Genomic DNA, 60,948 nt, shown 5'->3' on the forward strand with positions numbered 1-60,948 from the left:
GTTTGGATTTGTACACTCACCAGTCTGCCGTGCAGGACATGGACCCTGTGCCATGCCGAGTCTGCTCTTGACACCACCGCAGTACACGGCGCGGCATGGGGCTAGCAGATGCGGAGAGACATACAACTCTCCAGCCAGATGCACCTCTCCTGCTCTGGGAATCTGGGTGTGAAATGCCATGGTGGAGGTGGCCGACCCGGCGCGTGGGACCTGGGGAATTTGTGGAGCTGAGCTGGGATGCATGAGCACAGCGAGGAAGGGGAAGCAGGGCAGTCACGGGCCGGTAGCAAGACGAACGTTTCTCTTTGTGTCCCTGCTGTACTGGTCAGTCCACTCCTGGGCCCGCGCTGGTCCCCAGGCCGGTGGAAGGGTGCGTAGGGCCTATGGACTCTGCAAGGCGAGGGCAGATTGAGCATGCTCCAGCCCGTGGGCTGGTTCGGTGAATGTCTCAGCATCGTTCCCTCTGACAGATGCTGCAAACGATATGACTAGTAACAGACTGAATACGAAAAGTGTTGCAGCCCCAAGGAAACCCAGAGCTAAAAGGGCCATACCATTATGCTATTAGTCAGAGCAGATGCTTGTGACGGTGGCAGTGACCTGAAACCGCTAATCTTGTTACTCGAGGAGGGCCTTCAGCCATGGGGCTGGCAAGTGTGGAATAAATAAAACAGGCTCTTCTTTCCTTCCCTGAGCTGCCTGCCACATTCAGCTCTTACTTAAGGCAAAGAGAACAGCGAAACAGTGGTGACAGCTGACAAGCAATGTCCTTCACAGCTAACCCGCTGGTGGAAACAGCTGCTGAGACGAATTTCAGACAAAGCTGGCTTAGTCCGGGGCTTGCAGCTGAAAGGCTGCAACCTCCTGCCAGCTCCGGTTTTATCTCCTTTACTCAGGTTCTCCTCCTCTGCCTCTTTGCGAAGTTTCATTCTGCCTGTACACCACGAAGCACCTCGGGGCAGTGACCCCAGGGTACAACTTGCACGTCCACCCTCACATGCACTTGTACAACAAGAGCGAGCTGTCGGTTGTTTCATGTGGAGCATGGGGTGCTCCACAGCTTCTGCATAACTATCTATCTAGTTCAGGGAATTTGTGCCCAGGTACCGGGTTTTGGTGCTGAAGAGAATGAGGTTGCTGTTGAGATCACAGCTACATGTAGAATCATAGAATCATAGAATCATAGGGTTGGAAGGGACCTCTGGAGATCATCTAGTCCAACCCCCCTGCCAGAGCAGGACCACCTTAGAGCAGGTTGCACAGGAACGCGTCCAGGCGGGTTTTGAATGTCTCCAGAGATGGAGACTCCACCACCTCCCTGGGCAGCCTGTTCCAGTGCTCTGCCACCCTCAAGGTAAAGAAGTTCCTCCTCATGTTTAGGTGGAACTTCCTATGCTCAAGTTTGTGCCCGTTAGTCTTCCCTGTCCCTTTCCTCAGCAAGTGAGCTGTGCTATCTGCATCACTGGCGCTTGTGATGAGGAATAAAATAGCAATGCCTTTCCTGGTTGATCCTCAGCACACTGACTCATGGGCCAAGCATGCTGAAGGAGGCAGGTGCCCGTGTTCTCTCCTTCAGGGCCCACCTCTGCTCTAGGAACAACACATCTACTGTAGTAGGTGCAAACATCTGAAACAGCAGCTAAGAAAATAGGGTCAACCTCCACACCCAGGGAAAGAGCAGATAGAGAGGTTTTGCTTTGTCTTCTTGAGATGGAGGTGGAGAAAGTGCTGTAACCTATAACTCAGGCAGTAAAGGAGGGTCTAATGCAGAAATTCTCCAACCACTTTCCCAGGCCATCCATCTTGTCTTGCAGCAGACACACCAGATTTTCCCATTTAATATAAGTTATATCCATCTCCTGGTAACCTAGGAGGTGACTCTCTCCCCCTCACACTCCTATCTTTCATAGTGAATGCCACAGTGCTTCCCTGGATACAAAAGTGTGACTAATGGTGGAGTTTGAGGATGTGGAAGACCTCAGAGAGCAGCAGGCTTTGCTTCCTGCTGATAAAGATGACTCAGTGAGAACAGGACTGTGAAAAATGTCAGTTTAGTAGCACATCAGGCTAAACGCCACTGTCAAGGTACCAAAGCTGGGCTAGCAGAGAAGCAGGGCTTTTGCTTTTTAACAATTTGGCTTTAAAGGTCCCTCTTTTTTTTGGACCATTTCCTTGTCTTTGGAGGCAGAATAGCAAGTGAACCGTGTAGAAGCTTCCAATGCTCCTCAAAGAAAATGACAACAGCTGCGATAACAGTGTGACCTTGTCCTTTGGAGACTATATGGACAACAGTAAAAAAAATTATCTTGGGTGGAAACAGGATTTTTTTTCACCAGCACCTCCCTGCCTCCCCAGCAATGTTGTGGGCAGTAACTTACAGAAAGGGCTAAGTAAAGCCATAAAACACTTGACTGCAGCAGACAGCATCAGAAGGACTTTGCGGTCTTCATTTAAACAGTCGCCAGCCGTAATGAGAGGGATGAATCTGCAAAGGCATCTATGTCAGGGGAGCTCTGACACACAGCTCCTGGCACGCACAGACACGTTGCTCTCAGACAGACTGCAAGAGCATGTGTGGCTGGGAAGCACGGGCTTCGGCAGGACCTGAAGCACGTACCTGAGGCAGTAGAAGTAGATGAGTAGGTGCTCAGCTGCATCTACTTCTAAGGTCGGTATCTGGAGAGAGAGCAGCCTTGGAAAACCCCGGGAAATGCTCCACAGACCCGCCGTGGTGCCGTGGGCACCTGCATCCATAACCATCTCCTAATCCCTCCCAGGACATTTTGATAATGCTATCTCCTTGCCTTCCTGTCTGTAAAACATGGCCCCACTTTAAAATCCTAATATAACTGGACAGGCATTTAAAAGCTACTATTGCAACCTTGTCAAATTACGTAGTGTTTATAATTTCCTCAATTACTTTTAATTGCTTTACATACTACTGCTAGGATCTCATTAACATGGCTAAAAAATCAACCAGACTAAAAAGCTTCTTGTATTTCACTGTGTATATCAAATATAACACGAGGGCAGATTTTTGCCCTGGTTTCCCAAGGAAACACTTGTGTGTCTGTCAGCAGCCGCTGTCATGTCATTTTCCCTCCCTTAAAACTTTTCCGGTGTTGTATCCCAAGTTGGCTTGTTATGCAAGACACAAAAATGCTTAATTCAGTCAAATACAATGAATATAGGCAGGTGGGTAGAGGGGAGAAAACACAGCACTGAAAGGATCAGCTCAACCTTTGTGAGACAACAGTGTCCCCATCGGAGAGAGCGCTCTGGTATAAAACAAGCTTTTTTGATTTTGGTTCCTCGACTGTAATTACCCCAGGTGGTGGAAACACCAGCTGGCTGGTCCTACCAGTGCCTCTGATGAAGGCTGATATTGGCTGCTTCAGAGGAAAAACAACTCAGAAGTTCCCAATGTAAATCAAATAAAGCAGAAATTGCATGTATTTAAGACACGCACAATTCGCAGACCATATCCTGGTCGCATGAGCTCTTCATCTGCTGGTCCACCCCAACACCACATTCGCAACCAACTCATGGCTTTCCAGGACATGGGCTCTTCTGATGGCAAGGCATAAGTTCCTTTTCCCTGAAGGAATAACATTGCCATGCTTTACAAGTATATTTTCTTTGCATCATCCAGATTGTTGCACATCCGTTCTCTGACCGTTTTGTTCTTTACCATCCTGTGATCAGCAACAACATGGCAAACATTACCAGCAGTGATTTCACATTTACTTAAAAAGCTTTAGTGAGAATATAAAAGTGTCTTGAGCACCAGACTGGTATCCTGCAAGTTTCTATTTGATGACCACCCAACACTACGTCCTTCTACGATGTGCCAGTTCATCAGCTTACAGTGCATTTAGTTCACACGTGGTCCCTTCCTTCTGCTTCATTCCGAAGCCCATATGAGGAAGAAATAGCATTTCTATGACAAGATCTGTTTTCCATAAAGCCACAGTGGCTGGCACTAATCTTATTTGCATCCTCTAATTACTTATCAGCTCAAAGCTGCATCTTTTGCATCGCTTGGTGCTGACAGCAGCCTGAGTGGTTCCGTATTACTCAGATCACCCACAGAATGTGAGAATTGTCCTAGACTCCCCAAGCTGAGTAAATCCCCTTTCCTGCCAGTTTCTCTCATCACGGGACTCCTCCTCAACATGGAGAGTCTCAGCAAGTCCTGGCAGCAGCGGGAAAGGCTGAGGGCAGGTTCATAAACAGCCCTCTCCTCTCTTGGAAGAAAAGAGAGATTACTGGGAGAGGAGGTCTCTGTGTTCCAAGGAAAACGTCTTATTTTCTGCTCCTTCAGCTTTTGGGCTCTGTCCAGCCTAATTGGTCCTTGTGATGATTGTGCTCCTTTTCATTGCGCTTGCTCACATCGTGGCATGGGAATATAATGTTTCTGGGGTCTCTTGTGCTTCGTAAGTAGCTCAAAAGCTCCTTCTGAGAGCCTCTTTCAGATAGGACCCACTCGGGAGCTCTCTAGCTTGCAAGACCAATCGATTTCATTTCTCTCTTTTTCTTCCCACCTTACAGTCTTTGCAGCAAAGAAATTGTGTGTTCTCCCATTGACTGCTCTCAGCAAGTGGTGACCCCTTTCCATTGGAGATCCCACAATCCCTCACCCACTCTGTCCTATTCCTCTTCTGGAATGACTGGCAACGCTGCCCAGAGCCGGGCAGATGCAAAACTGCCCACTTGTAAAGGAAGATAAGTGTAAAGGACCAAAGAAATGTCACTTTCCTTCACAAGTCAGAGGTGACAAATTCTGTCCCCTTGCCAGAAACACACACGGTTCACACGGACAGCAGCTGAATGCACACTGGGGAAAATCCTCATTGATGTGTATCTCTCCAGGCATCATTTGCACCATGCGCATGAGTTTCCAGTTTGACATTTTCTACAAATTGAATCTACTTTCAGGAGTTGCTAAAAAAACTTTTTCCTCCTCAAGCTGAGAGCTGCTAGATTCAGCTACAGCATCTGGGGAGCTCCGAAAAGGCTTTTAGAAACATCAGGTAAGATGAGGCCAATTCTCAGTCTGTTAAGCATAGTGTCTCCATTGGCATCAACAGGCTACGTCTGTTCACATCAGCTGACATCGGGTCTGGCACTAGAAATGTTCTTTACTTTTACGAGAGCTTGGGATGTACTTATGGTTCATAGCAGAGCTCTGTGCCAATGCTGCCTTGCAAAAAAAAAAAAAAATGATGTGTTAGTTTAACATTATTAGTAAATCTTCAGCTCTGCTGCAGCAGCACTTTGTCGTTATTTAATAGCTCCGGGGATGACTTTCTTAAAATAATAGGTGAAATACTGGGACTGGAGAGAGCTGAGTGTAACTCTCTGCTGTTCCACACTCAGGAACTCTCTGAGTGTTCCACACTCAACTTTGGCAGGTTGAAGCGCAATGCTGTGCTGTGACAGGGCACCCATGGGCACCCATGGACACCCCAGACCCTTGTGAGAGGGGATGCTGTGCAATGGGATTACGGATGTACAGTTATTTTGTGCGAAGGTATAGAAAGCAGTTCAAACATGAACATGGTGATAAAACTTAAATGAAAGGTTTTCAGGACAGCCTAGCCAGCTCCAAAACTCCCCAAAAGGGCCTTATGTTGCCTTGTCTCAGCACTTGAGCACAAGAATATTTTTCCAACCAGCAAAACCAGTATCCCAGCACTCCAGTGAGGGCTAAGCAGTTCTAAAAAAAAGGTGTCAGGATTTGGGTCCTCAGGAGAAACATCTTCAGGTCATGCTTTGCTGATTTTACACGTCTGTGAGCAAATAGCCTGTGATTCTCACGTACGGGGAGTTATCTGGGTTGTAAATGTACCTGCCTTATAAAATTTTATATTTGTTTGATTTCTTCTGCTATCAAAAGGCAGCTGGGAATATTTATGGTGCTTTTGCATTGAGGTAGAGAGCGTGAAACAAATTTTTGGTTCTAGAATATCCCCAGCAGCCTGGGATGGGCTTAATGCACACAAAGATGTCAGGCCTGGACACAAAATCTGGTGTCCAGATGCAGTACTTGAACCTACATGTTTCAAGGCTGTCTGTGGAGACGTAGCCAAGAACAGTTCCGTTTTCTCTAAGAGTTATTTGATCAAAACTGAAAGGAGATGGACTGGGTGATATAGTTTGGGCGGCCAGTCACATCGAACCAGGAATGTCACATGTTCAGCCTGACTTCTCCAGTACTCTCAGCTTTCACGATTAGTCTGCAAAGTAAAACAAATAAATAAAAACCTCATGAAGAATCAATCAACTAACAATGCATCAGAGGATAAAAAACTCTAGACTGGTTGTGGGTAGTCCATGAGAATAAAAACACACCCACCCCTGTCACAGTGTCTCTCCTGATGGGTGACCTTGCGTGGCACGTCCCTGCTGCAAAACCTGCGTCAGTCCTCTCTCATCATCCATGAAACCACACGCGTGTGCTTACAAGCATCCCTGGGACACAGTGCCAGCCTGCACAGAGGCAAAAATTCTGAGGTCTTGGCTGGGGACAGGCTTGTTTACAGAAAGGGTCCATGAACCCATGTTCATCATCCTGTAAGGGTTTGATTTAGCACCCAGTGAAGGTCTTTGGGGTCTTTCCCCTTGAGCCCAGTGGGGACTGACACGGACCAAAGTGTGGAGCGTTTCGGACCTCCATGGCTCTTTACAACAGTGACTTTACTCATTGACTGCTCTTGTCCTTCAGCTGTCCATGCAGAGCCTGTCTTCTTGGGAAGCGCTCCAGAGTAAGAATGTGATTAGTTAACTAGTTAACGTGAAGCAATCTGAAGGTGGGAAAAAGGTACAAGATATTAAAGATCATTATTAGCATTATTATTGACACCATAAGATAGCTTTCCATAAACGCCTTCTTTGTTTATTACTCATGCAAGGGATGTTGTCAACACTGAGAGAATTTTTCATCTCACAAATTACTATCAAACAACTTGGCACTGGGCTCTAATTTGAAACATTCTGTTTAGCAGACAGTATGAAATAATGCCTAAATTATTTTTCACAAACATTTAAAAAGCACAAAGGTATGACACTAAAAAAACATCTGAATTTGATGGATGGATGCAGAACTTGCTGGACTTGCTATATATATTTATTTTGCAAATCAGATTTTATAAATACTTTTGTATCACAGTCTTCCTTTGCCCTTTCTACAAAATGCTTTTATGATGACAACTTTATTGGTGCTGAAATTATTCCTTTCCTGACTTGCAGATCAAAATAACCTTGATTGTCTTTTGAGTATTACCTATTATTATTTTTTCTCCCTATCATAATGATATACATTATTTCCCTTTCTTTTTTTATAGTTGGTCTTTTTTTCCATAGCGATGTCTCCTTGAGAGAAAGAGACACAACAATGAGGATGGGATACCTCTTGATGTTTCAAGACTGTGATGTGTGAAATACTCAGAATTATTAAAGAGAAGTTTGGCAAGTTTGTAATGTCTTTGAAAACATAGACAAGAATCTTCATCTAGGTCTTTTTTTTTACTTCCAGACAGCATTTATGTAAGCTTTCTGAAATTGCCTGTGCCCCGTGCATTGCTGTGGTGAGTAATCTGGCACGGTCCATCAGCGAAGCTCGGGCATGTCTCCTAATGCAGACAGCGAAGGTTACAACTGGGAGAGAACACAGATGCTAAAAATCATATCATGTTAGCAGTTCTTTGAGGCAATTCTCTTTCTTGAATGAATGACACAGCCAACCGGGCAGGGATTTTGTAATCCAGGCTGCCTTTGGAAAGTCATTGCGGCACGGTCTCTTCAAGTGTCAGAGTCAGACCCCCGGCCCGCACAAACCCCCGCAAGCAGAGCCAGGGTGGCTGATGCCAGATCCGTGCCAGGAATTCAAGGCCAGTATGTATGTTGGCAAGTCACAAGCATGGTTGTGTCTGCGGCACATGAATTTAAAAAGGCCTGATAAAATCAGGTGGACCAGAGATGCTCTTGAATTGAAACGAAGATCAGGGAATCATTTTCTGCTTTTTCCCAGTGCGGATGGAAAGACAACCCTTTCCTGTAAAGGAGCTCTTCACTGCTTACACCGGGAAAGCAGTGGCAGTGAATAGAGGCGGAGTGGATAGTGAACAGTCCGTGAATACGCAGTATTGACAGAGAATCGACATGTAGATTAACATGCCACAGGCACGTTAACGTCCCCCTCAGGACAGGGGGAGAGAGCCCAGCAAAGCACCAAGGGTCTTGCAGTAATTGATTCCCACCTTCTGCATGGGGACACTCTGTAACTGCCATGATGTTACCCAGACTTGTGCAACATGGAAACAGCATCTTGACAGCAGAAGACCCAGCATTCAGCGAGCGTGGTCTGCCGCTCAGACCTCTTTGGTGCCTTGTTCCCCTGCAGGACCTGCGGAGAGCAGCCCCCAGCATTGCAGCTTGCTGTTCTCACTGCCTCTGGCAAAATCACTCCTGCTTGCTTAGTCCGGCCAGTGGAAGAGCACAGCTGGGCTCGTTGTGCAGTAGCAAATATAAGACTAACACAACTCAGCCCCATCCCTGAGGGAAAGGTGCAGAGCTGCAGGGACCACCACTCCTGGGACCTTTGGTTCACGTTAGTTGATACAAACGGTCCGGATGCATTGGGGTAGCTCCACGGGTACCACCGGCAATGCATCAATGAAGCTACTCATTCTTCCAATGTACTTGTTTTTTTTTCTTTCCGACCCTTGCTTTGGAGCCATTACATTGGAAAGCAATAGCAAGTTTTATGTCTGGTTTTTCAGTTTTCGAGAATTATGGTCACAGCTGAAAATTGCCAAGATAAGCTCTAAAGACTTAAAAGGCATTTGGCAGGCAAAAATTAACCCACACGCTGTTTTTAAAAAAATCTCACAAGCCATTTTGTGGCAGAACTCTGGGCTCACATTATAGCTCTGGGAGTTCATTAAATTGCTCTTCTGACCGGTGTGCATCTCTGTATTTAATGTGACGTGGTTGGAATCACATAAGAGAACCCAAGTAGAGACGATGCTCCAGACCTTTGTAAAGACATGTGTATGTGTTGCTAGGACAGCTCCAGCACTTCTAAAATATTAGACATTGCTTATGTTTGGCAAGTAAGCAGGAAAGCACTTCCTGGGCCATTATCTGCCAAGCTTCTGGGCTCACATAAACCAATTTTCTGTAGCTACATCTGTTAGCAGTTCTGGCATCTCTTCCCTGCTTCTACCATATCTCCTTCAATCAAATCTTTAAGGAACCAATGGAATGCTTAAAAAGGAAATGTGACTTCGACTTATCTCAGATTTTGGGCCTCTTCATGCTCAGTTCATTAGCAGATAAGGAAGCTGTTTGCAGCACCCTGGCCACTCCCTTTGCCAGTGATGGATCAGTCTTCTACAGTATGTCCTTCCTGAGTGGTCAAGTTAAAAGGATGATTCAGATCCTTAAATACAGGCACCTAGTGCCATTTGAGATGTCTTCAGATAACCAGCGCATCCCCGTGCAGTCGGTGGATAGGACATGAGGTTTATCAACCCCTTTTCTTCTGGAGAAGCAGCTGAACGTGCACCACAGAACGTGCCTAGAAATCCATATTTAGGAAACTGACCCCTGCCCAAAGGGACACGTTGGCTCTCACGGTGTGGTATACCATGCTCATCCCCATGAATCCAGGATACCCCTCGAAGCGGAAGAACCTTCTCCATAGCAGTAAGCAAAGCCTTGGACTTGCTTGAGACACAGAGCCTTAGTTTGGTTTGAACAGCCACCACCAGCTGGGTCCGAACACAGAGCCTTTCACCTAGCTTGTCTCGCAGAGAATCCAGTCCTGTAGGCAGGTAGAGGAGTCATTTTGAGGAAATTAATGGACTTTTGCTGGCCAAGGTTAAGATGAAAGTTGTAGTGTAAGTCCCAAGGGTGCATGATGAGGGGGAAGGGTGCTGACAGAGGGTCCTCCCCATGGCAAGCTTCCTGCCAATGCGCCGCTGAGGGCCCCAGCCCCAACCACTACCCTCTCTCTCGTAAGCGGAGCCGAACGCCAGCCAGACATGTCACTGCAATTTCCGGATGGCGTGGGAATTGCACTGTTGCAGCCCAGCGCCAAATTAAGATAGCTACACAAAGAGCCCTTCCGCGGCTGGAAAATCAGAGAGGGAGCCTCCCAAATGTTACACACGAAGAAAAAAGAGACGCAATGAAGGAAGAGCACATGCATGCAAAAATACACGGAGAGACAGGCTGCAGATGACAAGGAACACCAATGGGAACCTGAACAGTTTTTAAAATCTGTTAGAATTAGAAGGAAGACAAAGGAGCATATGGGCTCCCTAGTTAATGAAAAATGAGAGCTAAGAATATCTGGTGTGGCAAGGAGAGCTTTGTTTCCCTCAGCCTGCTCACTGTAAGGTAAACTGTGACCTCCACTTTATTACATTTAAACAAAGAAGCAGCACTGCAGGCCAAAATAGGAAAAGACCTGGTTAAAGAATATTTAGAGAAGCAATGACACCCTGAGGGACAGCTGAAGTTCTCCCTCCTGGACTTAGCAGTCAGGTGAGGAGATCCCTAGATCTTTAGGGGTTACCTCTGCAAATTCCCTGTACCTGGGGAATTGAGGAGGGCAAGCAGAGCAGTTCATCTTTCGGGAGAGAAAGAGGAACTCAGGAAACCGGAGTAATCTAAAACCCAGAAAGACAGAAAAGAAAATTATTAAACAATCTCTTTGTAGTCAGCTGGGGAATAATAAGCTGATAAAACCAGCCAGCATAGATTATTCAAGAACCGACTTTCTCAAACCATTTCTAATTTCACCCCTTGTCAGAGTAATCAGCCAAGTGGATAAAGAGGAGGCAGCAGATGTGATATGTCTTGAATTTATTAAGAGTATGACATTGTCTTGCATGACATTCTCTTAAGCGAAGAGGGAAATACGGCCCAGTGGCTGCACCCATAAAACTTGTGGATGACTCTGCGTTGAGAACAGTACCAAGAGCTTTGGAGGACAGGGTTAGCAGAGGCTGGATTAGTTGGAGAAATAGTAGAAAACCAACGTAGAGATCTTCAGTAAAGGTAAGCGCAAAGGAATTCAGACAGAAATGGCGGATTTCTTCCTGGGGATCTGCCACAAGATGAGAGTTTTTGCTGCAGCAGTTCTTTAGAAAATGTTTGCCCTTCATCAAAAGGAATTATTATGCACTTTCTTTCCATAAAGAGTCACTCGAAAAGCACAACTACCAGACTTCATTTCTCCAGAAAAAGCTGAAATTCTCCACGCAGGTCTGGTCCTCTCCTCAATTATTCCAGCCCCTAACTAATCACCAATTCTTAGCTTAGACAGTGTTTTCAAACATTTGGGTCTGTCATTTTTCAGCTAGATAGTCTTAATGGAAAAAAGCATCACTAACAAATGCAAGATTTCCTGTGGCAGAGGAAAGGATGTTGGCTTGGGATGAATCATGCAGAGTAATCTGTTAATTAGCCATGGCTCTCTTCAGTGCTGAGTCCCCACTTCTGGTTGAAAAATGGAAGAAAGGGCATTGCCGTGGAGTTAAATGATTCATTTTTATATTGCTGTAGGTATTACCTTTCCCCTATTCATTTTGGAAGGAAGCAGCTGGACTGTATTGCTGAAAGAAAGGATGTTGTGAGGAATAAATACATCAGACAATAACAAATTGCTTGGATTGAGTAGTATATGCCAAAGACTTTTAATACCAAAAAGACTGAGCTGCTAACAAAGCTATGTAAACTCTTATAAAACATGCTACAAATGCTTAGGATATCTACCAAGAAAAATCTGCAAAACCTAAATCCTGTAGCAGATAATTTGCCTGGAAGATAATTAAGTATAAAATGATTTCTACAGCATTTGCCTTAGCACTGTATAAAGAGGACAAACCATCAGTGAAAGAGAGAAGAATATGTGTGTCTAGTTTATTAATATCCTGGGGAAATGCCAGAGGAATACAAAGCTAAGGAGAGCCTGTATGTACGCGTGTGTATAGCCGTAAGTATGGTATACACAGCCATGCCTGTGCTTTCAAAGCTGTTCCCGACCCGTCAACCATGAAGAATGGAAAATGGCAGAGGGAGATTAGAGGAAAAAAATGTCACGAGACCTGTAGGAACAGACACATTTCAGCAATACAAAAATTTGACTGAAAACTGTCCCTTGGACCAGCACATCCTAGATTTGATTATCAGTAATCGAAATATTCCTCCTGAGCTGCCTGTCCTGATGCAACAAGAGGAGTCAGCACGGTACCAAGTGAGCCCACCATCAGGAACAGAGGACAATCATCACAGACACATCTGAAGACGAGGTGGTGGACCGAGTTCTGTAACTGTGATTCTCCCCTGGTCCATGCACCTGGATTTGGGGTTTACTGCCTCTAGACCCAGCTGCCTGTTTGGGAATATGCCACATATGATACAGGCAGGTATCACGACGTGTCCCTCTCGTGCAAAATTTACACCTGCCGTTCTTTTCCTCACTTTTAATATATGTGGCATAACTCACACAGAAATACATGACTGCTGTTTACTAACATAGAAGACAACAAATAGACTTGATTGGAGAATTATACTTTTTGAGGAAATATTTAGATGGAAACCTCCACATTTTTTCACTGCGTGTTGAGCAGAGCAGGAAGGAGGGAGGAGAAGGAATATTGGAAAAAAAAATAACATGAAAATGCATTGTTTGGTGTTCGATACACAATTTTTCCTTGACATAAAAAATATCCAAAACCAGAAATAAGAAAGCCCAGTTAACTCAGAAGCTATTTTCCACTAAAAAACACTAATTCTTCAAACAAATACCAATGCCTCGACTAAGGGGTTTTCCTGTGAGCTCTGCGGGGTTCGTTTCAGTGTTAACCAACTCAGACATAATTTTTGGTCACGGGACTACCACCTGTTCTTAGCTTTTCTTTTGCGGGGAAGGTAAAAGCCACGAAAATTGGTAGTGCAGCAGCGTAAACAATCCTTTCACTACAAGGCAGAGACATTCTGCACTAACCACTTAGAAGCACTTACTCTGAAAAGCGTGATAATCAAGTTGTGTTTCAAGACAACATGCCTGGGTATAAAACCTGGGAGCACATTTATATGTTTCCAAGAAACGCACATCCTGAAGCTCAGGTTAAATGCACAGGCTCTGCCTGCGATTTCACAGGCTCTGCCTGCGCTTTCTAGTACAAATTAAAAACTTGCTTTTTTCTTTTTTCCTTGAGGGCCTTTGCAAAGTGAATCGGGCCCAAACTCATTTTCCCCCACTTCTTGCCAGTGATGCCTCAGTAAATACAATATATGGGCATTGGCAAATGCCTTGCACTATGCACGTGTCAATTTTAATATATCAATAAATTATTTGCCTGTATTCACCAATCTGAGATACACTCAACAGCAGCTGATTGATGGAGATGAGATGCTGGGTCTACAGCTGTCCTCTCACTAATTTAGGACTATTTCAGAGTGCAGGGTAGCTCTATTGAGATTTGGGACGTATGGGAGATTTGTTCATTTCTAAGTGACACCAAAAGCGGGTGTATGTTCTGCGACAGGCATTTGTGAACAAGACTGTATGTTACTTCCCTACCCTATTGGCTCCTAGGCTGGACCTCACGTGCCTTGGGCATGAGTCTCCACTCTTTCCCACTGGTGTTGCTCAAGGGAGCTGTTTGTGCTCCACTACCAGAGGAAGCTATTGGTGGTAGCCTTAACATGCAGGAAGAAAATTGTCCTGTCTGGAGTTGTCTTACCCAGTGTCCCTTTTCAAATCATGGAGAGAGGCACAGACCTCTGGAGGGTGATTCATTCCACTTTCCTTTGCCGGGTCTCCCAGCACGGAGCAAATCATTCTATCGAGGTGCTGATATACCACCACAGCTATAAAGAGGACAACCCATTTTCAGCTGGACTGCCTTCTGTATTAGGCGGCTCTGGCAAAGCAGGATGACTTCTTTCTTCAGGGACTCTGCCCAAGGCATGGCTAGTTCTGCCAGCAGGAGAGGTCCACCAATGGAGCAAGAAAGGCACAACATCATATGTTTAGTGCCATTGTTTCCTCTGGATCCTGAGGTCCCCTGACTTTCCTAGGCAGAAAGTCCACTGCGCAGCCCAAGCTACGTAGCCAGTTGCTCCTGGGCTTCCAGCTTGGTGCCCATGTTGTCACAGTCTACGACCCGGGGTCCTGGGGTCTAATGCCACAGGCAGGAGTGTCCCTGGGTCGCCTGCTGCTTTCCCATAGCAAGACAGAGGAGTAACATGCTTTAGGTCTTTAATCTCAACTCATGCATCATCACAGACATGTCCTTGGAGGTTTGCTCCAACATAAGTCAGATGACAACTTGATCCCTTGCAAAATTACGGCTGAGTTAGATGATCATTTCTCCCCTTCACTTGACTGCATTCATTGCTACTTGGTACCTAGGTAGGTTGCCTCCTCATTTGTCAGGTTTGCAATTTCTTTGTCAAAATCCTCCTCCGCCATTTCAAGGTCAAAAGTTTCCTAGTATCATGGCAGCTTTTTGGGTCCAATAAGAGATGAATTGCTCATCAGGAAGATGTCAGAATTACTGAAGCATAATTAACCCTTATTGTTTCCGGTGGCGGGCCAAGTCTAACCAGCCCCAGATGAAATTCATTCGCTCTATAAATCCTAGTTATGCTAACATTTGATGTTATAACTGCGTGCAGTCTGACAGATGTATTTTTATTAGGCTGTGTGCAATCTCCATTTGCATGGTAATGAAGCCCTCCAAAGGCATTCAGCAGGTGAGATGGGAGATGAACTCCTTCCATCAGCACCACTGCTTGCATCTCATGATCAGTCGTATTTGTCAGAAAGAGAAAAAGCTTATTAAACTGACACCAGCTGCAATATCACTTACATCCTTACCATTAAAGTATAGGACTCGTCCAAGTGAGCCATGCCTGAGCACAGAGTTAGGACCCGCCACCACCAGTGACAGGACAAGCTGCTGCCGAATCTGCTCGTGGTTTAACCAGACCAAAGGGATTTTAGGATATACTAATTTATACCCACCGTTACCATAATACCGGAGAACTTTGCCATCCTCGGTGCTTTTATGTCCCGGCGCGCTGAGTTTTCTGTAGGTGGCTCTCGGCCTTAATTTCTGTAAAATAAGAGTTATCCCAGTGCCACATATCAAAGTTAAACTCTTTGGAGCAGGGCCTCTAACTGCATGGACAACACCTAGCGTCATTGTGAAGGGGACTGTTGTAAGACAAAGACCAAAACAATAATAATAAACTGCTGTATTAACCTCCACCTTCTAGGTGTGGTACTTTTTTTTTTTTTTTTTTTTAAAAGCAACACAGACATCTCATTAAGTCTCTCTATTTCAAACCTAAATTGGCTCCTCAGTTGATTTGTGGTTAATTGATGCAATCAGGGACACAGCTGAGGCACATTAAATGCTTAGCAATTGTAATGCAATAATTTCTGACAGTACTTCAGTAAGGGGGGCAAGAGTAAATCCTGCTTCTTGGGAAAGGTCTTGTGCTCAGGGGGAGCCTGTCATTACCCTTGTGAGACCTCCCCTCAGGCTGCATTAAAAATAAAGCCAGGATGAAGTTGCTAATAGTTGCCGTTATCCATCCCTCTGCAGTTGGGGGCTGGGGAGTGCCATTCCCCTTTCTGGCACGGGGAGGATGGACACGGGGGAGTCCCCCCTTATCTCCTTGAGTCTGCATCACTTTCAACCTTTGCCTCCACGCTTCTTGCCAGCCTTGCCTGTAGCGGATGCTCCAGCACACTTCTCCTAGCACAAGGCTCAGCTGTTCCCTCTGGGCACAAGCATCATTATCTATTGTCTGTACCTATGACACCCGTGTCCCTGGTAGGACCACCCACTGGTGAAGCAACATGGTGCTTCTCATTATGAGACTAGATGTTCCAGGTTTTTGTGGTTCTTCCCAATGCTTTATAACCTGGGTAAACGGCATGGCTAGCTGCCTTCTTCAGAAAGTTGCCTTGCAGAAGGCTTCAGCCAAAGTGGTTTAACTGCTTTGGATAAAAAGAAGGCGAAACAATTTTTGTTTTTTTTTAAAGGCTCCTACTTATTTCTTTACGGATTCACCCCTACCCCCAGTGCTTTGGAGAAGAGACTCGATGTTTGGTAGACCCAGCCTTTGTGCTGGGAACAGCAGCAACTTCCTCCTTATAAAAAGCCACCTGCATTTGTCAGGAAGACCACACTGGGAAAAGAGCCTCTCGGTTGCATGGCCAGGGGCGATTTAGGGCTGGAATTAAATCCAGAGGGGAGCAGATCCACACTGGGCACATTTTGCGCCGGCACTTCAGGCAGCTCAGATGGATTTCTGCATGGAGGAAACCCTGGGGCTGGGCTGTCCCTAGCTCAGGTGCGGAGGGGGAAAGCAGGGAGCTGGTCTGGCTTCCACCAAGGTCCTGGGTCGGCCAGAGCAGGCAGAAGCTACCTGAATGGGATTGCCAGGTCCAGAGGCAGTCACACCATCGCTAGGAGCTGTACTCTAATGCCACCCCCGCAGATGGGACCTGGACTTTCCTTCTGAGAATACCCCATTAAAAATGTTATCTTTTTCCTGTGAGTGATTTTATTTTAAACATGTAGCCACAATACAAATAATGATGTTCTGGGTTTTTTTGTCCTGTGTGTAACCCTCCTCCTTCAGCGTTTTGGGCTGGTTCCTGCATCACCAAGGGGGTTATTTTAATGCCAAGCTAGTTTGTAACATATCCAAAAATACAGCAGTGACGTTTACCTTAGGTAAATGTCCATAATTTCTGATTCTAGCCTCTTTTTTTCAGCATTCCAAGAAAACAAATTTAAAAGCCTGCCATAACAGTAATGAGAAGAGCAGACAGGAGACGAGAAATAATAACGTGCCTATTTAACTAGACCCAACCACAGTTCTGGTGGGCTCTAACCCCACTTTCCTAATGAGATAGAGTTTCCACCCTGCACAGCACCATTCATCTGCCTGTCTACCTTCTCATGACTAATACTGAAGCTTCTGCCCAATTTAAAGCTCATCAGACATAATTTGAGCTCTGGATGATAATTAAATTCCTCCAAGCTGTGTGAAAGTCACTGGCTGGATAGAGAGATGCAAATTGAGCGCATCCTCTGAGGGGAAATTGCCAGGAAGAGCTCAGCAGTTATCGTGATTGCAATCCGTGGGCGCAAGGGTTCCCGATGGCCAGCAGCACACGTGGAGAGCGGGTCCAGCTTCTTGTCAGCAGAGGAGGTTATTGCTGAGGTTATTGCCTCGGTGATGCTCAAGCCAGCGGGAAACCAGGCTTTATTTCTTGCACTGCTGCATGGGATGAGGAGGAGATACATCAGTCTTGGCCAAGGGGCTCTTCTAGGCTGGATGATACTTGCCTGGGCACTGCCCCAGCCTCCGGCTGTTTTCCGCTGGGATATCCTAGGCACGGTTCATCTTGTGTGTTCAGTAACCCTCTGTGTAACCCTCTCCTCTCCAGTCCTCCCTGACACACACATAAACTTTCTCCATCACCATATTTCCAGGCCAGACAGTCCTAGCCCGCTCATCCATGGTTTCCTCACACAGAAACCATGACAGACCCTGACCGTCCCCATGGGCATTTGTTGAAGTGTCTCCTAATAGACCCTCCTTAGATGAGAAGACAGGAGCTGAACACCACGTCCAAGCTGTAGCCTAGCAGTAACCCCCACCCACAGCCATAACAACAATGTTCTCCAGTACTTTCTTCAATCCTTCTCTAATGATTTCTAATACCATATTTCTCTTTCTGGCACAGGTGGCATTTATCCAGGCATCCCCTAATGCTCTCCGTTGTCACAACTTCCCTGGCACGGGTGCTGTTCACCAAAAATGTAGTTCCCTGCTTCTGAGATGGTTCGGAAGACCATGTCCCAGCTGCTTGCTTCACGGTGCCTGGAGGTTCGTCGGGGCACCCGGCTCCCATACATTCTCACTATTTCATTACGTTGTCTTGTGAGCTAAATAAAGATGTAATGTTGTGCTGAAATCCCTTTCCCCAGACAGTGATTGAATTTTGCTGATGTCATAAAAGGATTTGTTCCTCTATTCTTTTCTGTAACATCAAGTAATTCCAATTAAATAGTAAGTAATTGATTTATCATGTTTGTCTGGGGCTTATTTTTTTTTTAAGTAATTGATTTATTTAGTCATTGCAATTAAAGTAAATCAGTTAACTAAAAATAATGCCCAATAATTAACTTACTTGGTATTTAAATATTAGAAATTGCCATGAATGACTGCAAATTACTCGCAGACAAGGCCAATTTTCTTATCACTTGCAGGAAACGGGATGATTAATTTTCAAATGTTATTTATATGTGCTGGTTTTAGTGGTTTGCCACTGCTGTTCCACCTGCTGAGCAATCCACAGGAAAATGCAGTCACTGAGGCTGATCCCAAAGCACCGAGTCCCCTGGTACTCCCTCGCCAACCTCTTCTCAGAGGCAGAATTATGTCCCCAAAAAGTGTGAACCAGGGTTAAAAAAAGCCTAATGACCCTTAATGTAGGAGTCTGGATACCTTGCTAACAGGTTTCATCTCTCATCTGAGGGTTCTCTGATGTCTAATAAGGCTTAACTGCACATTTCTGTTGTTTCACTGACGACAACTCCTGCAGTGCCTCCCCTATGTGGCCATCTCTTTGCCGGGGGGGGGAACCCTATTTGAACATATAACCTTTGAGATTTCTCCCCTACTGTTAAATCCAGTGGAAACTAGCGGAGAGTGAAAAAGTGATGGAGAGAAGAGTAAGAAAGATACCACTAAGAAAAATCACAAAATCCTTGCTTCTATAGAAAACCATGTGAATAAATAGCTTTCACTCCTTTCACTAAGATGCTGAAGCATCTCTCTGCTGGGGAGGATGGGATTAATGGTGTGTACTGCTCTGAAAGTGCTCCATTCCTAGCAGCCTACCCTTAACTGCCACACCTGCACAGCCAAGATAAAAATTCCTGCACTCGGCTGTCAGGAAGGAACCCTCAGCTGCTGTGGCACAGGAGAAAGAGTGGCACACAGAGATCAGACCTTGGGGCCCTCTCCGTGGGCTGCTTCGAAGCCCAAAGGCAGAAGGGATGCTGCCCTGGCCCAGGATGCTGAGGCTCTCCAAAGAAAACATGCCGGTTCCTATAACACCGTCAGTGCAAACTCCGTCATGCTGCCCATGACGTGCATCTGCTTGCTATGAGCTGGCTCAGCTTCCCAGCTTCCTTGGTCCCCGCAGCTAGACAAACAAGAACAAAACCCCCCAAATAGCCCGATTCCCGGGAATATCTCCCACCACGCAAACAGGACCAGTGTTATGGACAGCTGGTGGGATCTCCTTACGCCCCAAGGGAAGCCAGACCACCTCCAGTCTCTGCTGCAACAGAGGCCCTTTCCTCTGGAAAATCCGTGCTGAAGACAGCAAAAACTTAGCCTAAATAGATTCAAAAGGGCAAAACAGCGGGCTGTCTGGGGAGTCCTTCTTTCCTTTCAGTCTTTTTTTTGTTTCTTTGTTTATTTTGAAGCATTATTAAAATATCCTTCAGAAAGATCAGCAAATGTATTCTCACACAGAGGCTTGCTCTTCCCAAGAGAAACAGCAATGCCAGAGAAATAAAAATAATAATTTAAAAAAAAAAAAAACAACGATGTCCTCAGACACCCTTCAGTGCATTCATTTGAATTCAGCGTGCTCCTGTGTGGAGCTGCTCACTTAGAAAGGTGGAGAACAAAGTCTCCCCATCAACACTGCTTATCTCACATGGTCTCCTTGACACGGCCCCCGTGGGAGCAAAGCGAGTGCAGAGAGGGAAGGGCTTGGGAGAGCCCCAGATAAGATTTACAGGCCCCTGCAGGCCCAGACCTAAAAGGCACTCAGGAATTTGCTCAACTACAAAGCACATGTTGTACCATTCTCTGAGAGGAGATGGTACAGCCGACGTCGAACATGCACACAGGTATTACAATTCAAGGCAGGAGTCTACATTTGAAAGAATCCTGCAGCTGTTCCTCTCACCAAGCTTTGGGTCACATTGCAGAGTGGCTTTGGACCCTGCAAGACAGATGTTTTCCATACAAAACTGGACAGGAAGATGTGCTCCAGGAACGTAGCTCATGGTGACAAAGGGGACCTCATTTTGTGAAGGACTTGAGGTCCTCAGCACCAACCACTTCACACCACAGAACAAAAATATTGTTTGTATCTCATTTTCTTCTTTTGTTAGGATTTTTTTTTTCATCAAGTCAGTGGTTAAAGATGAAAACAAAGGTTCAGAGACATAAGAAAACTCCATGCTTGGAAATATTCAAAACTTGACCAAGTACAGCCATGAGCAATCTGCTCCTCCTGGCCTTGTTTTGAGCAGGAGGAGCAGACCAGAGTCCTCCAGAGGTCCCTTCCAGTCTAAATTACTCAGTGCTTCACCTGCTTGTGTTACATATTAAATCCATTCTGCCTGAAAAGGCCCAGTGGTCGGTGTGTCTTAATGATGCCTCTCAAAACTTCGTATCACACCAGACCTACAGGATTTCTCCATCTTCATTTCATCATTTGTGCTTATGTGGGCATTGGAAATCCAGACTCGTTACTTCACTTCAGCACGTTTAATTAACTCTGATTGCACCATTCTTATATTCTCACCAGTCTCACTTGTCCCATAAATTGGCTTAATGCCTTCACTGGAAAGATGCTTAAGACAGGACACGGTGCGTGCATGGAAAAATACTAGTAGAAACCCTGCCTGAATCACTTGTTATTTTCCACCACCTCCCCAGCATTAAAAGCTAGGGGGAACCTCTTTTCTCTGTCTTCATAAAAGCTTAAAACAAGAATGGAAAATGTGACCCCACAGTCAGCCCAAAAGCGCTTCTGATCCAGTACCCTCTCTGGCACTGGGAATACAGATGACTCAGGAAAAGTATAAAAACAGGACAAACATGCAGCAATACTTCCAACAAACCTCTCTTAGCCTCCAGAGCCAGAAGCGTCGTCTTTGTGCTTGACCACCCTCAGGGGACTTTCCCTCCCTTTGTTCATCTCCCACCATTTTGAACCCACATGTACCGCATTTTATCCAGGACACTACCAGCCCCCAAAGCCCCAGCCCCGAAGTTTTGCTTTTAGGCGCAGCCTCAGGTTAGAGGGGGATTTCCAGAGCAACCAACGCAAATAACTGAGGGCCGTAACGTTTACTCTTCCGTTGCTGGCAATGCCTGCACCCAAAATTAAGAAGAGTATACAGACTCCTCCCTAACCAGAATAGTCTTAATATTTCCAATAAACGCCAAAATGTTTCTCTAAGTTCAGTGAAACACTGAAGCAATGGGGAATAAACGTTTTGCTTTGCACAATCAACTTTCTCATTTTTTATAAACAAGGGAAGGGAGCGTCCAAGGAAAGATGTTTGGAATGAATGTTTCATTTCAAAATACCAAGAGGGAAATTTTCTTCTCATCTGATTTGTTTTGCTTCTGATATGATTTACTTGGCAGAACCAAGAGGAATTGGTTGGCATTGATGAATTTACTTTTCACCCTGAGGGAAAAAAGTTCCAGCTGCAAATCTGTGGCAGAGCTTTACTCCAAGAAGCCCCGCTGGCTTCTGGTACCTTCACTTTCTGCCTGGTTCCCCTGTCTCGCTCTACTTCATTTATAATCCACAGGACACTCCTCCAAAAGCTTCCCACAACATCTTCCATCTGTCTTCTCACCGGGTGGTCATAAATCAGCTGCTTCCTTACCTTCTCCTCGGCATTCCCTGCTCCGGTGGGTCTCTCCTTCTCCACCATGCTTGCCTTGTTTCTCCGCTCCTCTTTGGCTTGCCTTCAAGTCATTTTCCCTTCATCATCATCCAATTTTCAGCCCCGTAGGATAGAAGAAAAAGAAATACAAGGTGAAAAAAAATTCAATGAGCTGTACAATCGTAAACATATTTGCCAGGCTAGACCAGGAATGAGTAATTAATGAAAATGAAGGGTAAAATTGTAACAAATGCGGGGTAGGTTTTGCTTTTTTTTTGCAGTAGAAAGTCTTCCTAGCTTGGAGCTAAGAATAATAATTTCATTATTTCTGAAAAGACCTGGCAGGAGTCCAGCCCCAGAATTTGATAAAGTGTTGAGAACTGAGGCAGGCATAAAAGAGTTATTTCTATCTCAGTAAGACTTGATGTTCCACTTAAAATCGGCAGATCCTGTGCTAGAGTTAATTGGTGTCAGAGAACTGTTTTCTTCTGGAGCATCTCAAAGAGACACCAGCAGAGAAACCTCCTTGCTCTGTTTCCATGTTTCCCTTCGCCTCCCAAGGTGGTGGTGGGGGGGGGAATCTTAAATATGAATACAGATAAGAAGCCTGGAGTTTACCACTCCTGAATTGTTGTAGGGACCGAGGTGAGAAGAAATTGTTATGAAGGTCCAAGCTTGAAGGGCATTTAGGCACGTGGTTCAATGAAGCCTGTGCTTGTTCAAGCATTCCCTTTCCCAAATTGAGCCTGAAGTGCTCCCATCATCCCAGCTGATAAGACCAGGGAGGGCACAAGCAACAGTGATTTTAAACATTTCCCTGTAATGCCCACCTTGCTCAGGGATATCTGGTGGCTGAAATGTTTTTCACAAGGCAGACAAAATGCCTGGGTTTTTGCAGGGTGCCTTATTACTATGGCAACCAGTACACGTCCCTCCTCTCCCCCTGCGGCACCGGTTTAAGAGGTCAGGGAGAAATTTCATCACGTTCCCCACAACTGTAGGGGCCGCGCAGGCAATCCTGAAAGTGAAGTTAAATGGAAATCCAATTAATCGATACGCCCCACAAAGCCAAACATCTGGATGGTTTTGCTAATGAAGCACCTACTGTGCTGTCTAATAACGAGGGAATGAGGAGGGACCAGAAGAGGGTTTTTTCAGCTCCGCGTGATGATGGCAGACAGCTGGACTTGGACACAAAGGCCGAGCCCAGTATGTACAGCGTACAGAAACGGGGGAAGTTTTGCAACAGCACCTTTTCGGTGGGGGCGGGGGGGGGGGGAAGCAGGGAGTTCGAAAACGAGAGGCTGATCTTGGAGAAAGTCATGTTTGCCAGCCTGTGCGGGAGTTTAACGTGCCGTTCAAGAGAACACCGGCTTCTAAGGAAAATTACTTGCTTTCATAGCTGCAAAAACACAATTTGATTTGTTTTTAAGAGAGAAAAGGGTTCTCTTCCTCATTTCCAGTTACCGCCTAACGATTGCCAGGCAAAGCAAACAGAAGGCAGAGAAATAGCTTCACTTTAGGCAATCACAGCTACAGCGGCATTTCGCTTTTGCAAAGGAAGCTGCAGCCTTAAAGGGCTCATTTTTCTACAAAAGCAGCCCCAAAGGAATCCTTTCACACCGTGGGGCTTCGCTTTCTCTTTCGTCCTGTTCTTAGAGGGTTGGTCTTTGTTGGTCCACCAGCGCCGGCAGCTTCTGCACTTAGAGAAACACAACCGCCTGGATGCCTGTTTATTTTCTGAGGTTTGCTGTGCAGACAGTCCCTTTCCTCCCCACAAAGCCTGCAACGTGATTGCCTCCCATAGATATTCCTTGTGCCTACCTTGGCACCGCCTGTTTCCTTGCACCGCTGTTCCCCATCCCCGAGACCTCTCTGAGATCCAGATCTCAGGTGCTGGCGATCTGTGAGGGCTCACATCAAGCTTCCCACGAGAAGATTTTCTTTTCATTATGGCCCTGACCATGAAACAAGCTTTTGGGTTTCATTTACAAGTCCACCGCTGGATTGGGCCAGGCAAAGCAGAAAGCATTTCCAAACTGGTGGCATCGGCATTCATCACTGGGATTCCTTCATCCCCCAGAAACAAAGCAGGCTGGCTCTTCCATATGTCTCCACAGCACATGTCCGTGTGTGACAGGGCAGCTGGTGCACCCCATGTGCATTGCCAGACTCTTGTTCACCAGCTTATTTCAGTGCTGGTTCTTCAGGGCATGTGGAGGAGGTGAGGGGACAGTGGTAAATGCCTCCCAGCAGCTACGAGGCTTACAGCCCTCTAGGAAATTTGGTCTAGGGGTCATATTCACTCTTTTGCTTCTGTTTGTCATCCTTTCTGCACAGTCCTGCTCACAGAGCTGATGGAGGGGGAAGAAGGATGCTAGCTCTTGAAATTCCACCAGCTCTTCCTCCCTGACTTCATCAAAAACACATGGGCTGTTACACCTCCACCACCCTCTGACAACACTTCAGAGGGACAGCCTGTTTGCAACGCATTTGGGTACTGCGGAGTGCGTGATGGGAGGGGGAGCAGGAACACGCCTCGTGCCTCTCCTTGGGAAGCAGTCTCCCTCCTTCAGCAGCACCCTGCATCCCGCAGACCAGCTGCCCCCACGTCTCTTTGCTCTGCTTGCTGCCAGCACTGGCCGCGGAGGCACAAGAGGCTCCTAAGTTGGGTGAGAAGAGAGAAGGAAGAAATTTCAAGTATATATGATAGCTGTCTTGCTATCCAAGACAGCATGGAGGTAACTCCAGACTTGAGCCCCGCAACATCTCACTGATGTGCCTATGGTCCAGGCTGTGAAAAAGGAGAGTGAGAAAGAGGGTTTCTCCCTCATAGCATGATATCAGAGCTGCAGGGTGATTCTTTGACCTTTAGAGGATGGACATGTCCAAAGCCTGGTCTCCACATTCAGCTGCAGGAAGGCAAGGAGACACCAGGCCTAGGCAGGTGCTGTCAGCATGACTAGACCAGCAGGCAGGGTGGAGAGCAGGGGCCTGGGACAGGATCCATCCTGGAAATGCAGGCAGGGTGGCTTGGACTTTCCTGCTCTGGTATGGTTGCTAACCAGCCGTGTTAGCCTGGCTCTGGATTCACGCCTGGCTAGTGGACGTTGGCCCTCAGCAGGGCTTGCCAGCTTGTGATAGAACAGCCAGGCTGTTCCTCCACCTGGAGGCTCTGTCTGCACCCTGTCCCTCCAAGCTCTTGCCACAACTCACGGTAGGCATTAGGCTTCAGAAAGTACAAGGCCATGGTTGCACAAAATCATTGAGTCAGTTCTGAAGTTCAAGCTCGCTGCAACCAGAGGACAAGTTTGATCCTCTGCACGCTCACACTGCTTCATCCCACCTTGTCAAAAATTGGGAAGGGGTAACTTTGGCAAGCTTTGCACTGGCTCAGTCCATCTTCTCCTGGAGCACATACACGCCTCTTCCCCTCGCTGCATGCTCTGACTGCTTCAGCAGAAATGCGATCCTCTCCATAGTTTCCATAACTTGGCACTGCCAGGTGACTGGGCATTGTCTACTTATTAAAATCCAAGGGTAATGAGTGAGAAAACACCCTGCAAGCCCTGGGAACTCTGCTTTTCAGCTGCTGAAGTGTCACTGATTCAGTTGCAGTATTTTATCACTTTCCTGGGGCTTCCAGACTTCTCTGAAAGAGGCAGCAGAGAAGGGGTGGTTTGTTTGCTAACACCCCCACACACACACACACCCCAAAACATCCCAAATGAGGTCTGTGCTTTTGCAAAAGAGAGGAGCGAATTCAGATCGGATGTGAAGAGCTGTGATTTTGGTAGTGCTGGACCACATCCACATCTGGCAGGTGTCAGTGTGTCAGAATCGGTGGGACAATCCTAATATCTATCCATCTCTCCATATGGCTCATCACTCTTGAAATGCCGCATAGAAATAAAGCAAAATCAAAATTCTTGTGCTCAGCAGCTGTGTGCTCTGATGATTTTGGAAAAGGAAGGGAGGGGTGAAGCAGTCTGTCTTCACGTAGTCACTCTACATGTTTGTGTGGCTGTCTTACATCTCCACCATCTCCCTCTAGCTTTTGAGTCCAATCAGCTTAAGGCCCCAAGGCACGAAGGCTGGGGTGTCAAGTTGAGCATCACTCCTCCCCCATGCTCCTGGTGTGTCGATCAAGGCTATTGCGAGCACGGCATACACGCCTTTGGGCAGTGACACCGATAAGGATTTACAGCCCAGTCCCTATATACCATTCGGATCAAACAGGCTCTGACCTTCGGCATCCAACATCCTGATGAATACAAACTGATTTGTCTCGAGTCAGTTCGAGTGTATATGTTACATATACAAAAAAAAAAAAAAAATTATCTCTCTGTGGCTCACCTACTGCAACAGCAGAGAAACCTTTGCTGCTCCACTGTCATCTCAGGGGACATCTGGCAGAAGGGTTACAGGTCCCATGGAGCCCACAAATGTAAAAACATTGTAAAAACACATCGTAGTTACACATATAGCAGTATCAACCCAGTCCAGCCCATTCCTCTCTCCATCAAGAAGCCTGAGCTCAGAAATACACCCAAGGCGTGCTGGTGACACAGGCCATCCCTGCAGGAGACCTGCTCAGCCTGATGGAGCTCCGAAGCGCTGAGGCCGAAGGGCAGATGAAGCTCAGGGTGGGACAGCTGGTGAGGTTTTGCTCCCTCACTCAAACACAACCCTGCAAACCTCTTTGGCTCGACAACCAACATGCCGGGGTGGGTGTCTGTGCAGCAGGGGCACCACCACACAGCTGGTGTCCTGGCTCCGTCCCCTCTAACAGCTGAAGCTTTTCGAGTCAGAGCAACACTCTGCCGAGCCCCGTTTCTCTGCTGCTTGCTCCAGTCTCTGCTATCCCTCTCTGTTTCACTGGCTCAGACCTTCCTCCACTCCTGTCCTCTCATGACAGATATCACTGTGTCATATCTTCAGCCATAGACAGGCGAGAGGAGGAACATGTTTCAGGGATTAGTGTTTGGAAAATCCTTCCTTATGTCATCCCACGCCGGACTGGACATTATAATGGGGTGTGTTAAGAGCTTTGCCATGGTTCCTGTGGAAGATTTTCACTGTTAGAGAGCATCTGCTCTCTAGCAACACAGTACTCATAGACCACAATAAGCATAAATCATATCTGCATACGTTCAGAATCCTTACTGACCATCCATTCGCTCTGCAGCAGTGACCTCTGTTCTTCTCATGCCAACTGATCTGTGACAAATCTGTGCTGGGGGCAGAGCTGGTTATACTGCATTTCCAGCCTCAAAACCCAGAGGGCAAATAAGAGAACCCCCTGATTTGTCCTCTTTTGCAAGAGAATGAGCTTTGTGCCCACCTTACAAATTTGGAGTGTTGTCTCCTGCTCCTTGAACTCACAAGCTTGGCGGTGCTACGGTAAAAGAAAGTACATTTTAAAAATCCAATGGTACAAACTCTTTCCAGCATCTGTCACTCATCCTTTCCCCAGAGAGCCAGGAAACTGAGATGAATGTCTCTGCTGGAGTCATCCCGCCTGGGTTAGTGAAGCGGGACTTTACCCCTGCGTGCTGATTGACTTCGATTCGCCCTGGCTCTGTTTCAATGAGCCTTGTCCAAAGGCAGCCACCAGCCATGCTCTGGGAAGAAAGAGGGGTAATTAGCTGATGCTTTGGGAACAGTCCTGCAATGAAGGTACAAAGAATGAGACAAGGGCAAGGAGACATGGTGCTTTCATATATGCATATTTGCGTGTGTGTGTGTTTTGGCAAGCAAAGTTCAAACAGTGGCCACCATCAGTGATTTGCAGAAGAAGAAAGCCAACAGCAGTAACAACTTCTAGGAAGCAGCTGTCTGACAATCTGTCTTCAGGTAAAGTTTCTTCCAGACCTGAGTTCAGCCCTGGACTTCCCAAAACCAAGGCTCCCCATCCATCTGACGTTGACTCTTAAATATGTCAAAAACACAATAGGAGCCAGAAAAATACTTGGTTTCATTCAGATCCTATAGCAACAAATTAGCTGTGGTTTTTAAGGAGGAAAAAAAAAGGCGACTTAATTTGCTATCTGCCATCTCCTGCTTTTGCTCTCTGCCCGTTGTCCCCATGCTCTGTGGCACAGGATAGGAGCCAGAGCTGATCCCCCACCTCTACCCTGCTGGAAACCTTCCAACCCCAAATTGTGTCCACCTTTGAAATAAGAACTTCCCATGTTTAGTTTTTTATTTTTCATTATAGATGTCTCACTTGCAACCAAAGGCGGATGTTTACCTCTGCACAACAGTTACCAGGACATATGCCCTCAAGATATGTGTGCAGCCAACTTTGAGAAGGGACAAAGATTTTGACCTTCTGAGCATTAGACTGGGCAAAGCTGACCTGAAGGTAATAACTGATAATTCATGTTCCTCTCCTGAAGGTTAAGAATGAACGCAGTATACCATGTGGGTCAGAGGATGCAATGAAACCCTTGAGACCTGAGGGGCTGCCGAAGCCCTGGCAGGAACTCTGGTGGGCAGCACTTCTTCACCCAGGCATCACCATCAGAGGGACAGGGGAAGCAGTAGCAATTGGGCTATGCTCAGGAACTGGGGCAAACCTCCAACTCTGGAAAGGATGTCAAAGGAAGACCAACCCACAGTTCTCCTTCCAGCAGCCCCTCTAGTGACACGGATCCTCACCTCTCATCTTGCGGCCCCTGCAGGCTTAGCTGAGGCAGAGGGTATCACACATGGGTGATTTTCAGAGCCACAGCACGTCGGGGGAAGCACCAGAGGGCTGAACTCAATTTAACGAGCCGCTGGGCAGAGCCCTGCAAAGTGTCCCAGCCAAGACTGCGTGCATTCATCTACTGCTGGCAGAGAAATGATGGCTGACGGAAAAAACAGGTGAGAACAGTGCTGTTAGACAGAGCCACAGTGGGGCTTGTAGAGAAGATACAAAATCAAATATCTCAGCACTCCTGATGCGAACAGGCACACTCCTGCAGACCTCATGGTCCCCCTCCATGCCACTTCGGCACCACAGTGCTCAAAGCAGCACACCGATGCCTCCAGCAGCCGTCTTACAGAGCAGGACTGAATCCAAAGCATATCCAACGGGCATTCTACCTTCTCCACCACAACTGCCTTTCTAAGCTTCATTTCTAAACCTCTTAACCCACTGTGGTTTGTCATTTAACTATCTCTATTTGAAAAACAACCACCCAAACCTCCAGTTTATTAGGAACACTAATGCAGAAAGATTCTCGCCTGTCTGCAACACTGGTCCATCTTTTATTCCTTCAAGTCCTGACATTAATTTCCTTGATCCTCTACTCTAGGAGTCCTCCAGCAACCTATGGGACTTTTTTCCCCAGCACTCTCTGTAACGAATCCCGGGAGACAGGTAAATATTATCTTATGCGATTTTGTTTGGCACCCGTTCCAATACTCAAGGTCTCTCTTCGGCATTTACCAGCTGTTTTTTGATATTACCCTTGTTCTTATGTACTTCTCTGCTGCATTTCAACTGCAAAAACAAGAAGCCCTTGCTTGCCAGAAAGTCTTGGCAATGCGGAATTGAAAGGAACGATATAAGGCTGGCTGGACAAATTTTATAAGACACAGATGCATTTACAGAGAGGATTTTGAGCTGTCTGTGTAATTTGGCGTATCTCCCTAACGACAGGACCATATATCAGAACAAGCCTTATGGCTTTTCTTAAAGCCAGGGGAGACCTTGGGAGATTTACAGAACTGGTTCCTGTATCAGAGGTCGGACCTGGCCATCAGACTTTGTGGTGCAGTGCTACTCCAGCACCCCAAAGCCAGGTGCAGCTTCCCCGGACTGCTCCTTTGATTCTTTTCTAGCTCATATTTCAATGTGTTGTGCTTAGGGCACAAAATATTCTCTTCTCGTCTGGGTGAAATGTTTTACTTTGGCCAAAATTTGTACGTGAGTACTTTTCAGTTTGCTGAATGCATTGGGGGAAATCAGGTTCATCTGAAACTCTCTCACCCCATGCCCACATTCAGTTCTTTACAGCAAAATTAATATCAAAAAATAACGACCACACTCAGTCTTTGCCTTTGAAGGCTGAAGAGACACTCTTCCAAATTATTGCTTATGTGCTTAATTTATGCTTGAAAACATGAAGCCTTGGAATAATACAGTATAAAAAAAAAGTTGAATGCAACCTAGAAGCTTGAGCAAACTGTGGAAATGAAGACATTTCCACCGGGTTCCCAAATCCCCCACAGTTGAGACCCCATGGTGTCTCCAGTGGTTGTCTGGGACACCCCTGGTCTCTCCAGCAGCCAACTCCACCAGTTGTCTCACTGCCAGGGACATGTTCACACACCAGGCTCAAGGCCACTTACCCTACTCACTGCCCAGCCTGCCTCCTCAACGTCCAGAGACACCCCACACCTGGTGATGGACATTTTATACTAGAGGTAGCACAAGTTAGATGACATGAGTACTTCATGGCCTTCTTGGGTTGTACTGCCCAAATCATCTAGGCATACCAAACGGGCACTCGTTATGAACATGCGCCACAGTTAATTGCGAGCAAGGGAGAAAGCCATGTAAATCATTACTGTCTCCCTGGTGCAAGATTTAATAGAAGTTCAGTGTCTTGGCAAAGCATCCTTCAGATGCCTCCACCTGCCAAGACAGCAAAAAGGAAAAGAATGCAAACAAAATCTGCAATGTATTTCAATACATTAACTCTTAAGGGCCTGATCCTCTCCCAGAAAGCCGATTTGCAGCTTTTTTTTTTCCATTTTAGCCAGGGGACAGATTCTGTCTCTTCTCCCCATGCTGGATACTTTTCTTGATGAAAATCAGTGCTAAAAATAAAACAGGTGATTATTAGATAACTTTTAAACACCTAAAAATTACTACATCTCAGAGGAACCCATGGCAATGTTTTTCTCCCTTCGTTGGTTCTGACCTCCATTGAACACTTAATTCATGAGTTTACACGGCATGGGGTGATCAGAAGCCAATGTCATTTTTATGCATTGCATTTGTGCTTTATCTGAAGCACTTTCAGGCAAGAGGAAAATGCTTATTCAAATGCAGCCTGTACAACACTGTTCACAAAACCATCTGGACACCAATTAAATTACATTGTGAGTCCAAGTTATATCATCTTCTTTTAGCCGGGGACAATAAGAACAATGCCAGGATAAGGCGTTCTGCAAGCACACAGCTTCTGGTTACAACTTGAGGCTTTTATTAGGAAAAGATTTCACTTGGCCTTTCATCAGTGATATTTCCAGCTTTTGCTGGAAATCCTCATTCTTTCTGCTGCTTAATACCGACGGCTCTTTTTAAAACATGATTGATGGCCTGTTGTCAATAGCCATCATGCTCCTGCCAAACAAGCTGGAGACATGAAATAATTTGGTTTTCAATAATTCAAGCGATGTTGCTAAATTTGAAAAACAGGTACTGGGAGGAATAGGGACAAGACAGAACCTTTTTGGGGGAAAAAAAATGAAGGTCTTGTCACTGAGTTTTAATTCAATGAGGAGTGCAGTGGCATCAATAGACTTGTACTCCAAACATTGCTCCACTGCCAGTTCAAGAGTGGCAAATAATCACACAGAGAACACATAACCTCTTAAATCTGATACCTTTTCCACAGGAGTTTCAGGCGTGTTTAGTCCTCTAGTTCACCTTTGCTGTTTTTGCCGGGAGTAGAGCAGACCCAGATGTCTTACCCAGAACATCAGCACCTGAACACATCAGATGAAGCAAGTGCCCTGCCTTTGCCCACCCATGTCTGTCACGAGGTGGTAGGTAAGTGTCAAACTCCCCAATCCAGCACTAGGAACCCTGAGATCAGAGGAACCCTGAGGTCAGAGGAACCTCCTTGTGCCCTGTACCAAACCACAACCAAGGGAGGGGAAGGACGGGAATAGGAGCTGGCTGATCCCAGCCCTAGCTCTCACAGCTTGCTGCGGTCCGTAAGATGGGGATGCAAAGCTGGCTGCGATCCTTTCACGAGGTTCACTCCGGACCTGGTTCCCTCCCTGCACGGCGCCGTGCTTCTCTAGCTGAGGAGCAATGGAAACAGATTCCATGCTGCAATTCTCTTCCCCCTCCGTTAGCAATATTTTACTTTCCAGCTGGTACCTGCTGAGTTGTGTGCTGCAGGGCCAAATCCAGCGTCTGAACAGACTACTGATGGGTGTTTTAAAATCAGTGAAGATATGAAATTGACTTTGAAGATATGAAATTAACTTTAACAGATGGAGGAAGACCCCCAAAAATTAACATGCCTTTTTCAGCTGGATTTAACAGTCTCTTAGCAGCTGACATTGTCTCGCCCAGAGGTAATTACACACTGTAATCAAGCCACCAGTTGATGTCCCTGTGCATCATTCGCACCAGTCCTCAAGTAACGCTGCTCCACAGCTGTCCCCTGCTCATCTTCTCCAACACTGCAGACTCTGCCCCCAATGGAGTGCACGACACTATACCTGGAGCAAGCTATAACTGAGCACAAAAGACCAGAAAGACAATCTTTCACTCTCTCTCTCAAAATCTCCCCCGATTTTGAGCATCTAGAGAATCTCTTTCTCCATCTGAGACAGTCACTTTTTATCATTGGTGGAGAGCTAACCAGCATAGTCCCTGCAGGTCAGCGTGTTATCTTTCTGTGGAAATCAGCTGCATTGAAGACCCCGCGCCGATTCACCCTGACACAACTATTCAACTCACGCTTCTGCATTTAGTGACGCAGTGTTGCTGACGGCCCCAGACTTGGCGCACTCCTGTCCTGCAGGGCCAATGCTGTCTGGTGGTGTCAACCCCAAGAGACTTCTCTAGGACCAACCAATATCACCACTGGTAGCTATGCCTGGAATGAGACCACTCTGCACAGGCATGGTTGTCTGGGCACTTCTGCAGCACCATTCGTTTTGCCCACGAGGAACTAAAACTGGGCGGAAGAACCATACTGCACATTTCCTTCCAGGGATCAAGGAGGCATGCTGGGCTAGATAGCTCCAGTGGAGGAAGCTATAAGACAAATGTTGACCTCAAGGGACACTATCACCAGGTGATGAGACGTGAGCAAGCCTTCAGACTCCTAACATTACTATTCCTCCCTGTAGACCCTAAACAGTGTAGTGATGGGGGTTGTCACATCAGTACTGATGGGCCGACACACAAGCTCTGTACTCTGAAAGGGCAGGAATGACTTGACTGATGACAGTCCTCATGCCACGTCAGGTGTGCTGGAGCATGAGGGCACAACCAATATTCCTGCAACCCAAATACCCTCACATGAACAGGGAGTACGCCGTCTCCCATCATTTCTAGTCTCACTGTCCTTCTCCCAGGGCAAGATTGATTCTAATTCTCTGACAAAAGCCAGTCACTCCTGCTAGCTGCTGACAGAGGACAGCCTGGGCACCAGCTGCCTCGCCTCCATCAGCTCTGTGTATTGTTTCCCCAGGCATTGGAAAGGCTGTGTGGGAGAATCCACCACGGAGGATTAACAGCTTTGGTTTGGAAGCTCCTGCCCACGGATGCTTCTATAACAACTCTCGCTTGTGCAATTTGTCTATTCCCCAGTCACATGCTGCATTTTTTCCTTCAGATAACATTAGCAAGGTTGCTCTTCTTTAGTCTAACACCTTGAAACTCCCTACTATTTTGTCAAATTTTGCTGAAATTAGTCTCAGAGTTACAGGGCTGAGACTCACAGCTCTGCTTGTGTAAGTATACACGCACATCATCATGAGATAACACTCATTTCATAGGAAACTAAGCTAAAAATCTACTCACTAAAACACTACAGCTGAGTTCTGTCCTTGGAAGATAAAGGCACACAATCCTGATCACAGTTTCATTAAGATCATATACACCTAGCTGATGTTCAGGTCTCTAAATGGACACCTTAGGGAAGGAACAAGCAATCTCCTGCTGACCTAACTGATGTGGGGTCATCTTAGCAAGGAGCAATCCAAACAGTGACCGTATAATTGGAAGAAAGCTATCCTCATCTACCACTGAGAGCCAAAGCCAGGTGCATGATAGCTTCTCCGTTACAGGTCATGCCTATATATAGGAAAAAAAAAAAAAGGGGGGGGGGGGGGGGGGGAGGAAAAAATCAATATAATAAATTTACTCTTTACAGTTCTCAGATACCATTCCACTTTGATGATAGACAGAAGCACAGGCAGGAAAGTGACTGGAATTTTAAGTGGCAACAGGAAAATTTAGCCAGTTGTCTCCTCTCCCACCAAATCTCCTCTACCCCAGTTTTAGACGTACCCTTCCTAAGAGGGTACTTCCCAGGGGCTTAAGAGACCCTCAGGCTAGCGTGCAGCCTGCTGAGATACCCACAGTGGAAGGTCCTCCAGTCACTCCTCCAGTAACTCCCCCTTGCGAACCAGACCGGCAGCATGAAGAACTAACAGGACCTTCCAGATGGGAAGCAAGACAGAGCTTAGCTTCAAGCTGCTCAGAAAAGCATGTCTATAAAGCACCCCAAAGCTCCCTAATCTCTGTTCCCAGCACACTTGTTAGATCAGCCCTGGCAACACACGCAAATAAGACATACCGCTTCCAACCCAAGCTGAACAGGGCAAAGAGAGCTTGCAATTTAGTGTGCCACGTGCCCCCTACCCTCCAACAGCCAGAGAAAAAGAAGCAACTAAAATATGAGCTAGCCCAGTAACCTTCAGATGCGTAAAGAAGATTAGAAGATTAAGACAAATGTAGTCAGGCTCCCTGCCCCCAGGCCACCCTCCTGACTGCCAGTGAGTTTGGCCCCTGGAGAAAAGCATCTCTATGTAATAGCTCGTGATTCACTTTTCTTCTTTCAAATTGTCCGAGCATTTTTTGAACCCAAGCACACATCTGTTGACTACCACACCAAGCAGCAAGAGGTCCCACAGCGTAACCATGCATGGTGCAGAGAAGCATCAGCATTTTGCATTTTCGGCCCAGCTTCTTCAGTCCTTCTGTCCATCTATGCAGCCACGGTGTACCTGGGAACACTCAGGCATTTCCCTCACAGCAGAAGAGAGTGCTGCCCTAAAGCAAGATGTTCTCTGAAACAAAACCTGACAACCACCCAAAAAACATACATACCTGACGTATTACCCCTCCTGCTGCAAATGAGCGAGAAGTAATTTATTTAAACAGATTCCCCTGCTTTCCAGTCTTCCTGCTACTGTTGCTCTCCTTTGCTCAGCTTTCTTTCGCTGCACAAACACATACTTGAACTCCCAAAAAAGCTCTCCCTCCCTTTATGTCTCCTGTCTCCCCTATTACTTTAAGTTCACTCATTCCACCCCTGGCAGAGCTGCTCCTCCTTTGCAGGGGAGGCTGAATTAGAGAGCTTTACTTTTATCTACTATTGCTCCTAAAGAACCAGATTCCAGGGGAAAAAAAAAAAAACAAACGTGATTTTGAGAGAACTGTGACCACCAGATGGTGCCTGGGAGTGACTGGCAAGAACTCCATCGGCACTTCCAGGCTCCAACAGCTGTCCATCAGTAACAAGATTTCTGATCTCGGGGGCTTGGGCTGGGCTTAATCTCTGCTCACCACTCTGAAGACATACTTCATTTAATAATGCAGCAGGGTGGTGTACAACACCCCAGCTATCACATCTGCTGCCAAAGGCAAAACAGCCTTGCTGAAGGTGAGCAGCCTTGAAGGGTGATTTGCGCTATTAAGAATGAGTAGACCACGATGACTGCAGAGCACAATCCATCCTCAACCTGCCCCAAGGGATGCTGCCAACTGGAAACTGGGAGCACCCTGCTGGGAAGAAAGCCCAGGTCTTTAGAAATTTGTTTTCGTTCCATTTTGGAGCAAAATTCTGAATGCAACTTTTACGACACAGAACATTCCGAATAAATTTCTTGTTTAAGCTAATTGCTAAATGTCACTCGCTTTGGTCTGAGGAGGGAAACCTTCACCTACATGGTATTGTATTTTAATCCTACTCAATCTTCCACACATTGTGGGGTTGTTTCATTTTAACATCTGTGGAGAGGTCAAGGCCAGAATGTGCAGAATGCACACGCTGCATTGTTTAAAGGAAAATGGCAAATTCAAAATGACTCACTGCAACTTTTTTTTCTCCATTAAAAACATAATAAAACCCACCATGTTCTCATAAAAACATTTTCTTTCCAAAACAAAAGGCAGTTTCTGATGGCAAAATCTGCTCTCTGGAAAGGTTCCTATTTTGCTACAGCTGGAATTCCCTATGAGATGCTGCACTCTGGAAGTGCTGATGGAAATATAACCTGCTATCTGCTCCATTCCTCCCATACACATAGCATGCCGGTCTGTGTTTGATGTCTTTCAAGATCCACGGCATCATTTAGGAGAGAATCGCACGGATTCCTGTGATGATTTTTTTTTATTGATTTTGCAAAGTAAGGGAGGGGGGTTCAAGAATAGCAGAAGAGGTACGTGATAATACAGTAACCACCACTGAGCGGTTTTAGCCTGCCCAATAACACCTAGGTTGCAGAGTCAATATTTTGCAGGAGAAGTTGGTGGAGCACATACTACTTTTCTCTGGGAAGTTCTCTGCTCAGACCTAAGGGGCAGATGTATCACAAAACGTGCATGCTCCACACGTATGTCATATCCCCTTGTGCTTGAACCAAAAATTTGCATTTCCTACTATCTAGTTAAATTTGCCCCCAGGTGTGAACACCGCAGGTTTACTGTGAACAATACAGGTGTTCGCTGGACCTTAAGGGACGATCCTGTACATTAAGGGATGTGTATTGAGATGATAGACCTGCAGCCCCAGGGCATATGATGATAAATATTGCCCCCAAATCATGTTGGTACAAAGTATTACCAAACTGGTGGGATTTTCTGTAGGAATTGCCTGTGTGTGTCCATGCACCCAATTTCCATCCTTCACTGATGGGTATTCACCAAATAGGTCTTTTATCTTTTGACAGAAGGAAAAATGGGAACATTCAGGATGGTTATCTCAGGGTAGGTGAGTTATACAGATCTAATCAGCTCCCATCAGCTGAGCAGCACAACTTCCACCAGGGACACAAACGGTGCGGACTGCAGCATTATGCTTATTAAAGAGCCTGGCTTGGCCTTCATTAGGATTAGCGGTGAGATTGTCAAAGACATCTAAATAATTTAGGAGCACAAGTCATTAAGGATAAGAAATGTCCTTCTAGCGAACCTGAGGCACTTCTGAAAATCCCACTGAAGATTATTAAGTCTCATGTCCCAGCCAAAGGCAGGGTAGCTCTGCTGTGTCCCATGAAGAACATCTTTTTTAAAACTGTGCGTTCCTACTGGCTATTCAGTAGTGCTGCAAGTCAAGTCACTTCTCCTTGACTGCCTGATTGAACTATTATTATTTTTTTAACAAACCATCTGCTTTCATAACTGTGCGTTACTCCATGAACATGGTGATGTGCACATAAATGCTGGGCATGTCCGTAAGTGCTGTAATTGATTAGGAGATGTTTTCTAACATCGGCACACGCCGTAGCATTGAAATGAGCGCTCCCTAAACCATCCCATCGACCACTGGCAGCCATGGGATGATGGACATATTTTTCTCGGGCTGTCCAGAGCACAGATGGAAGAACAAGAGCGCTGAAGAAGAGATGCTAGATCCAGGATCTCCATCCTCTCCTCTTTCAGGGCTCCTAATTTAGAGGCAACGAGGCACCATCCTCTTACTGTCAGAGTGATGGGGTTTCAGGCAGAGTAGCTGGGAAAGGAACTTTTCTGGCTGTAGGCAACTGAGTGCCTCATAGTTAATTGACTTTCGCTGCGTTATTGGGTGCTGCTCAGTCCCCTGCTGGTACCAATACAGGAAAAGCTCCAGGAAGAATCAATCAGCTGCTTAGCTGAGCATGAAAAGAAACGTTAGTGTGGCCTCAGGGATGTGGTGGAAAATAACCTGAGAAAATAATTGCTGCAAAGGAAGCAATTCTGCCTGCTGCTAAAACAGCCCTGGTAGTAGATAGGAGTCTTGCTCCGTTCAGGGACACCTGAATTTCTTCTGGGGGAACCGATATTTCCAGGTGTCTCACAGCAGTGGTTATGGATGGAAGAAGCAATCTGTGCCCAGCAGAACTATTTCCTTCCTGCTTGCTTTGCCAAGGCATAAATCTCTTCCCTATTCCCTGGGGTATAGTTCTCCTCATCCAAGCAGGGAGCCTTTCGGTTCAACAGCAACATTCATTTACTCGTCATTTCCATCTGCCTAATGCCGCAGGAAGCAAAGTCAGCCGCAGACCGCAGGTCCCTGGTCCGGCAGCCGTCCCAGGTCACGGCGAGCTCTCCGTGTCTGAAGTCCCCTCTTCACATCAGAGATTTGGGGCGCTGCCTGTTCTGAAGGTGATGGTTGCCTTTCCCCTGTACCACCTCCCATCACTAAGCTGAAGGGCAGAGGACAGCAGCAAATGGTGACCAGTCTGGTATCTCCAAAGAGCACTGCAAGAAGAGGGAAAGCTGTAAGCCACATCGCCCCCAAGCCATCACCTCTCCCCACTTCTCTCCATCCTGTTCTCCATTCCATCCCCACCATCTCCTTCAGCAAATATTGCCTACAGCTACGTAGTGTCTCCGACAGTAAATCATTCCCCCATGGGAAGATGGGGTACAACCCCTGCCAATGTCCAAGGAAGAAGCAGTGTCCCAGGCAGCCTGTCCTCTAGAGCCTGGAAAGATCACTTGGCTTATGGCCTCTTCATGGTCAGGGGTAACCTCTCCCTGCCCATAGCCACGAGCCTGGGGGGTGATTCCTTCGCTAGAGGTTTGGGTCAGTCCAGCCAGGCCAAACAGACAAAAAACATTCCTGTGCTGGAGCACTGCTAGGGGAGAAATCAGTGGTGATGGGGTAGCTACCTGTGCCAATTTTGCACAGTTTGCAAACCGGACTCCCCCATCCTAACAGCACCAGAGGGGCCAATGGACTCTTTTTTGCTGGATCAGCCAGTTGATAAACTCAGTAGCAGCCAAAAATTATTACGTAGCAGAGTCCTTTATAAATAAGTAATGCCAAAGAGGCAAGGCAGGATTCTTAACTGAGAAAGCCGTATTGATCTTCAGTTTTCAGGTTGCCTGCCACCGCATGGGTGGGGGCGAAGCATCCTCACCCCCCAGCCGGAGTTCTGCGTCTTCACTTATGCCAGCTCCATCTGTTCTGTTCTGCACAAATATCTGCAAAATCCTTGAAAACCTTTGTACACCTGTTTTTGAAAAGGTAAATAAATGTGAGATTTATGCAGCTTACGTTACAGAGGGCTTTCTAACAGTAAAGAAGACTTGAGCGCCTTGGGACAGTGCTTGGTACCCATCACCACTGGCTTTTTAAGAGCGAGGTAGCTGGAATGGATGAACGAGACCTGATGCTGCGCGGAGGCAGGGGGACAGTGAGTGACCTCCTGGATCCCTGCCAGCCCTGCTTTCTGTGATTTATCTGCTGCTGGTAATCAGTGCCAATATTAATGGCCATCTGCATGACAGCGGTCTACCTGGTCGTGAAAGGTCCTTTTCCCCCAAAAGGCAAGGAAAGAAAATTTGTGGTTAGTTTGCCACAGGGTCTTTCTTTGTCCTCTTCTGCCAGCGGCGGGCACCGAAGGATTTGCCAGTGTCCTGGTTTGAGGTAAAACAGAGCCAATTTTGTTCAATAACTTCGCTTCTTAGCTGGGCCTCTTCTAACAACTGAAATTAACTGCATATTGTGCAGTGTTCACTCTCTCAGAGTGATAAGACCAATGTCTATAGCTGATGCCCAGGCATGGTATGCAGAGAGGCTCCTGCTAACACTTATTGCCATAACAGCCAAGGCCAACCAACTTTGTTATTTGCCACGTTGGAGGGTCGGAAGCGGAAAAGCATAGTGGGGTCCCACCTGGAGGGAGGAGCGGACAGGACAGGTGACCCAAAACTGACCAACAGGGTATTCCATCCCATCTGCCTCATGCTCAGTATAAAAGCTGAGGGATCAAAGGGTCACGGGCTCTTCCTTCAATGGCCGACGTCTGAGGAGGACTCTCTCTGCCTGTGATCCCAATCCTGACTCCAGATCCGGAATCCAGTTCCCATCCGTCACTGAGTCCAGCCTGGGACTGCCCCAGTGCCAGCCGGTGACGTGATTGTCATCTCGGGAGCTTGATACGGTTTTGTATATATTTTTCATTATTTTTTTTTATTTTATTATTAATATTTCATTAAAGTAGTTTAGTTTCTTCTAAACTCGTAAGTCTCTTTTTCCTCCTCTGCCTCTCTCTTTGTAGAGGGGTAGAGGGGAGCATCTGTCGGTCCCGTCTGGGGTCCCTCGGGTCCCCAGTGGTGGATTTGGCCTAATGCAGTTAATTTCAGTTGTTAGAAGAGGCCCAGCTAAGAAGCAAAGTTATTGAACAAAATTGGCTCTGTTTTACCTCAAACCAGGACATTATTGGCGCCCAACGTGGGGCTCGAACAGTGCTAATCCCCAGTGGTGGATTTGGCCTAAACCACAACAGCCAGGAAGAGTCCTGCCAGGTACATCCTTGGCAGATGGAAGTGTGAACGTGGGAAGGGATAACCCCCAGCCCAAAGGGGGGACTCAGATCATAAGTAGACCTGGTCTCCTTGAGATGTTTCTCTATCCCCATTGACTGCCAAGGTAGCCCACAGCTACCCTCCTCCAGATGTAGCCAATGTAGCATGGTGTCCTGCTTGCGGGGCTCAGGGAGGTGCAGCTCTGAGGGGGTTAAAACCACCACACGATGCTGTTTTCTGTTCCAGGGCTGGTTTGGTCCCGCCTGTCTGTCATGTGAGCTGCAGGGATGGAAGCTAAGCACCTTCTCATCCAAGAAAGCCTTCTTCCACCTGGGGCAAAGGCAGCAACTGAATACATTTAACATTTCCTACGCCAAGTCCCCTGGGAACGGCTCCTGCCTTCCAGCCTCCTGACTTCTCCCATTTAAAGTGTGTGAGTAAAACAAACCAGACCACCTTTGACCATCCCACCACAGTACAAGCCATCAGGAGAATGTTCATCATCTTTGGACAGACCCTTTGTGTTTTCAGACCTGCGGAAGAATGGGAAGGTAAGTCTGCTGCAGCAATAGTCCCAATTCATGCAAAGGACAGGGACCTCAGGTCCCGGAGGCAGGGTGCCCTCATCCGCGTTTCCCCTTTCTGAGTACAGGGCAATTGCCACTTATGAAGGGTGCAAAAACCACCAGTTGCCCAAATTACAGACCATGCAATAAAGCCAGGGCACTTGTTTTTTTGTTTGTTTTTTTTTTCCTTTCAGCACCTGGCCTCGCTGCTTTTCCAGTGAAGGCTAAATTATATTGCTACCCAGGGATGGGATTTCAAATTATCTGAAAGGCGCCAAGAGAATATGGAGAAGCAAATCCTCCTCTCCCTCCTACCTTTTTTCTTTTTCTTAACATTTCCAAGTTTCAGTGCGTGCCTTCCTCATACGGCTGTATGAGGTGCTTCAGCTGCCCCCAGGGTGAAATTGGTTCCTCTTTTTATAAAACCTCCTAGACTGTCTGTGTAATTTGTTCCAAAGGCATAATGCAGCGAGTGAGGTTTTGTTGCTTGTCCTCTTCCCCAGCGATGCACTGATTGATCATCCTTTTCATAAACTTATTTCTTGCTTCAAATGAAGTGAAATAACGTGGGAAATAAACTGGGATCTATACGTTGTTCATAATTGATTTGATACAAATATTTGATAGTTCTGAAACTCAGTTGTTTGAGCAGATTGCAGAGTATTTCTCAACACTCACCCAGAAACTGCTTCCTTTTTTTATTTTTCCACAGAATTGCCCCTCTTGAGAACCATTACTCCTAAAGTTTCAGCAAATGGGCACAAAACTTCCAGAAAGTAAATTAGCTGGGTGGTTGGTTTGTTGGTTTTGTTTTTTTCTTTTCATCTAAACTTCTTTCCAAGACTTGAATTTCCTATTAAATGGTTTGGGGCTTTTGCCAATATCTGCTTTCTGAAGAAATGCTGTTCGTTTGCCCCATTCTGTTGAAGGGGTTTGTTGTTTGGTGGTTGTTGTTTTTTTTTTCTTTGGGGGGGGGAGAACTGTATTAAATTAGGACTACAAAATAAATATTTTTGCCAATGGCTTCTCATTAGAAATAATATAAAAAGGGAGTCTGACTTATGTGGGAAATTATATGTATTCTCCGTATGACAGAATGACAGCTCCCATGTGCCGCTCTGGCATTTTCACCAAATAATTGTATTTCCATATACTACCACAAAAATAAAATAAGAATTTTAATTTTACCGACACACTCCATTTCTGGACAATTTGCATTAGGTAGGAAGTCACCACCTTCTTGCTGTTTAAGTCAAATGGAGAAATGATCTCTCTGGGAGAACACAGTCCCTGTATATATATATATGTGTGAGTGTATATTTATATATCGATCTTGAAATGAACTCTGTTGCTGAGGATTCACTTCAAATGAAGGAAAGCTAATAATTTATAGGCAGTTAGCAACTGTGTATATTACTCCAGAGTTTGGAGTGGCTACTAGTTGTTGTGAAGCTGTAAGAGATGCTTCCTGCTCTGGAGATCTTGCAGGTAAATAGGGCATGGAACTGGGAATATTGTGTGAAGGGTCGTTGTCATTTAGAGACAGGAAACCTCACTACGGGGAGATGAAGTGACGTGACCAGGAGCACACCAAAAGTCAGTGGCAGAATAATGACCCTTCTTTGAGAAACGAGATGTGTTAGTAATCCTGTCTCTGGATCTCGGAGGTCTTTTGGGTCAATATATATAAAATCCATGGGAAATCTGTCTTCATAAACATAGTGGCTTGCAGTTTTGCTTGGGTTTTGCTACCTTTTACAACTTACGAAGTCATTTATACGCACATGTGTGTTTAAGAATGAAATTCTTGAATTTCATGGAAGCCAACACATCTGGAGCAAAAAAGGCGTGGCAGAAAGAAAGGTCATCAAAAGCCACCGTATCTGTGATGACCTTGAGTGCTGTGCCTGGTGATTGCTGAAGGTGCACAGAGTCCAGAAATTAGCCTGTAAATTACTAACATGGGTTACAAAAAAAAAAAAAAAAAAGGAGAAAAAAAAAATGTTTAGGAATAGCTGAGATGGGGGTACAGGGGCTTTCAGCTGCATCAGAACCAAGCACTAGGAAGTCCATCATCCTGCCTCCATCAGTCCCCTGACTCAGGTGCAGGAGAAAGGCAGGAGGGACTCGGCAGATAACTCCTACGTTATGCAGAGAGCATGGGTTCCCGCGGCTGGCATTATGCCGATAGCCAGGGTTGCTTGTAGCCCTTCTTTATCTGTTGGCTTTGGAACTAAGCAATTTTTCTGGAAAGCATAATCAGCATTCTGGGTGTCAGTGCACAGCTACCTGCGGAATTTATCATTCCTGAAAGGAAACTTTGCCTCCAATACCGTGGGGGGAGGGGGGAAGCGAAAATTGCCATTCTCCCTAGGGCAAAGTTTAAAAAGAAATGAAGACAGCCAGCTTCCTTTCCTGGTTTCTAGTAGTTCTGAGAAATAATTTGTATCTTTAAATTTTGTATGCTTAAAATCCTCAGCATATGCTAACACCAGTTCTCTCTGGCTCTGTTTATGTATTTAGTGCCAGCTACTGGGAGCACGAGAAGCAGTACCACTCCACTGGTGTGGATGTTGGTAGCAGCCACACATGGCACGGTTGCAATGCACTAACGTGCAGTGACATGCCATACAGGTGCTCTTCAAAAGGCTTTTACTGGTACTTGTCACAAATCAATTATGCTGCGTAATGAATTTCAGCCACTATGTCCACACCTGCACAAAGAAAATTGTCTTGTGTTGGTTTTGTTTGTTTTTTTTTTCCCCCCAAAATCAACTCTTAATGGTGTGCCAGCTGTTCATGAAAGATTTATTATTATTGACCTACGGAGGTGAGAAAAGTCTGGCTGGATTTACCAAGGGATGGGCTCAGAAGGGAACTGCAGGAAGTTTAAATATTTGCAGGAGGATTTAATTAAATGGAGTTTAAGAAATGTATCCACTTCTGATAGAATTTAAGAATTAGCAAAAAAAAAAAAAATCTCGCCTAATCCTTAGGGAAAGCAGAAATAAATGAATTATTGATTGAGATAGCATTTCCCCACATCTCTTCCTTTTAGAAAAACTCATGTTGTCTAAAAAGCACAAGACAAATCATACAATTGTAGAACCATAGAGCAGTCCAGGTTGGAAGGAATCTCAGAAGATCATCTGGCCCAAACTCTCATGGGAGTAACCTAGATGAGATTACCTAGCACCCTGTCCAACAGCATCTTGAAAACCTTCAGCAGTGGGGACTCTACCATGTCCCTGGGGAGGTTGTTCCAGTGAATGATTGTTCTTACTGTTAAAAAAATTCTTTCTTATGTTGAGATATCTTTTCCTCCTTTATCACTGAGCCATGTGAAGTTGAGTTACAATGAATAGGTTTTGCCCTCACCTCTAATTTATTAGACCTTTCTGCCTCAACTCTCCACCGCATGAAATCTAATTTCTCCCCAAAATAATTTTTAAAAAATCCAGAACCCAGATTCATCCCACTGGGGCTGTATGTGGTTGCATAGTCCGCTCTATTATGATACTACAAAAGGAAACGAAGGGACGGGGCATTACTTGCCAACTCTGTGTCCAGCTGTCAAAACCCACTCAGCACCTAGCAGCAGGACCAAGCAAAAAGATGCAGTTTGCTGCTGTCTGTGCCTTCCTATCAACGCTTGTCCTGTACCCCAAAAAAATCTTGCTGGCATCATTGACACAGAGAGGACACAGAGACCCCAAACATGTCAGAGATCAGTGACCTAGAGAGGAAAAAGTAGGAAACCTAGTAGAGCAGCAAGAGTGTACACCAAAGCAAACCTGGGTCACCAGGAGAGTCAAGGAGTTCAAGCCTGCACCAAATTTGCAGCAGGGAGTTTCTGACTCTATTTCCCTCCAGCCATCAAGATTGTCTGGGGCTGGAGCACTTGCCCTATGAGGAGACACTGAAGGAGGTGGGTTTGTTCAACCTGGTGAAGAGAAGGCTGTTGAGGAGACAGAGCCTGACTTCATGCTGGTCCATGGAGGCAACAGGAACAAGTTGAAATGATAGGTTCCAGCTGGATTTAAGGAAAAAGACTTTATTATAAGGGTAGTCAAGCACTGGAATAGGTTGTCCAGAGAGCTGGTCAAATCTCCATCCATGGAGAATTTCAAGATCCAACAGGGCAAAACTCAAAGCGTGCCGGTCTGAATTCACTGTTGACCAATTCTGGACCACAGACCTCCTGAGGTCCCTGCCAATCTGAACGATCCTCTGATCCGCTCTCCTGGATAGAAAGGTTTTTTGCTGTTTTGGCTTGTGTCTGTGCTCTTCTCTCTGCCCAGGGTTAGGTTACTACAGGGTGAACATTACAGGTCAAGAGCTGGGCTCACTGCTCTGTGCAGAAAGAAGAAGAAACACTTGCTTATTGTTGCTGCAGCTGAAAGCATGTTGGAACGTGCTTCATCTCGCATTGCTAATTCAAGAAGTGAGGAGTCTGCAGCAGGTACACAAACTTGTGAGCTGGTGAGCAAGTTACTGTCAAATGGGTTTGCCCCACCAGGACTCAAATCCTCCCGCTACCTGCTGTGGGGAGCACAGTTCTGTTTAAAAGTTACATCGCTTTACAAGACACCACTCCAAAGTCAAGCAGAGAAAACACCAATTTTAAAGTGTTGGAGGACTTTTTGTTGGACTGTGGTGTAAATGCAGATAGGAAGACTCCTGAAAGTCATCGCAGTAGCTGCTTATTTCCCCCTTATAAAGTAATTATGGCTGTGATTGATGAGTTGATGAATTCTGCTCATAAAATCGAGACAGGATTTATTAAGTACATGCATCACACCATCCTATGTATCATCCAGAGTGTTATAACCTGTAGCAAATGCAAGCTTTATACCACTCCTCAGCCAAAGTGCTTGACCTGCATGAAGCCAGAAAAGAGGGAAAATAATGCTCGTTCTACTGGGACAAAACCAAAGAGGAGAGGTAGGAAAAAGGGTCCCTTAATGATGAGTCTGCCAGGACAGGATGGTGCCAGAGAGATTCAGGGTGGGTTTGGCTGAAGGTGCCACATTAAAGACACGCCCATGTATTTTGGGGTGAGGGAACTTTGCCACTCTTTGTCCCAGGCAGTCCGTCCAGGGGGACGGCTCAGCTGAGCTCCGCAGGGACCAGGACATCCCAAGGAGGGGGAGAAGTTGCCCTCAGAGGGCGCCCAGGCACCGCAGGACAAGCTCTGCTCTCCCCACCCCCACCCCCACCCAGCCCACACCAAGTACCTCCCCACCACAGACTGGGGGTCCTGCTGCCACCGACAGCAGCAAGATGCGGTCCCAGAGCCATGCTTCCCGGTGCTCATCACCCCTCGCAGGCAGGCAGGATACAGAAGAAGCCTCCTGGGACTGGCAATGTCACAGGACACGTAATGATGTCACTTGCTGGGAACACGTCCCTTGATAAAAATCATCTCTGCAGCAAGAGTGAAATAGCGCTGGGAAGGCATCTCTATGCTGAATTATTTGCATCTTCAGCGACGCTCCTTCAGCACCAGGCTGCTTCAGCGTGGTCTGCTGTAAACATCCTCCTTGCGTGCAACTCCGAGAGCAGTTTCTGCTCTCTGCTCAGCGACACGCAGTTTCCCGGTGCAGCACACGCCGCGAATCTTGCAAGCAAACAGATCGCGACTGGCTTTCTGTGAAACAATCACGCTTAAATTGGCTTTTTGTGAGAATTCAGCCCAGCGTGCTGGCGGCTTTTGCAGGAGGCGAGCGAACGACGGTAGCTGATGCGTTCAAACGAAATTCAGCGATTGCACTTTGAACATTTGCAGGAAGAAAGCAGAGGAGGCTGAGCCGCTCGGGAGCACTTGTAGCGCACATGAATCCAGCCCCCGTGGTCCAGCGTTGAAGGGACCTAAAGATCCCTAAAGGGGTAGGGCTACGTAGATCTGCGTAACTGCGGCTATGGGAACAACCGTAGCGGCACAGGCCAGCAATGCTCACCCATCCCTGGGGGAAAATCAACCCAACCCCAGCCCTTTGCCATGTGAAGCTGGCAGCTGCTGTAAAGTTTTAAGGTCCAAGGATGGGAAGTAGCATATTGTTTACAGCCGCCGCTCCTGGTTTCGGTGCTACAAACACGCGCTAGACAGCGCGAAGATGGGTAATTCTGTCTGCATGTAAACGGGGACGTGTCAGGACCGCATTCCACAGTGGGACATGGGATTGTGATTCAAAGAACCTGGACAGCTGAGGCTATAAAACACCCAGGGCTAATTTTTTTTTTAATCTGAAGATCCGTATCTAATCTTAAACCCCTTTTTTGACGTGCTCTGTGTGTCCTTCCCAAAATAAGGAAAAAGCCTGTTTTACCTTCACAGAGGATGGCTGCATGGCAAAGGGGCTGCTGCAAGACTGAGTTTGGGACGGAGAGAGATAAGCTGTATCCCCACGGGAGAGGACCTCCAAAAAGCTGAAGCAGCGCCCAGCTGCAAACGCTGCACAGGGATGGAAATGGCAGGGCTGGGAGGGGCGGGGGGTACAGGTGGGGAGAAACATTAACAAGCAATGGGAGAGGGGGAAGGGGACGTGCAAAGGGACGGTGCAGTCACTGGGCTGTGGGAGGGAAGCCGGGGGAAGCTCAGGGCTGTACGGAGAGGGGCAAGAGCAGAACAACTCATGCCTTCGTTTAGCCGTGGAAGGTCCCTAACGCACACACGCACCACCCCCCCACCCCCCCACCCCCCAGCCTGCTTAGTGAGAGACTGGCTGATACAATTTGCAGCGGAGAATGTGATTCGTTAGAGGCAGGAAGAAAAAAGGACGCATAATAAATATGCTGGAAATAACGCCATTTTGAAGGTGCTGACACGAATCACAAACTGCACGAAATTTATTCGATAGAAATGGGTAGCTCAGAGTAGCTGAGATGTTTCATTTCACCTTTTCTTTATGCAGATTCTTCCATCCTTCTTTTTGAAAGGAGGCCTTTATTTCATTTTCATATTTTTAAAGGAATAATAGAAAGAGTTAAATAACCTGAAAGTTACATGAACTATTTTATCACAAGCCAGGTGCTGCAAAAAGAGAGAAGCCGGATTTTCTTTCCTTATGGCTGTTAATTTTATCTCTGAACATGGGTACTTTTTCAAACCCTGATATCCTTCAGCCGAGGATATCTTTAGCACCGCGGGGCTGACTTCTGCTGGACTCTATGGGCCAAACTGAGCCAAGTCAGCAGCATGCCTACAAATGACAAAGGCTAGTTATTACCAAGAGAAAACCAAGGGGTCCAAGGTATAATGATCCCCTGAACAGGCACACTGCTTGTCTGTGGTCCCTTCTACACTGTGTGCCCTCAAGGAACAGCTACCATGGCTGCAAAGTTGATGAAAACCATGTTTTCCACCAGAAAGGAAGGACCACAAGCAGTTAAATCCCCTAGAAACACCACAGTAGGAACAGAAAATCATCTTTTAGAAGGTCAATGGCAGTCCGTTCACAGGGGCACCCAAAAAGCCAAAACTGTTGCTCAAAAAACATAAAACGCTTATTTAACCCCAGCAGTGACCCCGGCACGACGGGTTTCCGACAGCAACGTGGGACATAGCCCTGAAGGACTCTGTGCTGCAAAAATTGTCCTGGTTTGTGCCGACAAAATGTAAGCATTGATGCGTGAATCTTGCAGAGATGAAGCAAAAAGTCCTCAGAAGGATGAATGTTGCACAACTGCCAGAGGCAGGGCAAAAAATCTCATTCCCTGTTCATCGGTACTGGACTATTTTACATGAGCTAATGCTGGTTCAAGTAATAATTAAAGGAAGTAGGAAGGACAGCAAAGCCAAGGCATCATGGGGAGTGGAGCACGGATTTGTATTCAGCCTCATACCCTTCCTGTAGCCCAGCACTCAGGTGTGAAAGTCCAACATTTGGCAAAATGTTCTCCTATTTTGTGAGTGTAATTTATAGTTAGAGAGGGCTGAAACTGGGGTGCCTTTGCATTTGCTCCCAAATATCCTAACCAAAGCCAGTTATTTGTCCAGGAGTGTATTAGCCTTGTGGTACCTCCACATCTTCTGGACCTGCATTGCAAATTCTCACATACACACATCCCCTCCCCGAATCAGTGCACAGCATTAAACTGTGCACCTACTGCATCTCACATCTGTGCTCGTGGGGGTATTACCTAGTGAGAGCAATCCCGGCCTTCTGTACCGGGCTTTTCTTTTTTTGAATGGAATACCTTTGGGCCTTTCAATAGAGGCGTTTTTCCCTCTGCTCTTCTCCTTAGAAATGTTTTAAAAGGAATTTTTTCCCTCCACAATACTCAGCACGCATAAAGGCTGAAAAGTTACAGCCCAGGCCAATAACAGAAGTGAACAATTATAGCAGCTATTCTCTGAATACATTGGCAGCAGAGGTTATTGCTTTCTCCATCTTAATTAACCAGAACTGACCAAAAGAGGTTTTACTCCTTCCTGCCTCTTCCTCCCCTTCACAAAGTAAAAAAGTTTATGAATTACAGGATTATCAGTTTGTAACAAAAGCGGCACCCTATGTTTGTGATCATTTGAAATCAGTATTGTGAAGGACAGCACAATTTTCATTTTAAAATCTAATTAAACAGGAAACATCCGTCATTGCAAATCATTTACTTGCAATTAAAACGTTGAAGATATTTTTCATTTCAGCGTCTCACTTCAGCTCAGAACAAAAAGCAATTGCAAACCACCTGCCTTCCACTCGCAAGCTCTTGGAAACAACTCCCCGAGGCCTGAAAGGAACGACGCTTTCAAACCTCTCTCAGCTGACACCGTGGCTACCCTCTGCACTGGGGAGACTTAAAAACACCCCGATCCAAAGGCCCGTCGCTTTTATTAAGAAGAAAATTAAATAACGTGAAATCAATACTGTAGTTCTCTCTCCAAGACGTCTGCCAGATCCAACCTACAGCCCGCTGGGGGTTCGCTCGTCAAACGTGGTTGCACTCAGCTGCACTGGGGCATTTCTAACATCGGCTACAGAGAAACCCTTCCTGCCGAGAGACACAAGGAAGTACACAGGAGCAGTCAACTTTCCCTTCGCTGCACTGCCGTCGCTGCTGGGCATCCAAGCTGCCCTCTGCCACAGGTCTCTTCTCTGGGACACGGGTGCCACAGGGTCGGTTCCCCACCTGGCAATGGTGTCACCGAATTTCCCTCCTGAACAACATGAGAGGAACATCTAGGTTTTCTCCAAGCCAGCGCTCTGTGATCAGGTCTCTCCTGCTGGAGCTGCTCTGCTGCACGTGAGTGACATGGAGCCGAACAGGGATCAGAGAGGGAAAAGCAAGGGGTGGGCAGGTCACAAGTTGCTTCTCCCATCCACCACTCTGCGAGGGTGCAGGAACACAGCCGGGATGTGATTTCCAGGAGTACTGATGGAAAGGTCATTCCTCCCCCTCAGCAAGGAGCATAGCTGTTGTGCGGAGAAGGATGTTTTCAGGGGGACGAAGCCAATGTCAGAGCAGTGAAACACGCTGCCATTTATCAACAACTTCTTCATTCAATAGTCTCCAGTATCAATCAGAAAAAAGAACATTTCAACTACAGCTCTCCTCTGCAGAAGCATCTTTAAGATTTCTGCCAACTGTCAGCACGTCTGGCTTGTCAAGGAGAAGCAGGAAAACTTCTAAGCAAAGAGATCAAGCAATCCAATCCCCTAAACATTTAACTTCTCTGATTAAACACTCGAGGCTGAGGCTCTGAAGGTTTATTTATCCTGGGGTGAAGCAGCCAATTAAACATCCGACGCTTCTGCAGGCTGTCGGGGAGGTGTCACTTCCAGCCTGCCTTGGTTGCCAACATTTGGTGGCAACAAAAGGAATAACTAATGCGTCCTTTGAAAAGCAAGGCAGAAAAGGATAGTCGGCTGGGGAGGAAACGATGTGCTGGCGGCAGCCTGTCCTCTCTACCTGTCTGCACGGGGCTGAGAAAAAGCAGGAGTAGAGCGATGCTGGCTTTGCTGTAAGGGGATAGCCAGCCCCAACGAGCAGTGGGAAATACAACTGGAGATCACAGCGCTTGGCTTCCCTGTTTTCTGCTCCTGCTCTTTCATCCCCAGTGCAGCCAGGCTGCTGCCGCCATCCCTGGTCACTTTGCCGGGCTGCAGCCTTAAATCCCGACCCCCCCAGCTCCCAGCCCTGGGCTGAACCTCAGCCACGCAGCAGAGACAAAAGCTACATCCCAAGGTCTGCCAACACCTGAGCCACATCCATCCCGGTGTCACCCCTCATGCTCGCACGTTGCTCTGCCTCAAAACATTTGCATGTATGCATTTTGCATACATTTTCGGCCTCACGGCGGCCTTCCAGTATCTGAAGGAGGCCTACAGGAAAGCTGGGAAGGGACTTTGTACAAGGGCAGGTAGTGATAGGACGAGGGGGAATGGCTTCGAACTGGAAGAAGGTAGATTTAGAATAGATATTAGGAAGAAATTTTTCACTCTGAGGGTGGTAAGGCACTGGCACAGGCTGCCCAGAGAAGCTGTGGAAGCTCCATCCCTGGAGGTGTTCGAGGCCAGGCTGGATGGGGCTTTGAGCAACCTGGTCTAGTGGGAGGTGTCCCTGCCCATGGCAGGGGGGTTGGAACTGGATGATCTTTAAGGTCCCTTCCGACCTAAACCATTCTGTGATTCTGTATGTCTGCCCTTCTCAGACATGTCTATGCCCTGGCCAGTCTCGCCAGTCTATCAGAGACCTGGCTGTATCCAACACCCCTTGATGGTGCTGCCAAGGGTACATGCACATCTGCACTCACAACAAAGCCAGTATGGCCGAGACTTGCTTTGCTGTCCTTATAGCCCCTCCAACAGCATCTCCTGGCTGGAGGGACCACCCCCAAAATTGTACTAGCATCCTAGTCAGGATCAGGAGGAAGGTGAATCCTCACAAGCTCTTCTTGCTTCCTCACAATTCAAACCAATTTAGAGCAGGTTTTCAGAAGCACAGACCTACTTTGGGTAATGAATTGCATGGTCTCATGTGCACAGCAGATGTTGGTAACTTGTTCAGCGCAAAACTTTTAAACAAAACAAAATTGCAATACAAAAAAAAAAATTATATTATTGCATCAGTTTATAGAAAATGAAGATCCTGCCCTGCCGGAAGCCATTCTTTTCCTTTAAGGGGAACGAATAAAACTGATCTTCTAATCACTTTTTAATTCACTGAGAGTTGGGGAAGCTTGAACAGGAAAATAAGGCCAGCGTCTCAGCAATTTATAGTCAAATATTCATTGAAAATTGTCCAGGCATCAGCAACACTGTCTAACAAAAACCATCCTAAAATTTCAACTCTACAGGTGGGTTCGCTTCAGGGAAACTTAATATAATTATATTTCAATGATTCTTTTCAGAACTTCATACATAATCATAGCATTTTGTACACCAGCGTGAAAGTGCGTAAGCAGAAAGATGCTGATGCCTTATAGCACAATTAATTCCTCCAAGTAGTAAATTGACCCATGTGTCATGAGGATCAGATTGAGAAACTTAGAAAATGTTCCTCTGCAAAAATTGAAAATTGTATTGTGATGAGGCTGTTTATTCTGTGGGTGCCAGAACAAATTAAATATTACATATTGAGAAAATTGCCCCATATGGAGAAAATTGCCCCAACAAATAAGAGTTCAGCTCCTGTGTAACCACAGCAGTGAATGTTTATATTGACGCAAACATGTTTGGACCTCTTTTTTTGGGGGGGAGGGGACAGCACCTCACTATTATCACCATTTTAGAGAATGGGGAAACTAAGGCATGGAAAGATGCAGCAACTTACCCAAGATCACCCAAACAGCCAGCAGCAGAGCCGGAAAGTGAAACCAAGTCTCTAAAGATCCAGTCCTGGTTTCTGGGACATGCTGTCCTTCAGCAAGCAGTTTGGCTCCCTGTCGCCTCCACCAGGGCTCCCTGCCAAGCTGAGAATGACCCACAGGCCAACCTGGCCAACGTGCAGACCTCAGCACCAACAAAGGACTTTGTAAAACCTGCCACGGGCTTGCCTGTTCCCTGCAGCAGATGGAGATACATGGACCTGCATGCTTGCCTTTTTGGGGTGAATGTGGAGAAGTTGGACATTAGCGACTAGAATATCATCCTGAAGGTCACAAACTCTGAACGGGGCTTCCTCCACCCACTAAGACTCTGGGGGAGCAGAAAAGCATTACAGTCACACAACAGCCTGAAGCCATGGAACACTTACTGTGTAAGGGCCTACAGCTACCATTCACAAACAAGACAAAAAACAGCCTTTGCCCTGCAAGAGGGCCAGAAAAAAAGCACAGGACCAAAGATCGCATCCTTGGAAACATGGCATTCACAGCTGGAGTTACAGATTAATGTGGGCTGGCAGAGCCTCTCTGGAGGTCCCTGGTCCCATGCAATGCTCATTGCAAGGTCAGCTCAAGCAGGTTGCTCATGGACCTGCCTAGTCAGGTTTTAAAGGATGGAGACCCCACAGCCTCCCTGTTGCACTGCTTGGCTGTGGCAATGTTTGGCTGACCTCATGGGGAAATCCGGCCTAATCCTCTCTTGTTGCCATCTATGCCCCTTCTCTCTCATCTTCCCACTATGCACTGCTATGAAGAGCCCAGACCCTTCTAGATGACCTCTTTGTAGTACTGGAGATCTGCTTTTAGGTCCTCTTTACTATCCCTTCTCCAGGCTGAACATCACAGGGCAAGTGCTCCAGCCCAACCACCTTGCCGGTATGCATGACGTGGGGCCATGTCATAGCACCATAGAAACGTGCAGAAGACAAAAATCTTCCTCTGTGCAAAAGGAGCGGGCCAGGACTCATCCTGCTCCATGACCATCACCATGCATGCAATCCATTTTCTCCTGATTCATCCGCCACCCCACCGTCCCGGTTACTCTGCAGCAGCCAGATTAATGTGGAATGAGTTTCCCTGTAGGATCAGCCATTCATCTTCCCTTGGCAGCCCCCCAGCTCCTGCCAAAACACTTTGTTCAGGCCTGCAGGGCTGGAAGTTCAAAGAGATTTTACTCCAGCTCCAGCGCAGCCCAGTAAACGTGATTTGTGCCATTGCTAAGCAAAAGGCCACAAGCTTTCTACTGCCCTGACAGTGCGAGATCGCAGGGCATGTCTTGGCCCAAACTAATTTTGACTTCTTTTAGCTGTGACTCTAGATGTGACGCCAACTTCATGCAAGGGTGATACCTGAGGTCCCAGTCCACAAACACAACCCACAGTGGTCAAAGCGTGGTGACTACTGGAGTGAGGATGTAAGAACGTGAAAGCAGAAAATGTTAAGAAAATATATAAAAGTAAATCCACCGCTATTCTCAGACTCTTACGTGCCAAGATCTCAGGATAAGTCACTGTGAATACCCAGTTTCTCCATGGGACTTCAGTCTAAGTCCCAACTGAAGGACCCAGAGGTGGAAGGGTGACTGTGGCACCCACAAAAAGGCGTAGATAAAAGAACGTTTGCATGCAATGTTAACCGTTTCATTGACGAGGCTTTTCTGATTGAGTTAGGGTAAAGCCCATTAATACAAGTAGAAGTGTACCACTAATAATAATACCAATACCTTTTTGTGATATTTGGGTTATTAGGGTCTTATGAAGGACTACAAATAATCACAGCTCAGGCAACACTGACTTGTGCATCCTTACAGGAGTGGTGGCAGACAGTTGGGGAGAAAAAGTGGCACTGCCGCCCCCGTTCTAACTTCTGCCAAATTTGTGTAAACATCCCCAAAACCCCGCTGCCTCTTTTTGCATCCCTCACAGCACAACGGCAGGGTCTGAGCTTTAGTCGCCCGTGGTGGCTGGGAGCATCCCAGTTTGCAAGAACAAATCCTCATAAAAGGTACCATCCGAAATCCTACTCCAGATAACGTGTTATTTTAATACGGAGAGGGCTTCTGCTTTGGCAGCCACTAGTACCTGTGTTGGGCTCTGCTGTGCAAGCTAAAGAGCTTAGGAGAACCAAGTAACCAGAAACCATCATTAGACATCCTTCGTTCTCAGAATGACTTCTTTTTGGTGCAGTCTGGAGGTCTTACTAACTTTTTATGGTACTTCATAATAATAAAAATAGAACATATTAGCAAAACTGACCTGTGATAACGCTAAACTCATTAAGAGCAAAACAGACAATTCAAGTCAAGTTACTCTGAGATGAATTCAGATTAGTGAATTAAGTTTTGTCTCAGATCTCCAAATCCTCCAGGTAATGGCAGCAGCTAATCAAAACCAAAAGGGGACAAAAAAAAACCATTTGCTGCTCCAGTCTCGGTCTTCAGATGGGTGTGAAAAGGTGCTTTCCCTCTGCCCTGGTGATGGCCTCAGAGTACAGCGTTAGCTTTGACCAAGTGTCAAACCATGTGGGTTTCATCAAGAGAAGTCACCCATGTCAGGCACAAAACAAACTCAGTTACTACACACAGAAACCATGAGGTTTCCTTCAATCTCACTGTCTTGTTTTCTCCTTAAATTGAAGAGTAGATAAAATAATCGTTGAACCACCTGCTCTTACTGAAGCTTTCTTTCCAAACCCGGTAACTTAGGGTTGAGGTGCAGCTGGTGACGAGACAACCCTCAGTATAAAGTTTCAGCAGCTGTTTAGTCGCTATTTTGCTTCCAGGGAAGTAATGGATGCAGCCTTCCTCCTCCCCAGCAGGTGTTGAGGAGAGCAGGACCTTGCTGCAGAGCTCTCTGGAGACTCCAAAACCGCAAATACTTTTCCCATGTGACCATGGGAGGGCTCAGAAGGAATGTCCTGGCTCCTCCAGACACTGCCCTCATAGCGCCGCAGCCAGCGCTGCGTCGTGCCACCAAGACCCACCTTGTCCCTTACTTAACATCTGGCATTCACTGACGTATTGTCTCATTAAGCTCCATCTGGCTATTAGCAGAAAACGAGGAATTTAGCCATACCTGAACCGGGCAGAGCCAGGACCATCCCCAGGACTCTGAGCCAAGCACTCCCAATTAATTTTTGTACCTTCGCAACCTTTTCCATTTGATACGAGACAATTTGCGTGTTTCCGAGTCTCACCTCAAACAGGGGTCTGTCACCCTCACAGGGAAAAAATAAGCTCTTAATTGATGGCACAACATCCCAGGAGCAAGAAAGCAAGCAGCAAGCAAACAAAAAAATGATCCTGATTTTCATTTCTTCTGCACGGTGATCCAAATTATACCATATGTCACATCATTTGCGTTGCCACAACGCAGCCTTTTGTATCTGCTTGAGTTGCAAGCCATTTAATCTCAGCCTACCTTTAAAAAAAGCCTTGTTGAAAACGAGACACTTGCTTTATGCTGATGCAGTTAAGGGAGCTAATTTCAATTCCGAAGCAAACAAGATTTATGCGAGTTAATAGCCCGAGGGGTCTGGGAGCCAACTGGAGTAAGGCTCTTGTTGTTCCCTTTTAATAATCCACGGGACAATCCCAGGTATTTACATAAATTGAATCTTCCAGATCTCATCTAATTTTCAGGCAATAATTTCCTGGGGGGGGAGGGGGGACACGGGACATTTACCACTAATTTCAGAAGTGTGCATAGGACTTTTGCTGGCTTTGCACGTGGCCCTGAAACATGTTTGGGGCAGCATAAGGACAGTTTCCCACTTGGCGCTTCTTTGCCGGGATTAAATGCCACCGGCATCAACAGCGGTGGTTTCAGCGTCTGCAGAGTCCGTGGTTTGCTCCCCCCTTGCCTGCCTGTGCAAGAAGCTGGTTTTCAGCAGCTCTGGTATTCACAAGCAACGCAGTGACATGTGTCAGCGGCCGATCTTGGGAAAGCGACGCAAAGTTCTACAAAAGCGTAATAGACTGCATTTCAATTAGGCCAGAGATCTGGAGAATCGCTAAATTAATTTCATCTGTCATGAATATATTATAACTCCTGCAGTTTATTGATCGCGCCGGAGAAACGTCCAGTTCCTGCCTCTTTTCTTGCAGCAACATATTGAAAAACAACCAATTATTTCAGCAACAGAAGGGAATATCATCTGATGCAGAGCCTGGTTTTCCTGAGGAGCTAATCACAATGAGATATCGCTGGTGTAACCTTTTTAGCAGAGCTCAGGAAAGCTCGTAGCCCTTCCCCGGAAAAATTTATATTGGTATCTGTATAAAATTTGTTAACAGCTGCAAATTCAGTTTGTCAGCCTTTGTGTTTGATTGCCTCTCTGAGCACCCGCCAGGCACGAGGGTAGCGGGGGACCTGTGATGGAGGATGCACGTATTTCAGTATCCCGGTTCTCACGCTTGCTTACACAGCCTCAGGACCTGTGCCTGCAGAGGCACCGTCTAAGCTCGGCAACTGGTTTTGTCACATCTGGGCTATCTAGCAAAATGCATTTTCTATTGCAAAATGAACAGAAATCACAAAGAAGAAAAAAAAAAAATTAAAAAAATCCATGTACACTCACTCAACAACCCAGCACCAAAAAGTGAGTTCTCAGGCCACTCCGCCACCGAGCAGCGGGGAGGTGCAGGACAAGGCATTCAAGGCATTTCCCCGCTCCGTGTCCCACCTCTCTGTCCTATCCAGCCACAGCATCAGCATAAGAACAGCGGCTCGTGGTACCCAGCCCTTTGCCCAGAGCAGGCTCTGGCCACTGTCACAGCCGGAGGTGCCACTGGAGCTACTGGAGGATTTTTGGTAAAACAGGGAGGCCCTGTGTTTGCTCCTGGGCTGCTTCTGCGGTCTCAATGCATGCCATGGGAGGAGTTTGCTGGCTGCTCTGGCATTTGATGGCCCTCAGATAAACTATGCCTCTGAACCGGCGAGTGTGGCTAATTGCACCTGCCTGGAAGGTAGGTGGGGAGATGTTTCCTCCCTGCTCCAGTCTGAGCAGACTTTTTACAAGGGCATGTAGTGATAGGACGAGGGGGAATGGCTTCAAACTGGAAGAGGATACATTTAGATTGGATATTAGGAAGAAGTTTTTCACTGTGAGGGTGGTGAGGCACTGGCACAGGCTGCCCAGAAAAGCTGTGGATGCCCCATCCCTGGAGGTGTTCAAGGCCAGGCTGGATGGGGCTTTGAGCAACCTGGTCTAGTGGGAGGTGTCCCTGTCCATGGCAGGGGGGTTGGAACTGGAACTTCCTGGAACTGGTTGGAACTGGTCCCTTCCAACCCCAACCATTCTGTGATTGTAAGAATATGCTCACAACACACTGCTTTTTGAGGGCTGCTGAGTGCTAAACCCCAGATTATATGCGCAGAACATGGTTTGGGGCATGTATAGCATCAGCTGTGGAGGACAAGCGTGTTCATATCAACGTTCCTCAAAAGACAGGGAGAAAACTCAGAAGCACCGAAGACTCAAGAAGTATCTTATCTTGATCTCAAGGTACATGATAAGTACCCCTCCTCAGCTAGGGGCAGACACATGGTTTTCCCCTTCGTATCTGCACAAACAGCTTAATTATCCTCAGAAGGACAAGAAGATGGGGTCAAATTAAAATCATCTCCTTTAGTTTAAGGACTACCTGGAAGCAAGATGCTGAGATGTATCTCATAGCAGCTTTAGGTGCTGGTGATGGAAAAATCCAGGCAAACAGCTGCAAAAATAGGTGCTGATCCTGCAGACAAGCGTCTGCTTGGGACATTCAGGATTTTGTGGGCCTGACTGAGGCAGCGTCAGTCCCTCTTGTGCCCTTGTGCCTGGGTGATCAAAGCAAAACGAAGCTTCAGGCAGGCTGTATTAGATGTTCCTCCAGGAGGCACCTGGAAGGAGGCCACCTCATACCTGCCAGGACAGGGGACAGGGTTGTGGCAGATGCATGGCTCTGCCTTGCTTGTGCTAAGGATAGGAAACCAGCCTTCCTTCTGTCCCCAGCCCAGTCCTGCATCCCCTGTGAGATGGTGACCCCCTGTGGAAAGCTCTAAGGTTACACATACGAGGCTGCAAGAGGTGAGAGCATTAGCCCAGCACTGGGGAAAGGAAGCGTTTACTTAGCCCCAGGTATCTGGGACCGCTTTTCCCTACTGAAATTTATCCATTCCCTCACTTGCCCTGCTCCTCCCTGCTAAACGTGTCATGTCACCTTTCTGAAGATCAGTACAGACACAAGAGTGGGTCAGGACCACAACATCATCTTCTACTCACTGCCCGTCTCATCTGGAGGCAAGAGCCACCAAACAGGTCCCATCCCAGGCTCCATGCGCCCAGCATTCGACAACCTCAGCAACCTGATGTCAAGCACCTCTGAGCAATCACCAACAGGGAAAGTCCCATACAGCCCAACCCTGGGGTTTGCAGCCAAGAGCAGCCCTCCATCCCAGCCCCACTCTCCAAAAACGGAGACTGGGGGTGTTTCCCCAAGGGTATGGGCAAAGGAGCCTGTGTACTTCATCTCCTTGAAGCTGACCTCTTCAGAGTAGACAACTCTGCAAGTGAGATCTTGCCATGAAGCACCGCACGGGGGCCTGCTCACAGGCGGGAATACACCCCAAAACAAGAGGAAGCACAGACAGCCCCCACTGCAGAGCAGAGACCAGGCTGGACCACAAAAAGCAGGAGGGGGTGGGGGGTATTCCTCATGCCTTTGTGCAGCAGCGGTGCCTTTTTCTCTCTTCCAGTCCTGGGAGACACGAGTGCGATGGCCAGACATCACTTGGCTTTCAGGAGGGCTTGTGAGATGGCATCTTCCACAAGAGAACACACGGATGCCCTGGGAAAACATAGATGGTGATGATCAAGCCCAGGAAAAAAACAACCCAAATGTCAGCAGAGGAACGTCCTAGTCACATCTGCAGCTTGCAGGCTGGTTTTGGCCCCCATCACACAGCACCCTCCCCAAGGCTATTCCCTCAACACCTCGGTCACTTCACCTATGAACTAAAACTAAAATTTTAAAAAAGTAAAAGTACAAAACTTTGTTGCCTGTGTCAGTATTTCAGACCAAGGTCCAGTCTACACCCCTCTGTTGGCTGAAGCGGGGTTTCTGCAGTGCCCTGCTCCCTTTGCAGCAGGCACTTTGGCACCACATGAAGGTTTCAAAGGTGCCTGAGCAACCAAAGTGCTTAGAGGCATCACTCCAGGTGACGTACAGCCCCCACACATGACCAAACACAAGATTTAATGAAAAGCTATCACCGAGAAACTCACTGTGACTTCAGGGGGATTTGGGAGCCCATCTCAGCGTGAGACCCTTTGCTGTCTCCACTTCCAGTCCCAGGCACTGGAAACCCCTGTAGACAGAAAGACATTCTGCCACAGCTCTTGCGTTGGCTGTGTGTGCTTTGAGCAGTGTCAGGGTGAAGGAGCAGACACCAGCCATTTAACCGCTCACTGGATTCCCTGACAGGACTCATCCCCAGGACCAGTCCCCGCTCTCCAGCTCAGCGCAGCCCCACTGGCACCAGGATGGGAGAGGATGCTCGCCGATCACCGCAGCCCTTTCGTAGGTCTCCTCTAAGCAGCGCCCAGGAAGCACCTCTGCTTTTAAGGGCTTGAAGGACAATCAAAGTTCTAAAGTTTTCTCCAAACCCCTTTAAAAAATAAGAAAAATATATATACCACAAACACACTTTCAGGCTGGCACGCAGCTTGTAGCACAGCCCCAGAGGCAGGCTCATTTCCAAGCAAGTCACTTTGGTGCACGGTACTGCTTTAGATCGAAAATTGTCTTCCTCACCAGGCTATGAGCATCACCCTCAGGATGGTCAAAGATGCTGGGGACAGCATCCCTGAGCCAGGGCTTTGCAGCTGCCCAGCGCTCCCCATCCTGTCCCTGTTGGAGCACAGGGAGCATCGGTCCTGACTGGAAGCTCTACAGATAACCAACATACGGGGAGGCAACATCGCCATCTTCCTTTCTCCCCTCCAAGCCCCAGGCGCAGTGGAGCACTGACCGCTTTTCCCCTTCTGAGGACAAACAGGCCAATTTCAGTGCACTCGGTGTAAAATGTGGGAGGCCTACGAAATGTGACAAAAACATGTCAGTCTGGGGCCAAGGTTTAATTTCTCACTCACTACTCACTCCTTCCCGATCGAATCGGCCAGAGGACGCCAGGGGTTTTTCTAATTGTCAACACCACCAACTCAGTGGACAGTCTGAAAACCTGTCAGGTGTTTTCCCTCCCGCCTTTTCTCCCCCCCGGCTACTGGGGGGACCACCTCCGCGGTTAGTACTGAGCTGACGACCTTGTG

General features: G+C 46.8%; 1 long non-coding RNA gene across 1 annotated transcript; it reads right to left on the minus strand.

Moving 5' to 3' along the window:
• Positions 1-38,891: 38,891 nt before the first annotated feature.
• Positions 38,892-60,115, minus strand: LOC309669636. The gene is made up of 4 exons (XR_014268927.1): positions 60,089-60,115; positions 59,905-60,006; positions 59,340-59,467; positions 38,892-38,951 (listed from the first exon to the last, which is right to left on the minus strand). It is a non-coding gene; the product is annotated as an uncharacterized lncRNA (long non-coding RNA).
• Positions 60,116-60,948: the final 833 nt, after the last annotated feature.

This window comes from Vanellus vanellus, assembly GCF_965231255.1.
Source record: "Vanellus vanellus genome assembly, chromosome: 3".
Taxonomy (NCBI): domain Eukaryota; kingdom Metazoa; phylum Chordata; class Aves; order Charadriiformes; family Charadriidae; genus Vanellus; species Vanellus vanellus.